Here is a 69,477-nt window from a genome sequence, read left to right on the forward strand (position 1 = left end):
TAATTCTGCTGCTGCATACAAAACATGGCCTGCTCCTTTGTGAATGTTTTTCTCAGTACAAAAGTGTGAGATGCAGTCAAATGTACCCAACACAGCTGAAATGCATAATCCATGCCCTAGAATATTTTTGGAGTTATCTCTAAACTCCAACCTGAGAGAATAATAGGTTGAATCACTCTAAGCGGCCCACTTCAATTTGGCTAGTTCAGTTTTGGAATTTACAAGCAAAAATCTTTTTTGTTCCTACCTTAGAGGAAAGCAACAGAAGCTGGTAGACCAAAGGAGGTATCTCTTGGAGGTCCAACTTGGAGAGCAGTCTCAGGACCTTTTCTACCACAAACTCCAACTCCTCTATGCTTAGAGGGACATCCCTGTGGATCAGACATTTTTACATCCTGTGGACATGCTCTGAATGCCCAAATGCTACATTTACTTCCACCTTAATGCTTCACAGCACTTACAGTTCCGAGAAACAAGATCCCAGGGGATTACTGAACTATTCTACCTTTTGATTTCTGACTACAGCCCTTTAGAAGAATCAATAAACTCCCCCAAGCAAAGACCATAGACTATGAAAAAACCCGTAAGATCATAAGACATAGAGATGGAAAGGACCCTACAGACAATCTGCTTCAAGCCATTCATTTAACAGATGATGAAAGTAAAGCTTACAGATATTAAGTGACTTGTCCAAAGTTATACACAAGTTTGATTCCAGGTCTTTTGATTCTTCTGGCTTTTTTTTTCACTAGACCATGTTCCTCCTATAGGCTTATACTTTGATTTAAATAGGTATGCTTGATGCCAAAGAGAAAAGGAGCTTTTAATACGAAATACAATGTGTTACTAGCCCAGATATTTCAGAGATAAGCTATTGACACTTGTGAGAATATCATGTAACAAGTCTCTAAAAGGACAGGATGGGAAAAGAAAGAGGCAATACTAGAATTTTACCTGAACATAGAAGTAAGTTGGATCACAAACTGCTGGTCCCATCTGATTAAACAAAATGCCAAAAGAAGAAAAGTTACTTATTTTAATTTATAAAAATTAGACAAGAGAAAACAAATTTAGTTGGTCCAAGCTTGGTTTGACTCTATTAGAAAGCAGCATTTTCTAGATAAGAAATGGTAAGCTTTTGCAACACTCAGTTCTGCCTTTCTGCATATTTGTCTATATACACACCAAGTAAGATGCAATTCTGTAGTTGAGTAAAATGGCTCTGGTTTTTAGGGAATTTCATTTAACAACTTTTTATTTCCATCTTTACTATCATAGCAGTGTTTATTATAGCAGATACAAAAAAGTAAGTAAAATTGCTCCACTATTTAAAGTGGGCACCATGCAATGTAAGTGACTCAAGATTTAAAAAACCAAATAAACAAGGCAACATCTGATGGTACTTCCATGAGCTTCAAATCATCTACTCAGAAGCTTTTGAGTTCAGTGTATTACAGTGTGCAGAATTCAACTAAAAACAAAAACAAAAAAACCCAGGATTTGAACAAAGGCAAAAGCAAGAGACCAAGACTACCAGGAAGAGAACAAAGAAGCAATGGTTTTTTATTGTTCTTGCTTCAGTAGATTTGCTGCGCAATAATTTTTAAAAATTGGTTCATATAACCTCCACTGTCTATGACAATCTGTAGCTTGATAGGGATTCCTCTGAGCAATTTTCAGCCTCTTAATTACAAAAGATTTCTCACCTTTGACTCAGTCTGAAAATTATGTCAAGCAGGGATTCAATTCTTTTCTTGACAAACTATGACTGTGAGGCACAGAAGAAATAATTGCCTTTTTCTCCTCTCCACAAAGTATCACTTGCCACCTTTTCAACCTGACTATTGATGCATACAATGTTACAGGTGGAAAAGGCCTTCAAAATCATTTGGCCCAACACTCTCATTTTAGGGTATGAGAGGCCCAAGATCATTCAGCTAGTAAGTGGCAGAGCTGTGACTCAAACCTAGGTTAGTGCTCCTAACTCCAACCTCAGTGTTCTTTCCATTATACAATAAAAACACCTTTACAGCTCATAGCAGAACAATAGGATAGATAATCACGCAGATAAATTCTTTAAAATAAACCTTACAGGAATTACCCAGATTCTTCTGTTGTATTAGGATTTTATTATAAGAATACTACTTAAGAAAACAATTTACCAATTAATGCTTGAAATCTTTTTGTCATAATAATATTTTAATTGTGAAATATTTGTTGTAATCAGATTTTACCCCTTAAAACACCTATTTTTCCATTCCTTTTCCCAAGGGTTGAAATTCTACTTGGAAACAACTTTTAATTCTCATAACACAACAGAAAAAAACTCAAGATTATGCTAGGACAAAGGAAATGAAGCCCAAGTATCTGGACTCCACAGCTTGCAGTGATCCTTTTGTGTGTAAGTGCACAAGATTAATACTGTCTTTTCTACTATAGGTGCTACAACCTCTAAGCCCCAAGGAGCTAAGTCTCTTCCTCTTCCTAACAAGTCATGGCCACAGACAAAGACAGGAAGAAAGTGGATAGACTATCCAGGGATGGGGAACCTCTGGCCTCGAGGTCATATGTGGCCTTCTAGGTCCTCAAAAGTGCAGCCCTTTGACTGAATCCAAACTTCACAGAACAGATTCCCTTGATAAAAAGATTGAGGACTTGAGGACCTAGAGGGCTACACGTGGGCCTCAAGGCCACAGGTTCCCCTTCCACAGTCACTATGTCATAATGAAATCCAAAGATTTTTCTTTCCTTAAGAAACTGATCATCAGAAAAAGGGTGGAACGAGGGGTAACTCTATTAACTTGAGAAGTTGAAACACCTGAAGCTCCAAGAAGACTCTCCTGAAGTGGTCCCTATTGAGCAAAATCCCCACACTGAAAGGAAGATGTTCAAGTAACTAGAAAATGCTTTGATGAGAACATGAATTGGAGATTTAAAATCTTTCATTCCTTATGGACTAAAATAATTCAATACAAATTAAATGATCCTATAATAGTACAACACATGACAAAAGTGCAAGTGGAAACTTAGTGTTCAAAGAAACAAGCGCTTGCTCTTTGTGGCCATGGATAGCTCTGAAAAAAAACTGCGAGATGTTTGACAAACTCACCTGCTAGAACACAAAGTGTTAATCAGCTGCTTCTTATATTCTTCGCCATTCAGCTCACCTGAAAAATACAAACTGCTCAACCACTGATCCACTTTCCTTTATTGATTCCCTACCTCATTCCCCATTTCCCATAGGAGCTGTTCCAATTCCCTCCTCAATCTCTCAATCCCCACACTCACAGTGCACAACTCGGCCTCCAACACTTCACTGAGAAGACCAAGGACATCCAACAGGAGCAACTTCAGCTCCCTACCTCTGCTGCTCAAAGTGTCCAACAGTCATCAGCCACTTTATTCTCCTTTCCTCTGGCCTGTGTCTCTTCACTAAGACAGCCAGGCCTTCTTCCCACATATTTGATCCCAGACCTCCTTGTTTCCTCCAGGGGCCGCCCCTTCTCTCTCTGCTTCTTTAACTTCTCCTTCCCCACTGGTTTCTTCCCATCTTCCTAAAAACATATTCAGGTTTTACCCAATCCTAAAAAGCTTTCCCTCAGTCCTATACAGCAACCATTTCTTTCTTCTCCCTTATTATCAAGCTTTTATGAAAGTTATTTATGCACGGTACCTCTTCCTCAGTACCAGCTCTCTCTTCAACTCCTTGTAATAAAGCTTTTTCATTCACCAAACAGAACTTTATTAACACTGATATCAATGTGCCCTAGAGAAAATATCATCCCCAGGGGCAGCTAGGTGGCGCAGTGAATTGAGCTCTGGCCTTGGAGTCAGAAGGACCTGAGTTCAAATCCAGCCTCAGACACGTAACACTTACTAGCTGTGTGACCTTGGGCAAGTCACTCAACCCTGACTGTCTCACCAAAAAGCAATAAATAAATAAATAAATAAATAAAGATATCATCCCCAAACCAATTAATGTATCTTTCACCACTCTCTCCAAGAGTTTATTTCCCTTTCAATCTGAGCAAAGAGTGTTCTTAAATTGGATTAAACAAAGACATTTCCCCTCCTGGTTTGGTTGGCACAAATAATACAAAGTCTCTCAGGAACAGGAAATCAAGATCCATTTCTGAATTGTTTGTCTTCTATTCAAGGAAGACAAATTAGACCTTTCATTAATGTGAGACCACCACACTAATGTATTATTTCTTAATATTTCCTAAAACAAAAAGAGGTCTTAGTGTTATATACTTCCATACTTCCCTTGGAACTTCACAGACCACTTTGTTATGGACCTCTCTTATGCACTAATCCTTCAATATTGTGTATTAAAGTTGTCTGTATTTATAGCTTATCCCCAGACAAGACTGTAGGCTTCTTCAGTGCTTACCTAAACTTCCTATTTCCCCCAGTACCTAATACAATGCTCTATACACAGCAGGCATTCATAAATAAATCTTTGCTGAATTGAATTATTGAAAAGTGGAAAGAAATTACCTTTTCCATAAGCCAGGTTTTCCTTTTTGGTAGCTAGGGCAGTAAGGATGATGGGTAATAACTCCAAAGACTTCCCATTCACCAAGCTGCCTTCCCTGACAACATCAACAAATCCATTGGCTAGTTCAACCAAAGAGGAGCCAGGCAAACTGTGAGCCTAAAAGTTCAAAGGTCAAAGAAATAAGGGCCAGAAGATGATCGATATGTCTTTCCAAGAAACATTACTTTTTGTTGAATTAACAGAAGTATTACCTAAAGATGAACTCTCAAAAGACACAGGCAATAACCTGAAAAGAGCACTTTTTAGCCTTCATGCTAAAAACTAGAAGTGGACAAAAAGAGGGTATGACATCTCCCGCTAATCACCTCATTTTGTGACCCACAAACATGTCAAGTTTTCAAAAGCATATGACACTAGAAACTCAATGTAATTAATTAGATGTTGTATGGTCCAAAAGCCAGATTTTTTAAATTGCTGCTCATAATAAAAGAGGGCACTGTATTGAGCTTAATGCACTGAACTTTCCCCGACTCTCCTTTTTACAACTAGCAAACCCAAAAGGGCCACCCCAAGGAATCCTTAGCTTTCATCCTACCTCAAGCATCAGTAGTCCTGTGATCTCAGATGCTATTTCTCTATGGAGATCTCCTGATTCCACCAACTGGATACAATATTTGTATACTTTGAGTCTCCTAAGAGCTCCAGCCTCCTCAGAACATGGGGAACCTTATTGTTTTAGAAGAAGGGGTGGAAAAACAAAGCAGAAAAGAAGAAATACTATTATTACTATTATATAGGGTACATAGAGAAAGCAGATTAACAAAGACAAAAGATTAATAAATCATGCATCTCTCTAATATCAACCATAGTAGTACCTAAGAGCTGTGGCCAAAAGGCAAATTCATAGTACTTTATGTATTATATTGCTAGCTCACTACAAAGGCACAGAAAATTTTCTTTCCTATGCATAATCAGATATTGCAAGAAAAAAGTCTCTTTGAGAGGATATTTCTCACTGATTGTGACAATAGCAGTTGTCAGATAACTAATATAAGGCCGCCTCAAAAACTGTATTTGTCATGGGAACATAGGGTTTGAAAAACTGGACTGTCTCATAAACACTTATTGACTCAAATTACAGAAAAGCCATCTTTTTCAGTAAGCTAAAAATAAGTAGAGCTCAGCAGAAGAGGGTATAATTACTTTGAGGTGTATTTGTTAGAAAAAAAATCTTTAACAAGATCATGGCATATCCAGCAGCAGTAGGGATGAACTTTAGTTGCTAATAGCTCTTTTTTTTGCTCTTCTCTTACTTGGGAAGCCCATCTAAGACAAGTGATCTTCCTTCTCTTTCAGCCCTACAAACACCCATTAAATACTTATTTTACGTCAGTCACTGAGCTAGGTGCTGAGATGCAAAAGACCAAAACAAAACTGTCCCTGCCCTCAAGGAGCTTATACTCCATCAGCAGGAAAAAGTGGGCATGTGGAAATACACTATATATACAAAGTAAATACAGATCAATATTTTTGAATGAAGGGATCAAAATCAGAAAAGGCCTCATGTAGTTTTTGACCTAAGTTTTTCTTCCTATTCTTTTTTTATCTTTTTAAATTTTAATTTATTCATATTTATTTTTAGTTTTCAACAATAATGCCCATTAAGCTTTTGAGTTTTAAATTTCCCCCCCTCCCTCCCTATGATGGCGTGCAATCTGATATAGGCTCTACAAATACATTCCTATTAAACATATTTTCACATTAGTCATGTTGTAAAGAAGAATTAGAACCAATAGAAGGAACCACAAGAAAGAAAAAACAAAACAGAAGGAAAAAAAAGCAAATAAAATGCTCCACAGTTCTTTCTCTGGATGAGGATAGCATTTTCCATCATGAGACTTTTGGAGATGTCTTAGATCCTTGCATTGCTGAGAAGAGCTAAGTCTGTCAAAGTTAGTCATTGTACAATGTGGCTGTTACTGTGTACAACATTCGCCTGGTTCTGCTCACTTCACTCAGTATCAGACCACACAAGTCTTTCCAGGTTTTTCTGAAGTCTGCTTGCTCATCATTTCTTATAGCACAATAGTGTTCCACTACATTCATACACCACAACTTGTTCAGCCATTCCCCAATTCATGGGCATCCCCTCAATTCCAATTCTTTGCCATCACAGAAAGAGCTTTATAAATATTTTTGTACATGTGGGTCCTTTTCCCATTTTTATGATCTCTTTGGGATACAGCCCTAGAAGTGCTATTGCTAGGTCAAAGGCATGCATATTTTTACAGCCCTTTGGGCATAGTTCCAAATTGCTCTCCAAAATGGTTGGACCAGTTCACAACTCCACCAACAATGCATTAATGTTCCAATTTTCCCATATCTTCTCCAACATTTATCATTTTCCTGTTTTGTCATGTTAGCCAGTCTGATAGGTGTGACAGTTGTTTTGATTTGCATTTCTCTAATCAATAATGATTTAGAGCATTTTTTTCCTATGACTATAGATAGCTTTATTTCTTCATTTGAAAACTGCCTATTCATATCCTTTGACCATTTATCAATTGGGGAATGACTTGTATTCTTATAAATTTGACTCAGTTCTCTATGTATTTTAGACATGAGGCCCTTATCAAAGACACTGGTCACAAAAATTCTTTCCCAACTTTCTGCTTCCTTCCTAATCTTGGTTGCCAATGGCTTTGTTTGTGCAAAAACTTTTTAATTTCATGTAATCAAAATTATCCATTTTGCATTTCATAACGTTCTCTGCTTGGCCATAAATTCTTCCATTCTCCATAGATCTGACAGGTTAACTAGTCTTTGCTTTCCCAGTGTGCTTATAGTATCAGCCTTTATATCTAGATCGTGTACCTATTTTGACTTTATTTTGGTATATGGTGTATGATGTTGGTCTATGCCTAGTTTCTGCCATACTATTTTCCAGTTTTCCCAACAGTTGCTGTCAAATAGTGAGTTCTTATACCAGAAGCTGGGGTCTTTGGGTTTATCAAACAGTAGATTACTATAGCCGTTCACTACTGTATCTTGTATCTAACCCATTCCATTGATCCACCACTCCATTTCTTGGCGAGTACCAAGCAGTTTTGATGATTGCTGCTTTATAATACAATTTAAGATCTGGTATAGCTAGGCCACCTTCCCTAGCATTTCTTTTCATTAGTTCTCCTGATATTTTGGGCCTTTTGTTCTTCTAGATGAATCTTGTTATTATTTTTTCTAGCTCCATAAAATAATTTTTTGGTAGCTTGATTGATATGGCACTGAATAAGTAAATTAATTCAGGTAGAATTGTCATTTTTATTATATCAGCTTCGCCTATCCATGAACAACTGATGTTTTTCCAATTATTTAGATCTGACTTTATTTGTGTAAAAAGTGTTTTGTAATCATGTTCATATTGTTCCTGGGTCTATTTTGGCAGGTAGACTCCTAAATATTATATAATGTCTACAGTAACTTTAAATGGAATTTCTCTATCTCTTGCTGTTGGGCTTTGTTGGTAATATATAGAAATGCCAACGATTTATGTGGGTTTATTTCATATCCTGTAACTTTGTTAAAGTTGTTTATTATTTCAAATAGTTTTTTACTTGATTCTTTAGGGTTGTCTAAGTACATCATCATGTCACCTGCAAAGAGTGATAGCTTTGTTTCTTCTTTGCCTATTCTAATACTTTCAATTTTTTTTCTTCTCCTATTGCTAAAGTTAACCTTTCTTAGTACCATATTGAACAACAGTGGTGATAAATGGACATCCTTGTTTCACCCCTGATCTTGTTGGAAATGCTTCTTGCTTATCCCCATCACATATAACACTTGCTGAAGGTTTTAGATAGATGCAACTTGTCATTTTAAGGAAGACTCCATTTATTCCTATGCTCTCTAGTGTTTTTAATAGGAATGGGTGTTAAACTAAGTTTTGATGGGAGGTAGGGTTTTCCAAAAGGCAGACATGGAGAAGAAATGTATTCTAGACCTGGGACAACCTGTTCAAAAGGATGAAAATGAAAGATAGAATGTTGTATAGGAGGAACAAAGAGGCCAGTTAGGCAGGAAAGTAGATCATCTGAAGGGAGAGTCACATGTAATCAGTTTGGAAAAGAAGGCTGAAACCAGATTTTGAAGAGCTTTAAATAACAATCAGAGAACTTTGTATGTTACTCTGGAGGCAACAGAGAGCCACTGATACCTTTTGAGTAGGGGAGTGACATAGTCAGACAAATGCTCTAGGAATGTTGTTTTGGTAACTTGGTGGAGGACAGATTGTAAAGGGAGAGACTTGAGGTAGGGATATCAATTATGAGTCTTATTACATAGTCTAAGTGATAGGTGATGAGGACCTGAACTACAGTAATGGCCATATAAGTGGAGAGAAGTGGATGGAAGCGAGAGATGTCATGAAGGTAGATTCAATAAGTCTTGACAATTGATTGGATATGGGAAGTAGAGGAAAACGAAAAACTGAGAATGACTCCAAGACTGCCAACTAGCAGGGCTAGAAGGATGATGTTATGTTTACCCTGATAGAAACAGGTTAGAAAAAGGAGAGATACAGGGATAAAGACTCACTGCTTTAATCATAATGAGTATGAATTACCACAGGATAACCAGTGGGAAATGTTCAAAAGCAGCTGCATATGCAGAATCTCAGGGAAAAGGCTGGATATAAAGTTTTGGGAGTGAACTGCCCAGAGATGATAAATGAACTCATCAGAGCCAATGAGATAGCTGACAAGGAGGATGTAGAAATACAATAGGGTCCAGGAAAGAACCCTGGACTATACCCGTAAGTAGGAGACATGATATGGAGAAGTCAGAAAAGGAAAGAGAGGAGTAACCAGACAGGTAGGAGGAAAATGTGATGTCATGAAAACCCAGAGGAGAGACTATCCAGGAAGACAAGGTGATCAATAGAGTCAAATACTGCATAGCTCAAGAAAAACAAGAACTGAGAAAAGACGACTGGATTTGGCTATTAACATACCACTGGTAATGTTAGAGAGATCAGTTTCAATTAAGTGATGGGATCAGAAACCAGACTGCAAGGGGCTTTTTCTAAGAGTTTAGCTGTGAAAGGAAGATGTTTAGGATGATAACTTAAGGGGTCAAGTAAAGTTTTTTGTTTGCTTGTTTTTAAAGAAGTTTGTTTTAAAGAGAGAGACCTGAGCATGAGACTGCAGGGAGGGAGCCAGAGATAAAATTTTAAGATTAGGGAGACAGAATAGCTGCACAGGCAATCTGCTCAAACAGAGGGGATAAGATCCAGGGTATAAGTCTTTAGTTAGCCTTTGAGAGAAGGGCCACTCTTTCATTACACTGGAGGAGAGAATGGGGGGTTTTGTTATGGGGTTTTAAGATGTAGGGGAGAAAGAGTTCACAGAAAATAGTGTCTAATTTTTCAGTAAAGTATTTTTTAAGGTTTGCAAATGAGAGGAAAGGGACAAAAAAATTGTGTAGAAGGTCTAAGGAAAGAAGAAATGTTTGAAGCAAGCCCAGCAGGTAGTGCAATAGAGTCTGCATTAAGGAAAAGTAAACTTATTGCTTTGCAGTAAAATAAGGATCCAGTTGAGCTATGAAAACACAAATTTGTAAAGGACTTAGCTTGGTTGTGTGATTTCCTTAGCAGTACATGAGAAGGCACACAGAAGGCAGACAGTGGGGGTACTCTTGGGTGGACTTTACCAAAGGATGAACAGTGAGAGAAGAAGGGATTAAAGACAGTTCAAGTTTCCATAAATGTGAACTCAAACTATTTTAAACTTTCTCTCATGAAAAGTGGGAGATTGCTACTCTGCAGCAAAGGATGGTTTTACTGAAAAAAGAAAACAACAAAGATTACTTGCTAAGAGCCCAAAACCATTTTTCAATTTCACTGTTATATCTCATACCATTGTGCCATTTTCCAGTACACATGCCCACCTCTAAGAGTATGAGACAGACTTTTGCCATTGTAGAACTGGACCTGCTTAAAAGATAGAAATAAAAGAGCTCTACCTGCTTTTAAGAGAAAAAGGTCAGATAAAGTATTTTATTAAACCCTAGGGCTTCCTTAGCTTCAAATTAGGTAGAGATCAGGTAGCAATTACTGCTATTGCCTTAAACACACTTCTAAAAACACCAAATCAAGGGGGATGGTTGATAAAAATCTTCCTCTGATCACCAATAAACCAACACCATTTGAATCTTATGCAATAAGATTTTTTTTAAACCAACAACTATAACAACAAATCTGAACTGTCCTTTCATTTTGTTCTGTGACCATGCAAAACCATGCCCGGGTGCACAAAATGCCCTTCGGGAGAGTGAAGAGAGAAGGACAAGCAGTCAAGAAAATAGTAAAATTTATATATCTTCACTAAACAAATCCAACAGCTAACCAGAGAGATAAGGCAGTTATTTAAGCCATTTTTAGGAAATGGCTATATCATCATCATCATCATTATTATTACCCTTGAAGATGCCTTTCAGCAGTGCTCCAGGTGATTTTCCTTTCACTGCATGCTTCTGAAGGAGACCAGTTAGCTGTAACCAAACAAAGAATGGTTTCAAATTTTAGGTAACGGTAAGAAACATCCTTCTTTAGCAAAAATTATATAAAAGATATACCAGCTAGGCACAGATCTCTAACTGACACCAAGAGCAACAAATACCCTCACTTTTTTTTTTTAATTATTTATTGTTAGTTTTCAACAATCACTTCCATAATCTTTTGAGTTTTAAATTTTCTCCTCCTCCTTTCCCACCTCTTTCCCCAAGACGCTGTGCAATCTGATATAGGCTCTACACTTCTATTAAACATATTTTCACATCAGTCATGTTGTAAAGAATTAGAACCAATAGGTTCTAAGAGAGAGGAAACAAAACAGAAGGAAAAAAAGAGCAAATAGTATGCCTCCATCTGCATTCAAACTCCACAGTTCTTTCTCTGGATGTGGTAGCATTTTCCAGCATGAGACTTTTGGAGATGTCTTAGATCCTTGCATTGCTGAGAAGAGTTAAGTTTATCAAAGTCAGCATTACACAACGTGGTTGTTGCTATGTACAAAGTTCTCCTGGTTCTGCTCACTTCACTCAGCATCAGTCCATACAAGTCTTTCCAGGTTTTTCTGAAGTCTGCTTGTTCATCATTTCCCTCATTTCTTAAAAAAATAGGGCAGTTGGGGTAATTTTAATAAAATGCTATTGTTAACCCAATCTTTTTTATTTCATCCCTGTAAAATAATCATAATTCATGCAAACAAATAGTATGATGCTACATCGATTTAGCATGTTTCAAAGAATAATTAAGAGTGAAGCTTCATCTTAATGTTCAGTAAGTGCTGCCATAATGTAGTATAGAATAGGTCTATGTCACTTTCAATTACTGTAGCACCAATACATTAAAAACTCTCAGCTTCATTCACCTTGTACGTAACCATGATTGCAATAGTGGCAGAGTGGTAGGGAAGGAGATAGAAGGCACTAAGAATCAGTTTTGGAACTATCTCTATACATTAGCTTAATTGTTAGTATTCAGAATGTGAGATACTTGGCTGGTGAACTGCTTAGTGAACTCAATTTTGGAGGAACTGAATCATATCAATCTCAACAAGTCAAGAAATGACAAGAAAGACTTCATCCAAGAAATCTATGAGGTGGGAAAAGAGATGGGCCACTCAGGAAGAAGAGCAAGGGATCCCAAATAGATGGCCTATGTGCTCTACTGGGGAGACTCTGATCACATGAAAGGTCCAGAGGAAGCCCCTGGTCTACTGAGGGGGTGCCAGGGAAGAGTGGGTGCGAAGTCATGAATAGGAGGGTTTAAGGAGGAAATCACTCCAGCAAATATACACATTGATATCACAGAACATCAAAGAAATTTTCATTCACATAAAAATTACTTACATTCTTGTCCTCTCTTCTCATATTTCAGGAAAACCTAAGTTTGATGATCAAAGATTAGTTGTCCTTTTACTGTCATTATTTTGCATTTACATAACATAGCATTTTAGTACCTACTAAAAACTTATAATAGGATTTTCCCATCAATAATAAATAACAATTAGAATCTTCATACTCACCTCATCATCTTTCAGGCATTGCAGAAATTCTTGCAGCTTCTCTGCTGTTTTTTCTGCTGCTAGAGAGATAATTTTCTGGTCCATTGTAGCTCATCTCAGGGAACTGCAGAGAAAGTACATTATATGAGGGCTTGATTTTCCCAGAATTCCAGAGTTGAAAGAGATGTTGACAAGTTACCAAGACCGTTTCTCTTTCCTCACCTCCAGAAAAAACAAAGTTTTCTTATTTTTCAACCATGAAAACAGTCTCTAGACTTCCCCAACTTTCATGGCTTTTATTCAGCATAAAGAACTGCTAGAAATGAATGATCAACCGGTCACAATAGCACAGTGGAGACTGTGCTGGACCTGGAGTCAGGCTGAGCTAAGTTCAAATGTAGTTTCAGATACTTACTAGCATTATACCCCTGGGCAAATAATTTAACCACTATTTACCTTAGTTTTCTCATCTGTAAAATAGGGATAAAAACATCTATCTCCCAAGGATGCTGAGGAGAAAATGAAATATTTGTAAAGTACTTTGTAAACCTTAAAGCACTATACAAATGCTAGCAATTATTATTATTGTGCTTTGACTCAGTATGAATGTGAAGTGGGCTTTTATAAAGTCATTATTTCATCCCAAAGTCTAACATTTTTTCTAGGGAAATCAGTGCTGACATATCTTTAATTATTTTATCCTATTGGCACAAAAACAGTCTTAAAAAGACAAAGATCACCTCTGCACATTAGTATCATCTTAAAAAAGGAATAGGGAAAAATATTCCAAGTTTTCAATATCTAAGGACTGTAAATTATTTTTAATTTTAATTTATGTATTGCCTTGCAGTGCATTCACTGCATGCTACGGGACATACCCAGAACAATATACCAACCACTTGCAGCATACTCTAGTAATGAGCTTAAACTTTATGGTTAAGAGTTCACAGATGAATTCTATAAACAGCAACTATTTACAGAGTGCCTAGGGCCTACTATATACGAGGTATCGAGAACTACAAAAGTGTACAATTCATGAATCTTTGTTGGACTAGCTAGATATAAATAACTAATGATACAAGACAATATGCAAGGTGCTGTGGTATACAAAAGAGCTACAGACTCTCTGCTGGGACAATCAGGCAAGGCTTGTGAAGTGGGACAGGTAGCAACTACATGAACAAAGGCATGGGAATTAACAAATTGTGTTTGTGAAGGAAAAGTAGAACAGCTCACCTGGAATAGAAATTTCAAGGTGAGGAGCAGTGGGAGATAAAGTTGAAGGGTAGGGACAAATTGAGGAAGGTCTCAAAAGCCAGAGTAAGGAGCTTATCCAATAGGCCAATGGTTCTCAAAGTGTCCCTTAGCGTGATAATTTCCTAATTTTGTTTGACAAAATACCTGACACCAGTGCCAAGCATAGTTTGCTGTCTGCTCAATCTGGCTTGGCACTGGGAAGGTAACAACTGCAGCTTTATCCAAAGTAGCAAGCCACTTCCTCTGTTGTGAGGTCTAAAAGGATTAACTAAGGAGGAGAAAAGGTTGAAGGAGAGGCAAGGGAATCCAAAGACCCAGATGGACTGCCTGAGAACCCTCTTCTCTTGCAAACGTAAATGTCCTGGGTACTATGATACATCATGGCAAGGAAATTATGCCTTCAGAAAAAAAAAATTGGGGAACTATCAGTACTGTAGCCATTGGTGAACTCCTGGAAGTTTTAGGGCAGGGGTTGCTGCTGTTTGTCCTTCATTCTCGAAGAGGAACACGACATCAGGGAGGTGAATGTAAATAAAGCCAGAGAAAAAGAGACTTGGCTTAGCAATTACTGAAATCCACGTGATAAAGACCAAGATGGTGTAATAGCAGTTGGAAAACAAGAGACAAATCTGAGAAGCAATAGGAAGTTAAACTAAAGGCATGAATGCTGATTGGATTTGGAAGAATAAGGTGGAATCAAAAACTCCAAAGTTTCTAGTCAAGATGCCAGGGGATGGAGGGAGGGGGATGACACCTTAGAGAAGATGTGAGGTGACACCTATATTAGGAGAGAAGTTAAATTCAATACAAATCAACAAATACCTATATTTACAAGACATTAAAGCAAATAACAGACAAATGATCTGCCCAAATTCATGAACATCCACAATTGGCAACAGGGAGCTGAACTAGCAAGTCACTGAGGTTCTCAAACCACCTGGAAGACCTGTCAGGGATTTTCACACTCTCATTCAGGTGAGAACATTCTGATCACCTGGAACCTGGGGATTAGGAAGTAGGTGAGCTGGGCTATGTGGGAGTACATGGAGCTGGGTTCTAGGCCTGGTTCTTCTCTGCCACTGAGAGCACTGTACACTTAACCTCTCTGGGTCTCAGCTTCCTCATCTATAGAATGAAAGGGTTAGACTGGATGACTTTTAGAGTTCCTTCCATCTCTTAATTTAAAAGGGAGGAGGGGCTGTTTCTTGGAGTTTCTCCCGGTCGGTGGTTCCTCACTCTGTAAACATGCCGGCCCCATCTGTGTGCAGAACACTAGGTAATGGAGGGAGGGGGAAGAGAGAGACAGCTGCGGTAAACAGCTCCTGGCTTCGGGTTTACAGTCTAGAGTGGGGGTGGGGTGGAGGGGATCCGACAAAATCCCTTCAAGGCCAGAGGGCCAGGGTTGACCCTGGGTTTTCCCCCTCCCCCTTTGCCCTCCCGCAGACAAGCCCGGGCATGAGAAGCGCCAAATACTAGGGGACTGGAGACCCCACCTCAGCCCTGCGCCCAAGCCGTCCCCCGTTACCGGGCACCCGAACTGCTGGAGGTAATGAGCCCAGGCTTGTTACCGCGCAGGACACAGCTACTGCTCGAACCCCAGCGGGTCACTGGCGCCTAACAGCCGCCGGCAGACTCCGAATCTCCCGCTAAACTGCAGAGCGCGCTGACCTCACTTCCGTTACCGAGAGCAACAACTCCCGCCCCCGCCACGCTCGGGCCGCCTGCTTCCGTTCTTTTTGGTGTCGCAATCTGGAAGGTACCAAGAGTCACAAGAAAGAGGAGGGGAGAGCAAGAAGATAGTAGGGGGATAGCTGGGGCAGTTTGGTATTAGTGGAAAGGAGCTGGCCTTTGGTAAACCAGAAAAATCAGGTTGGAGCCCCAGCTCTACTTTCATTTGCGGGGGAGGATTAATTGCGACTCGTTCTCCACTGCCCCTTTCAGACTATCCTTCCTACCCTGACAGTCCGCAGCCTCTTTTTGATGTTCATAGTAGGAAAGCAGAGTTCGGTTTGTGCACTGCGGCGAAACCCTCTTTGGGTTATTCTCTCCTTCTTCCCGTCTTTCCCTCCTCCCATAGTATTCTTTTACGTCCATGCTGCTGCTCCTCCAAACTTCCTAAGCCTTTGTATCCCGGGCGCATGGCACAGGCTTGGCATATAGTAAATAAATGAATGTCAGTGAACAAGCCTTTATTAAGCACCTTCTGTGTACCAGGCCCTGTACTAAGCGCTGGGGACACCAAGGATAGTCAAAGTTCTCACTCTCAAGGAGCTTACCACTTAAAAAAAACCCCTGTGGACTGGACACTGCCTCCGTGAATTCCACGCTCTACTCCTGTACTCCATCTCTGCCACCAATAGGGATGGTCACACGCTGGGTGTCATCATTAACCACCTGCTCCATTTCCCTAATTAAAAAAAATTAACCTGACATTCCTCTAAGGTCAACCTGTTATCATTTCATCACATCCACTCCGCCCCGCCATGCTTAACTTCTACACTTATCGTCCATGCACATCAAGACCTCTCAATCCTTCCCTTCCTCAGTACTTTCTTTTGATGTATCTTTTATTTTAGTCCCCATCCCCCCCACCATTAACAAACATTTATTTGCTCTCTTTTTTTTTCTTTTTTGGTTAGGCAATGGGGTTAAGTGACTTGCCAAGGATCACACAGCTAGTAAGTATTATGTGCCTGAGGCCAGAGTTGAACTCAGGTCCTCCTGAATCCAGGGCTGGTGCTCTATCCACGCAAACATTAATTTGCTAAAAGTAAAATGAAAGTCTTTTAAGTACGCATAGTTAAGCCAAACTACACCATTAGTAGCCGCATCCGAAAATACTCCTTGCTTGCCATTGCTTCTTCCCCTATCACTATAATTCAGCCCTTTCCTCTTTTGAGATTCATATTCAAGTTTATCATCCGATGCAAATCCTGCCCCCACCTACTCCTATTGTCTGTGAACCCCCCAGGACATTCTCCATGCTTCTTCAATGAGTTTAGACTCTGGATCAAACTTTCTACCCTAGCTCTTTTCGTTGTTCTGGGGCATCTGACTCTTTGTGACTCTGTTTGGAATTTTCTTGGCAAAGACACTGGAGTGGTTTGCCATTTCCTTCTCCAGGTCATTTTACAGATGAGTAAACTGAGGCAAATAGGTTCAGTGACTTTCCTTCACACAGCTAGTAAGTGTCTGAGGCCAGAATGGAACACAGGAAGAGGAGTCTTTCCAACTCTAGGCCCTGCACTCTACCTACTGTGGCATCTAGTTGCCCACCCCAACTCCAACCACACTAAGGGACTTCATCATACAGATTGATGCTCTCTCGAATAACCAATTGACAAGTTCTTCTAGCTACTCAGTTTTCATTGAACTCCATTGCACTTTAGTTCACACAAGAATGTTCATACTCTTGATTTTGCCATCACCCATAAGTGTTGTATTTCCATGTTTATGAATCAAAAATTCCTTTACATGATCATAATCTTTTATCATTCCATTTCCCCCTATGTTTTAAAAAACCTGACCCTGCTCTTTATTTTCATTGTGATCTTGATGTAAAAGCAAACAGTGCCCTAAAAGCTAAAAGCTTTTTAAAGAAACAAATTTTAATTAAGGGTTGTTTTTCTGGCACCTTGTGAGGCCCCTCCTGAACTTGAGGGCATCCTAGAGTCTCTTTCCCTTATTTTGAGATACCATAAAACTTCCCCCTACCCTGGACCATTAAAGTGCCTTGTCTCTCTCATCATGAGTCATAAAATTTCCCGTCTTCCTTAGCCTGGGTCCCTTATTCTGTCATCCATCTTCCTCATCCTGTGTCATGACAATCCCTACCTTATCTTGTAAGATAAAACAGACCCATATCCCTCTGTAAGCTGCTAGTCCTCTTTCCAGAGCTAGCCTGCTTTTGCATCAATAAAGCTCCCAATGGTTACAGAGAAGGTCTAAGTGAATTCTTTCACATCTGAACCAGCTCTCCCAACTCTAAACTTCAACAATCTCATTTCTCCTTTCAATTCTTTCAGAGGAATTACCCCTGCAATGACAACACTCTCTTCCTATTCTTTCTATCTCAATTTTTGGGTGAACCAATTCAATCTGACACTGCCATATTCTCAATCTCTTGCCTTTTTTGCTGACCTTGCTTTGCTGATCTGAACCCTGGATTACTCCCATCATCCACCTTCTTCCCTCCTAGTCATAGGCTGCCGACTAGAGCTGGGAAAAAAAAATCCTATAAACAAGCCAGTTAGGTCCACTACTTTCTAATCTCAACTGGGCCCTCATTACAGTAAGAAAATCATTCTACTGCTTAATTGACTCACCCTCCACTTCAGATATCCCAACCATCTTCCCCCATCTTCTGTGCTAGGGATGTCTCCTTATACGTTCTTTAAAAAAATTGAAGCCATTTACTGAGAGTTCCCTCTTCTTTTTGCCTATCTCACATCTTTCATATATGTTTTCCCATCTCTTCCTTTACTCCAGTACCAGATGAAGTAGTGGCTCTTCTCCTGTCCAATGCAATACAAGTACCCTTGATTACTTCTCCTCTGATTTTTTTTTGGCAGATTGCCCTCACCATCATCCTCATTCACTATAATCTTCAATCCCTCCCAATCTACTGATTTCTTCCCTGATGCTCATAATAATATAATCGTGTGTTCCCCATCTAAAAACAAAACAAAACCCCAAACCTCACTTATCTGTCATCCTGGCTAGCTATCATTCTATAAAGGGAATTATGATTTTTCATATTAAATGATATGATATATGTAATGAATATACTAATAGATTAGATTTTTCAGAATTGCCTTTTCTAGCCTGTGAGTCAGCTCACAATGCAGCTTAAAATGATCAATGAAAACTTTGAGAACACTGCATTCTCGTGCCTGGATACCTTAAGTGAAGTGAATCTGAGATTGTAGAACCTGTTTCCCGCGGCAGAACTGTGGTCATGTGACCTACCAAGTAACAACCCCCAAAAACTTGAGCAACATTGTTCCCACAGGACTCCATAATTGTTGTAACCATTTGTGGGCTTATGATAGGAGACCTCAAACCCTGGAAACAATTGTTTGTAATCCACTTTCTCCTCTCCCTTCCCGTTGTGATTTATGTATATAATCTCTGTCTTCTCTTCAGCAAGGTGGAATTCTGATCAGGACAATTCCCGATTTACAGATCTGTTCCTCATAATGAAACTAATTAAACAGCTACCTGATTACTGGCCCCTTCTGGCCTGCTGTTTTCTCATTCTCAGGTTAGAGACCGGCTCAGTAAAATCCTGTTAACAATTCCATATCTCAGTTCCCCTTTTTAACTATACTTCTTGAAAAAAACTATCTGTACTAGATGCCTTCACTTCTTCTCCTCACTCTCTTTTTAACCTTCTGCAATCTGATATCCAACCTCTTCTTTTAATAGAAACTTCCCTCTCCAAAGTTACCAGTCATCTCTTAATTATTAAAAATTATGTCCTGTTCACAATTCTCACACTTCTGGACATTTTTGCAGCATTTGACACTATTGATCTTCTTTTCTTGGATACTCAAATATCTGTAGATTTTTGTATAACTACTCTGAATTTCCTTCCATCTGCTGACTGCTCCTTCTCAGTCTCCTTTCCAGTATCCGGCTTATTACCACTTATGGTGGATGTTTCCAAGACTGTGTCCAGGGCCCTCTTTTCTTTTATCTCTCTACTATCCACCTGGTGACTTCATCAATTTTCATGGGTTCAATTATCATCTTTATGCAGATGATTTCCAGATCTATATAGCCAGCCCTTGACTCAGTCCTGAGCTCCAGTTTCACATCACTTTCTGGACATATTGAACTCAACATACCCAAATGAGATAATATTTGTAAAGCACCTAGCATAGTGCTTGGCACTTAATAAATGTTTGTTCCCTTCCCTCCTTCCTTTCTTCCAAAACAGAAGTCATCTTCCCCCACCCATACCTTCCCCTCTTCCCAATGGCACCACCATCCTCCAAGTCACCCAGGCTTGAAACTTCTGCATCATCCTCAATTCCTCCCTCTCATTCACCCTGCTTCTCTAATCTATTGCCAAATTTTGTCATCTCTGCCTCCATGGCCTTCCTCCTATTCATCCCCTTGTCTCCACTTATAAAGCTACCACCTTAGTTAAGACCTTTATCACGCATAGCCTTCCTTTTAAATTTTGTTTATGTTTTTATTTTTAATAGACTTTACTGACATATTTTGTTTTTACATCACCTACATTTTCTCTTGTATCCCTCTACTTCCCCCCCCTTTAGAGAATTATCCTTATAATAAAGAATAAAACAAAGAAGAGGAAGAACAGAAAAAAATAGTAAAACCAATCACTATATCAAATAAATCTGACATTATATACAATGCTCCTCACCTATGGACCTATATAGCAGCAAAGGAGTTTTTGATATGCAGGGGGTATCTTCTCATATCTGTTTTCTGGGGCCAACCTTGGTCATTATCATTTAGAAACATTCTATTTTAATTCTTCTATACTTGTTCTATCCATTTACATTGTTGGAGTCATTGTGTATATTGTTGGCTCCAGTTTATTTATTTTGAGGTAGTTCAAATATGTCTTTTCATGCTCCTCTGTATTCATCATGCTCATTTCTTAGAGTATAGTCATATTCCATTATTTTCATGTATCACAATTTGTTTAGCCACTGTCCAAATAATGGGTATGTACTCAGTTTCCCATTCGTTGCTATCACAGAAAGTACTGCTATAAATATTTTGGCACAAATAGAGTCTTTCTTTTTGTCAATGACTTCCTTGGGAGCAGAGGCCTAGGTAATGGAATCAATCTCTGGGTGTAAGGCTATGGACATTTTAGTCACTTTATTTACATAATTCCAAGTTACTTCTCAGAAGGGTTATACTAATTCACAGCTCTACCCATAATGCATTAATTAGCATTCTTGCCTTTACACATCTCCAACACGGCCAATTATCATCTTTTGTCATCTTTGCTAGTTTTCTGAGAATGAAGTGAAAGATCAGAGTTGTTTTGATTTTTATATCTTCTTTTAATAATTTGGGACATCCTTTTATGTGGTCCTTACTAGTTTACAATTTTTTTGGGGGGAGCTGTTTGTTCATATCCTTAGACCACTTTTTTTTTTCTGGTAATAGCCTTCTAAAAGGTACCCCTGCCCCATCACATTCCAATCCATCCTTCACTTGGCTGCCAAAAGGTATTTTCCTAAAGCATAGGTTTGCCCATGGCTCTTCTCTACTCAATACATACAACTCAATTCATTCCAGTGGCTTTTTATTACTTCTAGGATCAAATATAAAGTCCTCTGCTTGACTATTATAGTTCTTTAAAACCTATTACCTATCTTTCTAGTTTTCTTATTCTTTATCCCCTGGTAGTCATTGTATGATCCAGCAAAACTCACTTACTTCTGGTTGCTCACATGTGACACTTTATCTCCTGATTTTTCATTAGCCATTCCCCATGCCTGGCATCCTTTTTCTCCTTACCTTCTAGTCTCAGTTTCCCTGGCTTTCCTCAGACCCAGCTCTCCACCTTCCTCTCTACCCCCACCCCCAGCTGTTAGTGTCTTCTCCTTTGATGTCAGCTTCCATGTCCTCTGTATATATCTTGTATGCACCTAGCTGTTTTCATGTTCGTCTCTGTCATTAAAGCATGAGTTCCTTGGGAACCCTGTTATACCAAGAAATGAGCGAGTTGACCACCCAAGCTAATTTTAAATTGTGAACTTTATTAGCGCGCGGCTGCCAGGGATATTCACATCCAAATCAAGCAGCACCCATCAGGGGTTGAGCTAGGATTTATATAGGGAGTATACAGGACAGGGAGGGGGATGGATCTTTGAAGTCTGGCAAGAGGAAGAGGTTTTTTGGGGGCTGGTCAAGGACACCCTTCTCCCTCTGTATAGATATGATAATGCTGTGCAAACTTTCTCACAATGGAGGCTTCCAGAGATATGATCTGAGGGCTGTGGCCTGAGCAGCCAGATAAGGGTCTTGCAAGGAATTTAGAGGTTTCCAGAGATATGATCTGAGGGCTGGAGCCTGAGCAGCCAGATAAGTGTCTTGCTAAGGAATTTGGAGTTTTCCATGGCCTAAAGGGTTCTACTACCTAAATGGTAAAATAATGTTCTGCATTACAACCCCACCAAGCCCCCCACCCCTTGCCCCACTTTTTAAAATTTAGAGTACTAAACACAGTGCCCGGCACATAAAATGGCTGTTGTAACAGCAACATTGTGTGATGACCAACTTTGATAGATTTAGTTCTTCTCAGCAATACAATGATCTAATTCCAAAAGATTCGTGATGGAAAATGCTATCCATATCCAGAGAAAGAACTATGGAGACTGAATGCAGATGGAAGCATACTATTTTCTCTCTCTCTCTCTCTTTTTTTTTTTGTTTCTTGTGGTTTTTCCCTTTTGCTCTGATTCTTATTTCACAACATGACTAATGTGGAAATATGTTTAATATGATTGTATGTGTATAGCCTATATCAGATTGTATGCCATCTTGGAGAGAGGAGAGGAAGGGGGGAAAATTTAGAACTCAAAATCTCATAAAAGTGAATGCTGAAAACTAAAAATAAATAAATAAATAAACAATGAAAACATAAAATGGCTTTTAACTGACTGACTGGCTATGTGGTTTCTTCTCTGCTAGTCAATGTTGTATAGCTCAATGACCCCTTGACTCACGTCAGAGAGAGGCACCAGGGAGGTTTATGCCAAGCCCCTGCCCAGGCTAAATTGGTCTGTGAGGGGAGGTCCAAGTTGCATTTATAGCTTCACACATGAAGATACATGGAGTAATGGTGAGGAGCACTGCTCTAAGGGGTCACTCCTCTCAAAAAGATTGCAAAATAAGCAAGTGTGTCTAACTGGCCATGACCCCCTTTCTGATGTTCTTCTCATCCCCCTCCTCACTCACTTCTCCTAACACTTCTTGTGCTAAGGGATGCCAGTCAGAGATGGAGAAGTGTGGAGAAAGGAATAAAGAAATGGTATCCTGGAGCACAGAAGTGATCCTGGAAGGGACCTTGGAGGTGGTCTAGAAAATTTAGATCAACTTCCCAGGAGCACTTAGCAGAGCTGGGTCTTGATTCCTAGGTAGTGCTCTTCCCATTATACCTTCCACAAACATAACAACACTAGATTTTAAGTTCTTTGAAGGCAGGTATTTTTATATTCCTTATCTTACCTTAGATACCAAGGTATCTCGGAGTGTTGAATGCCATAAATTTCGTTTTTGTAGTTGTTTTAACTACAAAAGTTTTCTGAATAAACTCAATAATACCCATTCATTCTGGAGATCTTAGTCAAATTTAAATGTTAATTGGAACCCCCCCCCCCCATAACTCCTGGGAAACTTCCTGAAATGATTCCTTTTTTCAGTGGCCAGGCTTTTTTGTCTCAGACCTAATCTTCGCTCTCTAAAAAAGCATTGTTACACAGAGCTTGCTGCTTGGGCCTCCTGCTCCTAGGCAATTAATAAATGTTTGTTGACTGACTGACTTTAGGGGTCAACCAAGCTTCTGTCCTTCTCCCATTTGCTTTTTTCCCCCTCTGAATAATAGGGCAGAGCTTAAGAATAGGCTAATATCAACTTTCATAAAACAAGGCAAACACAGCTCATGCTATGGGCTGGTGTAATACTACAGCAAAATCAGTTTAGCACATTCCATAAAAGAGGAATCAGTGCTTACTCAATGAAAATTCATTGGCTTAATTATGAGGATCTAAGACATTTCCAGAGGCCTCGGGATGGATAATGCTGTTCACATTCAAAGAAAGAACTATGGAAGTCGAATTGCTCTCACTTATTTTTACCTTCTGTTGAGGTTTGTTTCCTCTTTCTGATGGTTCCTCATATTGGTTTTAATTTTTACTTACAACTTCACTAATGTGAAAATATGTTTAATGGGTATGTAAATGTAAAGCCTATATCAGATTGTGCACTGTCTTGGGGAGGGTGGGGGGGAGGAAAAGGAAGAAAAATTTTCAACTCAAAAGCATATGGAAAAAATAAAAAAATTTAAATAAAAAAATAATAATAATTTAAAAAAAGAAAATTCATTGGCTTATTGTGTTTCCTTTAGATTTCTTGGAAGTGGGAGTTTTATTTAGATGAGTTTCCCTCAGCAAAAGTGGAAAACTCTTCTTCCCACATGCCAGCCTGATAGATCCTCTTAAGAACCTAGCCACCCCCTAGGCTGCCCTAGCATTTGTCTATGGTTGGGAGGGGAAGGGAGAGGAGGAGAGACACCTGGCTAGAAATACGATTTTATATTGCCTGAAATTCTTTAAAATTTCTGTAAATTATGTTCCCGTAAACTATGCTACATGCAGGAATAATACTTTCATTCAGGGGTGTACTGGGAATGTTTAATAAGCTGGGGTGGGGGGGAAGGACCATATACATGACGTGCTTTTAACTTTAATCTGATTATTAACAATCAACCCAGTAAAGTTAAAAAATTAAAATGAACATGTTTCTCCATTACTTTTTTAAGTCTAGACAATCAACAAAACAATAAACCAAGCCTTGATTTGTAGTGTTTGCCAATTCCTGAGGTAAAAGCCCACACAGAAAATTCAGCATTTGGTGGAAAGTTAGTGTTGGCTCCAGCCCACCCTGCTTGTATTGTATCCCTATCATCCCACATTTGTAGCAGGATGCATGGAGTAATGTACTGTTATTGCCCATTTTGTGCAGCTTCATGGAAAGTGTCATTCCAACACATCCTCTCTACGCATTTGTAGCCTGTCTGCCTAGCTAGACTGTAAAGCCTCTGTGTTCTATACCCATGATGGAGGCAGGGCCCAAGATAAGATTTTTGCCTTTGCCCCAAAAAGAATCTGGCTCCAAGTTGTCTACAGACCCCAACTCTTATCTCCCCTTGAAAGCCCTAGCTTACCTTTAGATCTTATTCAGATGCACCTTCAACCCTTGCCCTGAATAGAATCTGGCTCCTGTTTGTCTACAGGACCCAGGAAAACCCTTGAACCTTCAAATTTCCTAATTGACTCCCCTCATCTCCCGTTGAAAGCCTTAGGCTCCCTCTTGTCTATAGGCCCCAGAAAGGCCTTCCTTTATCTCCTTTTGAAAGTCCTAGCCCCACCTTGATTTTGTGCAGATGCCTTTCAAACTTCTGCCTTCCTGTTCCTCCATTATCTATTCCCATTGTCTATTCAATCTCACTGACCTCCCCAATTAGAATTGTTACCTACACCCTTTACCCAACCCCCTTCTCTGGCCACCCAAAGTTACTTTAGTATTTAAGATCCACCTTGGCCCTCATTCAGATGCTGAGAATCTCATGCTCAAAAGGCTGAGAACCTCTCATGCCCACTCGTCTTTACTACGGCGTCACCTGGTCAATGTGATTTATCACTAATAAACTTTTCCTCTGGCTGAAGAAGATTTGAGTTGAATTCATTCAGCAGGGCCCGGTACCGCGATCTTGGGGTCCCAGCACCCCAAAACCCCTAGACCTCTTCACCCAGACACAAAGGAAAAAGGACCACATGTTAGAGAGCAAAGAACTCTGGGTTTGGAGTTTGGACACCAGGATTGTATTTCCAGTTTTATTGCTAACTAGCAGTGTGACCATAGGTGAATAATTTAAAGTGTCTGGGCCTCAACTTCCTAATTCATAACACTAGGGATTTGGACTAGATCTCTTCCAGGTAGACTCTATTCTATTCTAAATATTTGTATATGGTGTTGACACTGACAGTGGATGGTGGAATTTAGCAAATTTTTTTTTTTGTTAATGTTTGAGATGACTACTTTTAGGGGATGAGAGCAGAAGGAAGAGGTGATTTTTGGAAGCTTTCTTGGAAAGGTTAGCCTGGGTGTGATGACCACAGTGTCCCAAAGTACTGAATTCAGTGTTTCCAAGAAAGAGACTGGAAGAATGAGAAGGCTGGAAGGGGATGGGAGAAGGTGTTAAAAACAAATTTTGTTTGGGGCCAGTCTGGCTAGCTACTACACAGGATTGTTAAGAGCTTTCTTGCTCTTCCTAATGTAGCCCCATTCAGCTCTACCATTGAATTATATTTTCACTCAGTCCCTCAATCAACATCTCCCTGAGGCATTGGCCTTCTGCTGCTGAAACCATCTGCCTTTTTGGAAACGGTAAGTGTGGCAAGAGATGAAGCAGCTCCTGAGCTGAACTCAGATGTAATTCCAAATAGCCTCTGATATTCAGAGGCCCACTGCCAAAATCTTTCATAACTGATTCACAAATTGATTGCTTTAATCCCCTTGACATCTTTTACTTAACTTCTGCAGAACTGGGAATCATTTAGCCCCTTCTTCTTGGTTAATTCTAGGACAAAAATTTGTTGTGTGTGTTTTCCAAGAAAAAAAAAGTGTTTCCTAGAATAAGAAAAGGACAAAGAGGACACCATCCCCCCTGCCAAAGCAAAAAAAATTTCTCTGCATTAATTGCAGTGCCCAACATTTCCCAAGACCATGATCTCTTTAACAGACTAGAACAGCCCACAGTTTGTAATCCTGAGCCAGAGCCTAAAGTACCAAAGGAGTGATTAATATCTTACCTGATGGCAGGATGTCTGGCTCAGCATGGGCAAAGGTGGAGCTGAAGGTTGTCAAGAATCCCTGAGAAATATTCCCAACAATTTAGCCTTATAATCAAGTCTGTACCAGTTATGTTCCTTAAGCATTTTCCCATCTTCCAAATGCCTGTTCTGGAATTTAGCTGATATTTGATTGCTGCAAAGTTCTTTGGAAACACATCTTATGTGTGTGGGTGCAGGAAGAAACTTCTGGAATACTTTCAGCTGCTTGAGGCATAAGAACTTTACTTTGCTTATTCAATCCAGAGTTTCCATTTCTTAGGCACCAGTTAAGTCTGATTGGGGAAGGGTGTAAGACTACTCCAGAGGCCCAGTGAGTCCCCAGTTGGTCTAGCCCTGCTACTCTGCTCTCTTTCAGAAGATGGCGTTGGGGGAAGGATGGTGGGGTGGGGGGTGGCAAGGAAAGAAACAAGGACCTAATCCTTTAAAGTAGGTGACTGGAATGGGTCCAGGAGTTTTGTCTTTATGCTATGGTTAGAACAGCAAACAAACCACAGCTGGGAAGAATCCTTTGTTGGCTTCAGTTACACCCTTTTCTTGGAAGAGTTAAACATTCATTACATTTATGCTAATCATTTTGAGTACACTAGCTAATCATTTTAAAGTATTTTTTCATTGCTGCTGTCCTATAGCTAAAATCAAGTCCCTACCTCTTGGCACCTCTTCCAACTCTAAAATTCTCTCGTCTAAAATCTTAAAGGCGTCACATTAATTCCTCAGGAGAGGGGGCAAGGGAGGGCAAGGGAAGGGATGGAGGGCAGTGTAAAGACCAATATTTTTAAAGTCCAAGATACCTTAACTTTTTATTTTTTTAAATTTCACTTTAGGCACTTAGAATCACCTGTAGCCAGCAGGGGTCACCCTGACCTCAAGGTAACTTTTGGTTCCTGAGGAAAGATGTCTGTCTATAAATCCTTCCTAAAACTGTTTGGCTTGAGGAGCAGATAGATGCCTTTTAACCCATAAAACCAAAATCTTCGGAGCAGAGAAGACAGACTCTTAATGATCTTACAATCTTTTTTTTTTTTTTTGTCAAGGCAATCGGGGTTAAATGCCTTACCCAGAGTCACACAGCTGGTAAGTGTTATGTGTCTGAGTCTGGATTTGAACTCAGGTCCTCCTGACGGCAGGGCCAGTGCTCTATCCACTGCCCCACCTAGCTCCCCCTCTAACAATCTTTACAGAGGAGTTTTTGGTTCCTGTAACCAGGAGTGTGCTAATAAATGGTTACCCGCTGGCTGGGATGGGGTGTAGAATGTTCACAAGACATACTTTTAAGTTTAATGTGCATTATTAACATTTTCTCCATCGCCTTCTTAAGTCGAGACAACAAAACTATATATCAAGCACTGATTTGTTCACACTGAAAATTTAATCATTGGCTCTCCCAATCAGTTAGAGCTGTTTCCGGCTCATCCCCTTCTATAACCCAGGAGACACCTCAGGTAGGTATTACTGTTGTCCTGAGGAAGTTGTGTTCAGCCACAGAGGCTGGGAGGTAAGATGCTGGGTGTAGAACTTGAGAAGAAGGGTGACTCCCAAAAGCAACAAATGAAAAAAAACACCCAACAGCATAAAACTAGAAGAAATCATCCTCAAACCTTCTTAGGCAGAGCTTTTTGCAGACTTTGTGTAAATGCTGGAGAGGAAGCTTCTCTAAAGTTATAACTTGGATGGGAAGGGAAAAGATTAAGCTTGAGGGAGAATTTTGAGGTATAGGACTTCATATATTTTTAGCTTCTTGGCAGTGTTTTGCAGTAATTAAGGACCCACAGAATTGACAAAAGCCTTCAAGGTTTATCCTGCCCGTGCAAGTTTATATTAGAGGTAGCTTCAGATTCGGAGATATGGAATTAGGAAGACCTGAGTTACTTTGTGTTACCCAAATCACTGAACCTCCCTGGCATCAGTTTCTCCATATGGAAAATGGGAATAATAATGGCATATACGTAGAGGAAACTAAGTATTGCAGTAGATAAAGCATGGGGACTCAAGTTAGGAAGATCTGAGTTCAAGTCCTGCCTCAAATATTCCCTAGCTGTGTGACCCTAGGTAAGTCATTTGACCTCTCTCTGCCTCAGTTTCCTCAACTGTAAAATGGAGATGATAATAGCATCTGTCTTCCAGAGTTGTGAGGATCAAATGAAATATTTGTAAAGCATTTAGCACAGTGCTTGGCACATAGTAGGTACTTAATAAATACATCCTTCCTTCCCATCTTACAAGATTGTTGTAACAAAGGACATATATGTGTGTATATGTATATGTGTGTATACATATACATACATGCTATATAATATATTATATATATATATATGAGAGATATATACATACACTCAACATGTATATATGTATAGTGCTTTGCAGACTTTAAAGTACTATATAAATGTCAACCATTATTCTATTCTATTCTATTGTCTAATATTATATTATGGAGTCTAAAGGTTCCATGAGAAATGCATTGGTACCATCCACCTGCTTCTAATTCCCCCCAACTCTCACTCACACTAGACAAAGTCCTAGTGGGTGGCTTCTGTTTCTCCACTCAGAACTTTAGGGGGTAATCCTAAGGACCTGGGGGTTTTCTAATATAATAAATACTTAATACACATTTACTGACTGACTAATTATTACTTGTGAAGCCCCCATCCAATGTGCTCCCCACTAATAATCAGTCAGCCAAGGCCAATTAGCCTTTGGAAATGGGTATTTACTTAGATGATATACCAAGAACAATTGGTATAAAAGATTCTCCCCTCCCAAAATCACTTATAAATAAATCTTCTATATTCCAAGTTCCTGGAGAAAGTGAATTCAAACCCAGAGAGTTCATGGGGCTTACTGAAAATTACTCCCTTTCACACATTCTACATTCTAACTCAGCTGGCTATTCCCCACTCTCAACATCTCATCTCCCATCTCTGTGCCTTTGCTCAGGTTGTCCATGCCTGGAATACAATCCCTCCTTATAGCCACCTCCTAGAATCTCCAAATTCCTTCAAGGCTCAGCTCCAGTGCCATCCTAACATGAAGCCTTTTCTGATCTCCACTTCTCATCTCTTACTCTTTGTTAGTAACTTCCTCCCTCCTGAATTTATCTTTTATTTACTTATTGGTGAAGACATTGTATCCTCCTGGTATGATGTAAGCTCCATGCTGGTAAGGTCTTTTTCATTAACCCCAAGCACCTAACACATAGTATTCATTTAATCAACATTTGTTATCCATTTTGCTTTTCATAATATTCTCTATCTCCTGTTCGGTCATGAATTCTTTTGTTCTCTATAAATCTGATAGGTAAACTATTCCCTGGCTCTCCCAATTTGCTTACAGTATCAGCCTTTATATCTAAATCATGAACCCATTTTGACTTTATTTTGGTATATGGTGTGAGATTTTGATCTATGCCTAGTTTCTGCCATACTCTTTTCCAGTTTTCCCAGCAGTTTTTGTCAAAGAATGGGTTCTTATCCCAGAAAATAAATGTTTGTTGATCGAAGATGAGAGTCATCATTCTTGCCTCTTGCAGCACTCTCTCCCTCCCCCACATATCTTCACTTATCCTTTCATTCTCAGGAGAGTAGTGTATCTCACTTTTCTCCTCATTGACCTCTATTCTTCAAGAAGGGAAAATTTAGATCCAGTGATAGTTGGATAAGAGACCTAGAACCATATGGTCAATTAAAGAATTCAGGGTCTTCCCACCCATCTCCCAACCAATGTACTACCTACTTCACCTTACCTAGTAACACTCACTTATAAACAATTCAATCCCACATTTCCAAACCTTCCTAAGGTCCACTTAACAGAACAATTTTCTTACGTAAAACATTGACTTTTGAGAATCTAAAACTATCTCTATAATTGAAATAGTCTGTTTCAGGAAAAGACCATTGGATTGGGAATCAGGAGACCTGGTTTCCATACCTAACATTCAAACTCTCTGGGCCTTATTTTTCTCATATCTAAAATGAGGTAGTTGGATAAAATTATTTCTAAGGCTTCTTCAGTTCTAATATTTTATCCTGCTGTAAAGAGATTGAAATTCAGCATAACATAGTGAATAAAGGCTCATGACATTTTGTTTACATTAAATTTTATTTTCAAATGAAGATCTGCCTTCTCTCTCCCTCTCCTGAGAAAATTTTTAAAAATCTCTGTTACAAACATGTATAGTCAAGCAAAATAAATTTTTACATTGGCCATGGTATGACATCTTGTAGTCAGGAAGAACTGGAAACACCTTGCCTGTGACACACAATGACTGTGTGAATCCAATGGGCACTCTTTCAGTACTCCCAGACAATTCTCTAGCACTTTAAGTTACAGATGAGTTGCATTGATAGAAGGAGTTGCCACACTGGGTATTCTCCATGCTCAGATTAAAAAAAAAGGTTATTGCTACATCAAGACTTCTGATCCTTAAGTAACTCTGTCCATTTGCCTCAGGTGGCCAGTTAAGGACAACATAATAATATCAATCAGACAGGGACTGACAGTTTTCCAAACTGTGAAGGAGGGCAGGTGAAGGCATAGTAGTGGCTGAAATTAATGGATATTTTTTAGTACAATACTTAAATAAATATATCCACTTTTAAAAATGAAAAAGTGACAATTTAAGTCAATAAGAGCAAGACCAACAAGGCAAATTTCATCAACCATTCAATGGGAGTTAGATATAGGATTGCAATTATTTAATGCAGTATGTACAAAAATGGTTAAAACCTTTTGCCTTTTTTTTAAAAAAGGCTTGTGATTTCATTGGCATACAGAATCCACAGTAAGTTCTTCTACTAATGCAGGTTGGCAACTTTCTCTTCAACTTATAGAATTAGAGAGTGCTTGGGGGGCTGAGAGGTTGTAATTTACCCAGAGTTAGTGAGTTCGAGATGGAACTGGAATCTAGTCCTTCCTGACTCTTAGTCCAGCTCTCTATTTGGCCATGTCATTATCTCTCAGTACCCACGGAGTCTTGATGCAGGTATTTCTGCCACTGTCACTGTTAGTATGACACAGATGAGCTGCGTAGTCTCCATGTTTGGTGTACTTGAATGTGAAGTATGAACTTGACATCAATCTTTTCATGGAAGTTAAAAGTACCTTAATATGTATTCTATTTCTTAACTTCATTCATTTGGCTAAGTACAATATAATAAGATAGTTTTTTGAAAATATGCAACTTTTAAAAATTGAAATGATTCAAGAATGGTTATAGATAATCATTTGAAATTTGCAATATTTAAACTTAAATGTAATTATCTTAATGTTTTATTATCTCTAATTTTTAAAGGGTGAGATAAATGATATACACATATCCATATCATATCATGATAGATAAGAATTACAATTTTGAAAGAAAATCCTTCAGAACAATTAAAATTAAGATAAGCAAATACAATAGAGATAGTTTAAGTAGTGGAAATATAAGACACAAAGTTAAAAGCTCAAATTTAGAAAATATAATCACATATATATGGTATATATAATTGGGATTCATAATTACACTTACTGATGGTGAGAAAAGACTTCTGCTTTTGTTTTGTACAAAAGTTTTAGTTGCCAATAGCATGAAACTTAATAAATCAAAACATTTTCAGACAACATATAGACCATGTTGTCAAGACAGAATAATTTTCCAGAGAAAATTAGATTATTTTAATAGATGAAACCAAACTTTTTGAGAAACCAAACAAAAAAGGAGGTACTTTCATCTTATAAAGTGGTTTATAGAAATGCTAAGAGTAAAAAGCCTCATTTGATAGAAGAAATGTTGATGATACCTACAGATACTAATATAGTGTAAAATGATATATAATATAATATAATATAATATAATATAATATAATATAATATAATATAATATAATAATAATATAATATAATATAATAATATAATATAATATAATATATAATATGAAAAGAAAATAATATAATATAAAAACTAATATAGTTAAAACAATGCTTGGTTAATCATATGCAGCTGTTTTGGATGGTGCTACTCAAAGATAATAAATACAGTGAGAAAGAGAGAACGAGAACTGTTCTCGTATCTGAAGACCTGAGTGGATCACTTATTCAAGAAAAGAAAAATCTTCCAATTTTGCATTGTAAGTAGATGAAGTAATAGCTATAGTTAAAGACGCTCATTTGATTTCATATGTACAATATATTGTTGCAGCTGATGTTAGGGGAGATCTTTATTGATGGTAGTGCCATATCAAAAGAAAGTCTCTATATTTACGGATCTTAAAAATGCAAACTATATAATGTGAGAGAATTATATTGGGCTCTAGAAAGATGGCTCTCAATTGATAGTAGTATGAAACATAGGCCTGCAAAGAGTAGTTACAAATAAATGAATAAATGAATGAAGCACTTGTTTATTTATTCATGACATTCTTTTCTTTTTATATTTTGAGTTCCAAATTCTCTCTCTCTCTCTCTCTCTCTCTCTCTCTCTCTCTCTCTCTCTCTCTCTCTCTCTCTCTCCCCCTCCCTCTCTCTCTTTCCTTCCCACACCTTCCCCACCTACTGAGAAGGCAAGTCAAATGATATCAATTATATAAGTGAAATGATGTAAAACATATTTTCATATTAGCTGCCCTTCATAGTTGATATGAATGATGATATTATTCAGAATAGCTTTGTCATTCACAGTTACTCTTTGAATAATATTGCTGTTATTGTGTACAATATTCTCTTGGTTCTGCTCATTTCACTCTGTAAAATAATTCTTAAATTATTTCTCTTTGATCTATTTTCCAGGTCAGTTGTTTTTCAGAAGAGATATTTCACAGTTTCTTCTTCTGTTTTTTTTTCATGATTTTGACTTTGTTTTATTACTTCTTGATTTTTCATGGAGTTATTAGCTTCCACTTGCCCAGTTCTAATTTTTAAGGAATTATTTTCTTCAGTGAGTTTTGTATTTCTTTTTCCCATTTGGCCAATTTTGCTTTTTTAAGGAGCTCTTTTGGGGCAGCTAGGTGGCACAGTGGATAGAGCACTGGCCCTGGAGTCAGGAGGGCCTGAGTTCAAATCTAGCCTCAGATATATAACATTCACTAGCTGTGTGACTCTGGGCAAGTCACTTAACCCCCAATTGCCTCAGCAAAAAAAAAAAAAAGTGAATTTTTGTTAGACCAATTCTGTATTTTAAGATGTTATTTTCTCCAGTGGTTTTTTTGTGTGCCTCTTTTGCCAGGCTATTAATTCTATTTTCATAATTTTCTTGCATCACTTTTATTTCTTTTCCCAATTTTTCCTCTACCACTATTTTCACATTCTTTTACTCTTCTAGGAATTCTTGTTGGGCTTGGGTCCAATTAGCATTTTTCTTTGAGGCTTTGCTTATACCCGTTTGCACAGTGTTGTCTTCTTTGGAGTTTATGTCTTCATCTTTGCTTAGATTCTTTTTTTGCTGTTTGCTCATTATTCAACCCTATTTCTTGACTTTAAACTTTATGTTAAAGTTGGTCTCTGCTCACTGGGGTGTGGTGAGGCACTGTTCCAAACTTTAGGCTTTTTCATGCTGCTATTTTAAGACCTAGTTTTGGGGGTCTGCAAGTTTTCCATGCTTCAAGGGTAGTGTGATCTAGGGAGAGCTGTGGTCACTGTTCTGCTGGTTTGTGCTCTGGTCTTTACCTGGAAAAGGGCCCCTGGTCTCTTGCAGCTGCAGGAGCTAGTGCTTCTTTTGGCCCTGGAGCTGTGACCATGCCTACTTCTCTCCTTCAGCCACAAACACTAGTGCTCCTCTCTGCCTTGGAACTGTGGAACAGGCTCCTGCTCCCTATGGTCAGGCTCCAGAAAGAGCTCCTTTCAACCCTAGCACTGGGACCCAGAACTGCTTATAGGCAATAGAGATGCCAATCAGCACCAGCTGTACCCAGTGCCAGCAAAGAGTCCCCTTTAATCTCTTTCTGACCAGTTGTCTGACCCGTTACTGTATCTGGTCTGAGAGCTCCCAAAGCTGCTGCTAGTACTACTGACACAGCCGCCCCCAAGGCCCACCAAATGAAATATTTATTAAGTTTACTATGTATTCTGCATGCTATGCTAAATGCTGGTGATGTAGATAGAAAAGTAAGACAGTCCCTGCTGTCATGGAGCTCACCTCCCAATGAGGGAGATGACATATAGGAGGTTCCAGCTATAAGTCAGAGAGAAAGGTCCTGTGGTCCTTCGGATGCAACAGCAATGCAGGTGATAATGCTTCTTTTTAAATGTCATTTCCACTGATCAAGTTCTATCTGTTTTTGATACTGAAACATTTGACAGTGCCAAATACTTTAATGGCAAGAACTACTTTTTTTTTTTGTCCTGGAGCTTCAATAGATGTGCATGTAGTACTTGCAGGTGCCATTGCCAGGCTGCATCTCTACAGAAGTTGCTTCCCAGGATGATGACTGTGGGAAGTGGGTTGGAAGCATTTCTATTCCAAAGGCTCTTGGGTTCAAAGTCCTAGATGATCTCCATCAGGGTCTAGGGGGATATGGGAGTCTAAGCGGGTGATAGTCTCTTTCTCAGGGTCCCTACTGCTTCAGCTAGGCAGGCTTGTCTGCCCTGTGCGTGGCCTTTGGTTGGTTAATGGGCATGGCTGGCCTCTCTCCCTAAGAAGAGTTGTTTCCTCAGATGATGGCTCTTTCTTTCTTTTCTTTCTTTTCTTCTTTTCTTTTCTTTTCTTTCTTTCTTCCTTTCTTTCTTTCTTTCTTTCTTTCTTTCTTTCTTTCTTTCTTTCTTTCTTTCTTTCTTTCTTTCTTTCTTTCTTTCTTTCTTTCTTTCTTTCTTTCTTTCTTCTTCTTTCTTTCTTTCTTTCTTTCTTTCTTTCTTTCTTTCTTTCTTTCTTTCTTTCTTTCTTTCTTTCTTTCTTTCTTTCTTGTTTTCAGTATGGGCTGGGTTGGAAGCATGGCCAGTGAGTAGTCTGGCGGCTGCTGCCACTTTCCAGAGCTCTTGTACGTATCTGCCTGTTGGTGGCACTTGGTCAGTGGTTGTTGCTGTTGGTGATGAGGAAGATGGGCCTCTCCCTTCTCCACAATTACTTCTCTCAATAATGGATGTGGCAGATGAGCTGGAAGCAGGCCTGGTGGTTTAGGATATATTGCTATTCTCAGAGCTCTTCTGTTCAGGATTTGAGAGGAGATGGTGGTCAAGGTGGTGGTAGTAGTTTGAATTGCTTGGCATAATCTGCCTCCTGTCTTTCCCTCAGGGGTCTTTGATGCTTCAGCTAGACTGAGAATTGGATAGAAGTAGCAAGGTGAATTCTTTCATAAATGACAACCATCAGCACCAATGTGGACAAAGTAAAACATTTTCATGATTGAGCAAGTTGGACATAATGCATACTTCAAAGATGATCAATATGAGCAATGATATACATAGAGTTTTCCAAGTTATCATAAAAGGAATCAACTTATTGAAATAGTAGTTCATTGGGGCAGCTAGGGGGCACAGCGGATAGAGCGCTGGCCCTGGATATGGGAGTACCTGAGTTCAAATCCTGCCTCAGACACATAACACTTACTAGCTGTGTGACCCTGGGCAAGTCACTCAACCCCATTGCCCAACCAATAAAATAGAGTGAAATAAAATCACAGTTCGTTAAAAGGAAAGTTCTTTGCAAAACAGTGTGACAAAATGGGAAAAGAGCATAGGCTATTTCTATATTACTGAAAAAAAAAACAACCCTGGCTTTTTTGAACCAAAGTACTTAAAGGATGTTTGAGCCAAAAGAAGAAATAGCCACTCTTCTTAGTGATCATAATAAAAATAAATCAAATTCATTTTATAACAAAAAAAATTCCTTCTAAAAATACGTATTTGGTGTATATCATTGAAGAATCGAGTGATCTAAATAAATCAATGTGAGTTCCTCAAATTTGTACTCTGACTCAGAAAGGTAAAGTGGCTGCATTTATGAAAAAGAGCTTTGGACAATAAATTTATGAAATGATATTTTATTGTTTCCTAATTTAAAATATAACTGATCTGCAAATTAAATAGAAGAAAATAAAGACTTCCTTATTAATCAATGGATTGGTCTACCTACAGAAGTAATTTTCACTTTATTTTTAAAATCTAGGTACTGTTAAGTAAATGAATAAGGAACTCATTTGCCATGGACAAATTTAATACATTTGATCTTATTCCATCTGAATAAGTATGGTTAATAGACTTGTCTTCTGATACAAGCTTTGGAACCTGAAATTCCCATTATTTAAGATTTTAACAGATCTCCATCTCTCTCTTTTGGCTATAGACGTGTATCATTTCCTGATCTAATAGGAAAAAAAGGCAGTGCAAATTTTACTACCATTCATAACATCTTATTTGTGTGCAACAGAGCTTTTTGTTACAGTTGTTGTAAAGACAAAATATCAATCTTGATTAGTGGTTGAAAAATAATAACCTTTAATATCATTAATGATGACACATTATGAGAAACTTTGCATTACTTGAAATGAAGAGCAAGCCCATCCATCACATTCCTAAAGACATGCTGCTGCTGCTGCTGCTGAACTTATGGTCATGGGCATTGTAAAGGATTTTATCAGTAAACATATTTGTATGTGACATTATTTTATTATAAGTTTAAGATTTACTTGTATAAAATGATAAAAATTCTTAACTTTATTTGAATAAAATGAGCTAAGAAATTATTTGTATAAATTATGTAATAATCTATATTTGTATACATCATACAGATTTGTATAGATAGTGTGAGGGGGAATAATAATTTTTGTAAAAAAAGAAATGAAGTGGGATGGGGCATCATTACATAGTTTGGAAGCCACTGGGCTGAAGTGATTAGCCCTGCTCAGGCATATTTGTGTTGTCATCTCTACTCTGCTATGCTTGGAGAAGCATGCCAAGAGCTCTAATGGGCTGTCACACACAGAAGGGTTGTCGGTTTTGATTCTCTGGTTAACAAGGTCATCATTTCTCAGGAAGAGTGGCACCACTGTTCTAGGGATAGGAGGGTGTTGAAAGGTTGGACCTGAACCTAGGTCATGCAGAGAAGAGGGATAGGAAAAGAAAGAGGAAATTACCATTACAGAAGAAAACCTAACAGAAAATTTCCATGTTAAGAAGAGGCATTTTTGTCCCAAAGATCTCTTAAATCCTTCCCTGTTATCACAGAGTAGGACAATTCATATTTATAAAATACCGTGTAACTAAAGTACAGAAACTAACCCAATCCATTTACCCTGAATCTTGTAGCTCTGTCTTCCCAATTGCTTGAGTGTTTGATGGGGTTATGAGTCAATAATTCAGCCTTCAATCAAGCCCTTTCCTTTCTAAGGGTCCTAGCTAGAGCTATGCCCTGAATGGACATCCTTTTCCCATCACTTCTTCTGACTTACCCAGTTATAGGATGTTCTTTCCTAGGGATGCAGCCTCTAGGTAAGATTTCAGAGGGCAGGCCCTTTTGACCCGTTACAATTTGTATAGTGGAAAGAGCACTGGATTTGGAGTTAAAGGACCTGGGTTTGAATCCTGGCTCTGCTTATTTCCTATGTGACTGCAGGAGAGTTATTTAACCCCTTCGTATCTGTTTCCTCACCTGTAAAATGAGAGGGGATGAACAAGATGGTATCTAGGGCTCCTTCCAACCCCAAAGCTGTCATCCTATGATTCAATGTTGCTTTTGTACTTTTTTGGCCAAAGATAACAGATGAGAATTTCTAAATTTGTCCAGGCCAAATCTGAACCCAGGTCTAGCACTCCAACTGCTATTAAGGGTTTTTAGCCTGAAGAAAGATGGGAAAGGGAGGATTATAGCTTTCTTAAAATATTTGAAAAGCTGTCATATAAAAGAGAAACCAGACTTATTGTGTGAATCCCCCCTTGGCGCAACTGGGACAAGTGAATGGAAATTTCAGAGAGGCAGATTTTGGCAAAAATAAAAGGAATATTTTTGTAGCAACTAGAACTGAAATGGGCTTCCTGGTGTGGAAGAAATGCCTGTCACTGTAGAAGGGATTTTGGTGGAAATGGATTTTACCTAGCGTTCCCTCCAGCAGCAATAAGATCATATGACTGATCAGTTTGTTTACCCAGCATGTGACAGTCATACTTTCCTTCTCTCCATAAATAATATGCTTATTTAATCACTTCTCCTCTCCAACTACCCTCACTCTCCAGGAAGATTGATGTGCCAGTCCCTTACCAGGCTGTGGAGCAGGGATGGGGTTCAAGATTAGCCAGAGATCAAATGGTTTAATCCTATTCACAAATTCCCTTTGCCTCTCCCCAATCCCTATCATGGGACTGCTCTCCCCAGGCTCCTCCTAGTTAAGGACAAGGCAGAGAGAGGAAAGACTTGGCAATAGACCTCCATTCCCATGCCTTTCCTTTACACCCTGATGAGCACCAATGGGCTATGCCTGAGGGACACAGTAACAAATTTCCCAGCCCTGAAGTTACCATTTATGTGGCCTGGATTTTCAACCTTGTTCTTTCTTCACTTGCACCAGCAGGAACGTTCCACTAAACTCTTGCTCCTTTAACCCATCCACCCCCTCATCTGCTTTCACCCTTTGTGAGGTTTGAATGGATTCCCTTAGCATCTCCCTGATTAAAAGTGAAAAGCTGAAATGAGTAATTCCTTGTGACAGGACTAATCCTAACCTGGTGACCTGACAAAGCTTTCCTCACCCACCAGCCTCCAGGGCACCTCAGCCACCTAGTGGGGCCCCAGTCTCAGGACTCAGAATCTCTAAGGGAGAGAGGGTAAGTCCTTGCTGGTAAGTCTGCTTTGCTGTGGTTCAGCATAGGAAGCATCACCCCAGGGGAACCATTCAGTGTTGCTTTCAAAGACGGGCCCAACTAACTATTTTTTTCAGATTGGTCCAAATCCAGTCTCAATTAGGCTACTTCAGGGAATGAGCGACATAGGAAGGGAGTGAGGGCTGCCTAATTTAACAGTATTTTAAACTAATACTGTGCTGAGTGCTGCTTTTTTTCAAAGTCAGTGGTTCATAGTCACTTTTGTAAAAGGATAGGTTTAACTGCCTTCTTTTCAAAATAGCTGAAAGCTGCCTGCTCCAAATGGCCAATGTCCTCAAGGCTGTTCAGCTGGGCTGTTCCATGGGCCAGAAACTTCCTGGCTTGTCATCCCTCTGGCTTTAGTGTCTGTGAGTATTACATTTTCTCTGTGGGCTGTCTAGGGATGGACCCCAGAGATGGAGGTTCTCTTTGCTCCTCTATTCCCATGATAAGCCCATCTTAGAAGGCAACAGTTTTCTGTCTGTCTATCTGGAAATCAACCTGCTTCAGCCTGTCCTTGTAGATTCGTCTCCAGTTGGTCTGGCCATCTGACTTTCTCTGTTCTTAGAGAGGGTTTGGTAGATTCTCGTTAATTTGCCAGGCTCCCTCAGTTCTTCTCTGTTCAGTGATAGGTTCCAGGTTGTGTGCTGTTTGGGAGGGTGGGATCCAGTATGGAGACAGGGAGGGACATTTGCCTGTATCTGGAAGGAAACATCGGAGTTTCTTGACTTCAGGTATCAAAAACAAATCTGTTTATAGGCTAAGGGGTTAGAGATGTAGTCCGGGTTCCCTACTGTAGTTCCAGTAAATACATGGGTCATCCATTAGAGGGAAGGAAAAAAAGAGGTGAAAAAACATAAAAGTGGCGGGAAAGAGATGGAACTAAGGGACAGAGAGAAGGGATGAGGTAGTCAGTCAGTCAATAATCATTTATTAAGTGCCTACTATGTGCCAGGCACTGTACTAAGTATGAGAAGCACTGTGATAAGAACTAGAGAGGGAATAGAAGAGAGAAGAGAAAGAGAAGGGTAGGGAGGAAAGAATGCGAAAGAGGCCTGAGAAGAGAGGAACAAAAATGGGGAGAGGAAAAAGGTGGAAGGAGAGAGAAGAACAATAGAGACTGATAGAGGGGAGGGTGAGAGAAAGCAGAACTGCACGGGATGGAACACAGAGGAAGGGAAGAAGGGGAGGGACTTGAAAGGGGGCGTCGGAGGTTGGAGTAGTTCAGTGCTGCAGGGTAAAATCACTCTAGAAGTAGATTAATTGCTAGCTTTTGTATTTTAAAAGCCCCTCTGTTCTGCATAAGCATCTGGCTTTCTATCCTTGTCTCTATCACTTTCTATGCATTTGGGAGTGGGGAAGCAACTCAAAAAGACATTCTATACCAAGGGGGCTTGGTGGTGCAGTGGACAAAGTTCGGGGCCTGGAGTCAGGAAGACTCATCTTGAGTTCAAATTTGACCTCAAACACTTACTAGTTGTGTGACCCTGGGCAAGTCACTTTACCCTCTTTACCTCAGTTTCCTCATCTGTAAAATGAGCTGGTGAAGGAAATGGCCAACCACTCCAGGATCTCTGCCAAGGAAACCCTAAATGGGGTCATAAGGTGCTGAACACGACTGAAACAACAACAGTAACCAAGAGAAGCTGGTGCTTGTTCTAGAGATGGCGCTGGGGGTGGTTGGGAGTCAGACCTGGCTCCTAGAGAAAAGAGTACAAGTGGGGAAAAAAATGATTTCTTTCACCTTTTACTTACCATACTCAACTTTCCCCTGCTAAAGCCAACCTACGTAAGTGGTGGATTAGTCCCAAACGCACAGGGATAGGAACTGGATCTTCGGTTTCACGGATGCCGGGAACTCGTGGTTGGCACATTCTCTGTGACTTTTAGTCTTAGGGGGCTGCAAGAACACTGAGAGATTGTGACTAGCCCAGGTCACACAGTCTGTGTCAGAGGCTGAATTTGAACCCAAGTCTTCTTGACTTTATAAGCTTGTGTGCACCGTACACAAGGCTGCTACTTTTCCCCTTATTCCATGTGTGAACTTCTTGACCACTGAGGACAGGTTGGTCCTTTGACTATATCATACAGAGTATGGATGACCTAGAATCATTGACTACTAGAAAGACAGTGTAGTATAATTCTGGACTTGGAGTCAGAGGACTTGAGTTTGAATTATGCCTCTGACATGTACTGGATGTGTGTTTCTGGCCAAGTCCCTTACTCAACCTTGAGCCTTATTTTATAGATGAAGAAACTGAGGCTTGTACTACCTACCTTATAGGGTTGTTGTGAGAAAAGTGCTTTGTAAATTTTAAACATAGGCAGAGACACATTCTCACATGTGTTTAATATTTAAAACAAGAAATATAGGACCTATGTAAGTAAAGTGCATTATATATTATTTATACTTTTGTTGTTGTTCAGCCATATTTGACTCTTTGTGACCCCATGGACCATAGCATGCCAGGCCCTTCTATCCTCCACTATCAAAGTCTGTCCAAGTTCATGTTCGTTATTTCCATGACACTATCCATCTTATCCTCTGCCCTCCCCTTTTCCTTTTGTCTTCAATCTTTCCTAATATCAGGGTCTTTTCCAATGAGTCCTGTTTTCTCATTATGTGGCCAAAGTAAGCTTCAGCTTCAGTATTTGACCTTCCAGTGAATATCCTCAATTAATTTCTGTTAAGTATTGGCTGATCTGATTCCCCTTGCTATCCAAGGGACTCTCAAAAATCTCCTCCAGAATCACAATATGAAAGTGTGGATTCTGTGTTGTCCAGTTTTCCTTATAGCCCAACTCTCACAGCCATACATTGCTACTGGAAAACCATAGCTTTGACTTTATGGACCTTTGTTGGTAAGGTGATGTCTCTGTTTATACTCTAAGTAGTGAGTCATTATTAGAGACAGAAGGAACCTAGTCAACCAACCCTTTCATTTGACCAATAAAGAAGCTAAGCCTCCAGAAAGGGAAGTGATTTTCCCATTGTCATACAGTAAATCTGTGGTAAAACTGTGACCAGTGGCCTGAGAGTTGGAGAAGACTTTACTACACTGTCTTTCTCACGTCTATGCTTGAGCTCTTGGGCCTGGTCTAGATCTGCAAACCTGAAACAGAGCTACAGTTGGAGTGATAGGGGATGGCAGGCCCTCATATAGGTCTTGGTACAGGCTTAAATGAGAGGCTTGGTCCAGATGACCAGGTTCAGTCCATTTCTTTGATACTTTGAGGAGCTATAATTTCGTTATTGTGGGCACTCCCATTATGGACATAGTTTGCAACTTTTCTCCATCTTAGATGGTTTTCAACATTTGTTGTAGTAGAAAAATGTATCACACCTAGGCCAACCTGGTAATGATGAGACTTCTCAAACTTAGCTAAGCTGATCCTTGTATCTCTCTCTCTCTCTCTCTCTCTCTCACACACACACACACACACACACACACACACACACACACACACACACACAAACACTCACTCACTAACTCACTCATACGGAGTCCACACTCAGAGCCTCTCTGCTGGGGAGGCCCTCTCACAACTTGTACTATACTGATAGGACCTTTGAAAACCCAGGGTCACTTATCCAGGCCAGGATGAGGCATTAGACTGGGATTTTAGTAGAAGCCTCTAGCTCTAATATTTTAGAATTTTATGGTTTTCTCCACACGATAGAAGAGAAGGCAGGCGGCAACAGAAGGAAGGGCTGCTTCTGGGCTGCCTTTTAGATGATCTGAGACAGGGGCTATTAACATTTTTGGGTATTTTGCAGCCCTTTGGCAGTCTGGTGAAGCCTATGGACACCCCAGAATCATGTTTTTAAAGGCATAAATAGGATACATAGGATTACAAAGGAAAAAAATTATAATGAAAAGTTACATCAAAATACATCTTTTTTCAATGACTGCCAGTTAAGAACCAACCCCTCTTCGGCTTTTCCGCCCACTCCCTCTTCTATCCCCCCTCTCAAGCTCCGCTTTGGATGCATTGCGCTCACGCCGAGCTCCAGACCCCACACCGCTAGCCGCTTGCCCTGCTGCAGCCGCCTCCCTCCTTCCGCCGCCAGGATCATCTATCCAGACCGCATCAGCCAGGAGATATTCTCTGACCTCTCCGCCGGGAGATCGCGGCGCCAACTGTCTGTGCCGGAAGGTGGAAGGGAAGACGGCCACTAGGCAGAGGGTACCATTGATGATTCACTCATCGGTGGAAATGCCTCTGCTAAAGATCCTGAGGGTGAAGGAACAGAAGCCACTGTAATCACTGGAGTTGACAGAGTAATAAACTATGATCTGCAAGAAACTAGTTTTACAAAACAATCTTATGAGCAATGAGAACATCGGAGACTACATGAAATCAATCAAAGGCAGACTTGAAGAACACAAGCTAGGCAGAGTAAAACCATTTACGACCCGAGCTGCAGAACAAATCAAACACAGCCTTGCTATTTTTTACAACAATAAGTTCTTCATAGGCAAAAACATGAATCCAGATGGCATGGTGGCTCCCCTCGACTTCTGTGAGGATGGTGTGACTCCATATGTGATTTTCCCTAAAGATGGTTTAGAAATGGAGAAATGTTAACAAATTTAGTTGATTACTTTGAATAACCTGTCATCATAATTGGCTGCTGCTTTTTGCCATCTACACAACGTCAGGACTTGGAAAAACTTGGACTGATGTCATCTTGAGCTTTATTTATTTTTGACCTTGATTTATTTAAAGTGGAGGCGTTGTTTTTAAAAACATGTCATGTAGGTTGTCTACAATAAAACGAATTTAACTTCTCCCCCTTCCCCAAAGGAAAAAAAAACTGTATTTGGAGACATCCTGGAGGCTATTCTGGGCCCAGTTCTTCTGGCTGGTCTTTTAGTCATTGCTCTTATCATTAGCATATGGCTATTTGTGTTCCTTGCTAGAAAGAGTGTAGGTGTAGGGGAGAGGAGAATTTACCCCTTTAGGTTAGGATGTCTTTAAGGTCTGCGTATGTACACATTTGTGTTTTTGCACAGCAAGGGAACATGGCAATGTAAGCTGGTGGTTGAACAAGGCTTAGGAGTTTCGATCTCCTTATCCTCCCTTTGTCCTCAAACCTCAACCCTGTTGTGTTTGTTAATGGAGTATAAATAAGGTATTTTCTGGGCTGACTCCACCCAACAGGTGGAGTTCAGGTTCAACTCAAGAAAGATCAAGGATTGATCTGATGGTATTTCTTCTGTTCATATGCATTCTCTTAATCAGCAGTTTGGGCATTTTTCAAATAGGACTGGCAGCACGGAATTCCCATCATTGCAAAGGAGTTGAGGAGAAGCAAAGGGGTTCATCAGAGATATTGTCACTACTTCCAGTCACACAGGACCTTCCTGGGAGCAGCATGTCAGAAGGAGTGAGTACCCATAGCTTCTCTCCTTTAGCTTCTCTTTCTTCTCTTTTCCTCTAATTCTCCCATCACCTGGTCTAAGAGAATAGGCACACACCACGGGAGCTTGGGCCTCATTTCCCACAGACTGCATGCTGTAGTCAGCCCAGACATCCACTCACAAGGTGAGGACTTACCTTGTACTCATATTTCTGACCCTATGAACAAGCACACATTTAAGGGACCAAATAGGACCTTTCAGGTTGCTTTTTCAGAGTAATCTGGCTTTGTTTCTCCTTGTTCTTCATCTCTCCTTCCAATTCTCTACTTTCTTCCCCCAGGAAGGAATATTCCGGACAGTCTCTGAGGAGGAGCAAGAACTGCGTTCCAAGCTGGAGCGACTCACGACCAAGGACCATGGGCCTGTCTTTGGAAAGTGTAGCCAGGTGCCCCTACACACCATGCAGAAGGTAGAGGAGATCAGTGTGGGAGAGGGGAAAAGTGGGATAGAAAATCACTGGATCATAATGTCATAAATTTGAAGTTGGAAGGCCATTTCAATCAACTGTGTGATTTTGTAGATGAGGCTCAGAGTTGTTGAGTTAATTTGGCCAAGGAGGACATACAGCTAGTAAGTATCAGAGGAAGGATCTGAACCCAGGTCTTCCTGACTTTAAGTCCAACATTCTGACCACTATACCATGCTGCCTTTCTAAGTCAGGGGAGGCAGTGTCCTAGCAAAAGCAACACAATGTGCTTGCAAAGGCAATGGCCCAGCATCCTTACATGTGTAATTTGTTTATTCGTTGCCCGGTCCCTGAGGTGCTCAGCTGAGGCTAGATTATTTCAGTCCAGAAGGTCTGACTACTTCTAGGGTCACCCTGAGTGTATAGGCCATAACTGTAGGACAGACACGTAGTATTACTGAGGGTGATATGGTTTGCCCTAGATCAAGACTAATTCTCTTCCATCCCATCTTATATCCTGTTGCCAGGAAGTTCTGAAACCAACTCATTTCCCTAGGATTCTCTAGATTAAAGATCTCTAAAGAAGGTGGAATGAGGTAGTGTGTATAATAAAAGTACATTAAGCTACATGTTGGATAATAATCAGAGGGAAAGGTTGAGAAAAAAAACCACCCCCAACACACTTTTGTCTATAGGGCCTTAGACCTCTGTGTAGGTCTGTGCAGCAGTTTCCCAAGAATGGGAGCTCCCATTTGATCTGAATACCTCCTCTCCAGCAACACCCCTGAGATGAGGCCCTCTGGATGGTTAGAAAACCCTCTTCCCATCCTAGTGCACTAAACCTATTTTATTAGGAAAGCAGTGTACAGGCAAGAGCCAGGTGAGACAGCTGACTGCCCTCAGAGAACCCTAGGAATATGATTCTGGAGCTGCAGTGTGATGAGGGGGGAAGTATGTCACTCCCTCTGGTCTGATGACAACAGGCTTCTCCTGAGGCAATATTATAAGGCTTTTGGTTGGATTTGTATGAGGATCTTGGGGCTAGGTGGTATTTGCTTAAAATCCTCACTTTTGAAAATGGTGTAATTTGGAAGTGTCTGTTTCTTAGTTATACATTGAAAATAAGGACAGTATGTGAATTTCCTCCAATTTGCCCCAAATGTGAGATTTTGAAGTTCAAATGAGGATGTTGCTTGAAAAAAAGATTGTACTCTTGGAGGAAGAAAATTGATACTTATGCATTTGGCAAAGTCCCCATTTTCCACGTAGGATTCATAACCTGTCACCCTAGCCTAGACTGTGCTAAAGCCTGTTAGCCTTGTTGAATATGGAACTTGGCTCCTTAGAAGGATCAGTTTCCTTTTTCCCCCAAGTCTTTTATAATGGATACTATGAAGTTTAGGGACATTCCTCTCCTATAGCACTTCCTTCTGTCTTCAATTCCAGGCCAAGGATGAGCTCAATGAGACAGAGGAAGCCCGGGAGGTGGCCGTGAGGGAATTGCGGGAAATGGTTCAAGAACGAGCTGATTCTGGAGATGACATGGGTCGATTGGTGGCTGAGAAAGTACAGGGGAAGGAAAATGACTTCTTCCTCCGTTTTGTTCGGGCCCGAAAATTTGATGTCAGCCGTGCCTATGACCTTCTTAAAGGTGAGGCTGGGCACCAGTCCTTGGAGCAGGATGTGTTTGGGGGGAAATTGATTGAGCAAGGCCTTTTAGGACAGTGAGCCTTCCCATACCAAAGCCCAGCACCTTTCTGCCTTCCTGGTTGTATCCTTGCAGCCCCATTTAGAACTCTTTATGCCACTTACAGGTTGTGTGAACCTTGATTTTTTTTTTTAAATTTGTAAAGTAAAGTGGTTATATTGGATGGCCTCTAAGGCAAGGGTGGGAACCTGTGGCCTTGGGACCTCATGTGGCCCTCTAGGTTCTCGAGTTCAGCCCTTTGACTGAATCCAAACCTCACAGAACAAATAGGCCGTGTGTGGCCTCTAGGTTGCAGGTTCCCCACCCCTGCTGTAAGGTCTCCTCTGGCTCAGACACGCTGGGATTCTGTCCTGAAGGCACTATCACTACTACGCTGTTTACTCTTTCCTTCACTAGCTGGTTTCAGCTTTTCTTCTCCTACCACAGGGAATTGTGGAATGGAACTAGGTCATAGAATTGGGGCAATGTGCCTAATCAAATAGGGGTACTTCTTCTCTCTGGCTACCTAGACCTCAAGGCTTAATCTTCAGGTTTGTGAATATTGCAGCAAGAGGAGGGAAGAGAGAGTAGAGCTCATTGGGACAAGTGTCTTAGCTCCTGGGACAGGAAATTTTTTAATGGGCTAACTGGATAAGGATGGCACATGTCAGGCTATCATTGCCTAGATTAAAACAAACACTGCAGAATGACACATTTCCCTTCAACCTTTCTCAAGTAGGTAGTCCCATTGCTTTGGAGGGTTTGCTCTAAGAGTAATGTCTGCACGAAGCATGACAAACTTTCCCCCTGCCTCCCAAGGCAGGGCCATAACTAGAAGTTTTTGCTCTTTGGTCAAGTCACATGAAATCTGTTCTCCAGTGCTTCTAGGGAGGCCACCTGTGAAGTGAATGTCCTAGCACAAAACCCTGGCCATCCCTAATCTTCTCAAATTATAGCTCTGCCAAAGAAAAATGGCCTAACTTGGCTCAGCATCAACATCAGTGAGACTGGATTTAAGCCCAGTAGATCAAAAATCTCTGAAACCTTTAAGTGAAAAAGAGTACAAGCTCCTTCTGCAGAAGATCTCCAGGGATGGGACAAGGGGACAGGCTAGCTAGGACTGTGTTTGGTTTCTTTCCTCTCACCAATAGGTTATGTGAATTTCCGACAACAATACCCTGAGCTTTTTGAAGATCTGTCACAAGAAGCTGTTCGTTGCACCATTGAAGCTGGTTACCCAGGCGTTCTCTCTAGCCGGGATAAGTATGGTCGTGTGGTCATGCTCTTCAACATTGAGAAATGGGACTATGAGGAAATTACTTTTGATGAGGTCAGCAGGGGGCAGCAATTTCTCTGTTACATTCAACCTCACTCTGGTGTGGGCCAGTTACTTTGGGTTATACTCCTGTCTTCCGTGAACTTTTTGGCAATACTGACTAAATAGGACACCTATTCAATATTAATTAGAAATATAACATTCCATGACCCGCTCTCCAGAAATGCTTCCCCATTCACTCAATAACTTGGCATATTAATTCACCCTTAAACTACTGTTTCTTATATATGTAACAGACATTCCTTAATTAATTGCATTCCCTCCAGATTCTCCTTATAACAGAAAAAAAACCCAGTTAAACAAAACTAACCAATGACTTGCATCTGACAGGGTTTGCGACATGTGTCACCCAGAAACTCCTACCTCTCTATCAAGATGAGGAAGGTGTATATCATCACCTGTCCTCTGTAGCCCACTGCCTAAAAGGTTGTTTTCACTCACATTGTTGTAATCGCCGTGTGTGATGTATTCCTGGTTTGCTTTCTTCATTTTGCATCAGTTCATACAAGCTTTCTCATCTTTCTCCAAATTCTTCATATTCATTACTTCTGACCAAGCAGTAATATTCTACTAATTCACATACCACAATTTTTTCAGCTGTTCACCGATCAGTGGGTACTCACTTTGTTTTCAGGTGTTTTGTTATCACAAAAATGCTGCTATGCAGTCTTATTCACGTGGGACTTGTCTTTGATTTGCTTGGGGGACACGTGATGACTGAGTAAAAGGTCATGAATAATTTAGTAAATTTTCTCACACAGTTCCTAGCTGTTTTCCAGAATGGTTGGACTAAGTCACTGTTCCACTAATTATGTCTGAGTGTGCTTGACTTCCTACAGCACATCTAATACTATTTCTGTCTTTTCTTATCTGTGCCAGTTTCATGAGTGGGAAGTGAAACTCAGAGCTATTTTAATTTAAAATTCTCTTGTTATTAAAGATTGGAAGTATTTTTTTTCATTTTTCTTCTGAAAACTGTTCAAATCCTTTGACCATTTATCTATTGGGATGATAATTCTCTCTTCCCTGAGGAAAGGTAGAAAGACTGGGATGAGTTCTCTCTTTCCCCTTCCCTTTGTCCCTCTTCCCCTATTCCTACAATTCCAGGGCAGTCATCGGAGTTGGGCAGTCATCGGAGTTTTCAGGGGCCTCTTTTATTCTCTCCCTCCCGCTGATAAAGTACAGGTCACCCCACAGGTTATTTGACCAATGTTCAGCTCCTCTCTGGGGCAGTCCATCCCTGGAACAGAAACACCTTTGTATGAATTAAAGTATTTGTTCCCAACAGGTAAGCAGAAACACCAGACCCACAAGGTATTAGAAGAAGGAACTCAGTCCTGGACACTAATAATGTAAAGAAAGATTCTAGGAGTTGGATGAGTAAATGGCTTTGTCTAGAAGGAGGAAGTCAGTATATATCCCAGGTTCTGGAATCTCCCCAGACACAGTACATTGTAGCAAGACAACTTAAGCTTTCCTCATTTCCTCCTCTCTCTTTTGTGCTGAAGATCCTGCAGGCATACTGTGTCATCCTGGAGAAGCTACTGGAAAATGAGGAAACCCAGATTAATGGCTTTTGCATTGTTGAGAACTTCAAGGGCTTCACCATGTACCAGGCAACAGGCCTCAGGCCCTCAGAGCTCAGGAAGATGGTGGACATGCTCCAGGTAAGGTCACATTTACCTCTCTCCTCAATTATTTTTTATAGCTCTTAGATTTATCCAAAAGAGATCTAAAAAAGTCACCTCTTTTATCTTAAATAGATAATCTTTAAATAAATAATCTTTAACTAGAACTAGTGAATCCAGTCTGTTTTTTAAACCCTCCAGCGCAGAAGACTACATGTCTTCCCCTGGTAACCCATTGCAGTGTTTAACTCTATTATAAGGAAAGTTCTTCCTAATAACTTGCCGAAATAGCAAACTCCTTATATCTAACTCCTTTTCTATGTAGGACTGTGAAAGGATGGGGGACATGTGGCAGAATGAGGTAAAATAAGATAATCTTGGCAGTCTATAAAGTGAATCAATTCACTCAGCAGGCAGCTGGCAAAGCTTGGATATTTAAAATGACAAGGTACCTGAAAATGAATCACTTTTCTATTTATGTCTTGCTGGCTCCACCCAATAATGATTTATTCCAAGTGACACTTGAGCTGGCAGGATAACAGAAGCTATCCTTCCAGCAGGTCCAGCACACAGATATTTAGAAGGGGTGTAGGGACTCCTGGGTCCTCTTCTTGGAAGGACTATGGTGGGCAAGTCACTTCTTCACTCTGTGTTTGCGTCCCTGCTGACTTAGGCAAACACGGGGCAAACGGCTCTTTCAACTTGGGCCTTTCCTGGGGGGTGGTGAGGACAGGTGAAAAGAGGAGAACCACTCAAGGAGATGGGAGAGGTTATCTCTTTGTTTCTGCAGGACTCTTTCCCAGCCAGGTTCAAAGCTATCCACTTCATCCACCAGCCATGGTACTTCACCACCACCTACAATGTGGTTAAGCCTTTCTTAAAGAATAAACTTCTGGAAAGGGTGAGTATGAGAAGGCTGCAGTTTACTGAACTGAATGTCAGGGCTGGGAGCCCAAACTGGGCCCACCAAGGGCTCTGGCCAGTGGTCACAAAGCAATGAACTATAATGATGTCCAAGTCATAAGACTCAGATTACCAAATGGACATAGGCTGAGGGAGAAAATGTCCATCATATCAATCGGTCAGTCAACAAACATTTACTAAGGTGTACTATGTGCCAGGCACTATGCTAAGAACTGGGAATACGGAGAAAGGCAAAAATATGGTCCCTGCTCTCAAGAAGCTCACATCCTGATGCCAGAATCTGTTATCTCACCTTCTGATCTGAAAATTTCAACTTTAAAGTAACTTCATGACTATGTTCAATTTAACAAGTCTCTACTATGTGTGGAGTACCATACAACAACAACAACAAATTGTAATAAGAACAGTCAATTTCTACCCTACCCAACAGGGAGCCAATGAAAACTTCTGTGCAGAGTATGCAGACGAGGACGGCGATACGTCAACATAGATAACTATGATACACAATAGCGCATGGTAAATACAGTAAGAGGTTCATAAAACCAAGTGCTATATGAGGTCTTGAAGGAAAGTCATTATCACCTAAGGAGCTCAGGGAGGGCTTCCTGAAGGAAGTGGAATTTGGCTTGTATGTTAAAATATGGGCAGGAGTCCATCAAGTAAAGAGAAGAAAAACAGACATTCTGGATAAAGGGAACAGAGTAAGATGAAACACAGGGCACATTTGGGGGACATAGTGGTTCAGTTTAGCTGCTGTGTGGAGTGTGTGGAGAGGACTCCTATGGAATATGGCTAGAAAGATAGGGTGACCCTATCAGGGTGAGGAATCTGTGGCCTCAAGGCCACATGTGGTCTTCTAGGTCCTTGGGTGCAGCCTTTTGACTGAGTGCAAGTTTTACAGAACAAATCCTTTCGTGGAGGGGATTTGTTCTGTGGAGTTTGGATTCAGTCAAAGGGCCACACTTGAGGACCTAGAGGGCCACAGGTGATCTCGAGGCTGCAGGCCCCCCACCCCTGCCCTGGACGGTGGAGAACCTTGAATGTTGAGCAAAGGAGTTTGAATTTTACTTAGCAGTCAATATAGAACCAATGAAAATTTCTGTTCAGAGAAAGGAACATAACCAGTTCTATGCACAAGGAAGATCATTCTGACAATGGTATTAAGTCTAGATAGGGAGAGGAAAAGGAGAGATGGGAAGATCTGTCAAGAAATAGTGCAGGTAAGAGGTAAGACATAAGAAGGCCCAGACTAAGATGATGGGAAGAGAATAAACATTTATTAAGTTTCTTCCGTGTACCAGGCGCCATGCAAATATTATCTCATTTGATCTTCACAACAACCCTAGAAAGTAGGTGCTATTATGGCCCCATCTTGCAGTTGAGGAAACTGAGGCAGGCAGAGGTTACAGTCACACAGCTATTAATTGTCTGAAGTCAGATTTGAACTCCGGTCTTCCTGGTTCCAGGCCCAGTGTTTTATCCACTGTTCCACCTAAGTTTTCCAATTGGTGGCAGTAGAAACAGAGAAAAGGGGCCAGAAGCTAGAGATATTGCCAAGATAGTCTTGATAACTGAATATGAGAAGTGAGAGAGAGAGAGAAAAGACTTGTGGTGCATTAGGCTGAGTGAGGGAGGTTGGGGCACAAGATATGTGTTATTGAGGGGGAGTCAAGAAGATTATACCCTGCCCTATCCCCCCTATTCCCTCATCCAGGACATCTTCATTGCCTCACCTTAGGTCTTCATTCATGGAGATGACCTGCAGACCTTCTTCCAGGAGATTGATGAAGACATACTGCCTGCTGACTATGGAGGCACACTGCCCAAATACGATGGCAAAGTCGTAGCCGAACAGCTATTTGGACCCCGAACTGTGGCTGAGGACACTGCCTTTTAAGAAAGCCTACTTATTACTTCCCCCAGGGACCCCAGCGATCCTTTCTCTCTGCCTGTCCTGAAGGAAAACAGTTGTCTGATGAATTGTTTGTGCGAGTGACTAGGCATATATTTTTGTTGTTGTCTATGTACGTGCACATCCATGTCTTTCTCCACATGCGTAACCCCAGGCAGTATCAGATATCTCTGTCTTGCCCACACTGAGCCAGCAAAACGGAGAGAATCTTCCTATATGTCTAAAACTGGAGGACAGTCTAACTTTCTAGCTGTCACTTAAACTACGGGGCAAGGGTGGAATTAAGAAAGGGTGGCACAGGGGAGAGAGAAATATAAACATTGACCCATTTTTTTTTTACAACTCTGATAAAAACAAGCTGTTCACTGCTGGCTACTCCCACTGCGGCCTTCCAAGGGACTGTACAAGCGTCTCCTCTTTAGACAGAGACCTTGAGTTGGCAGCCTTGACTTGACCCCAAGTCATTGCCCTTGCAATGAGTGTGATGTAGATCATCATACTTACAGGTAGCTTTTTGGAGTACATATTTGGGGAAGTCTGGGGGCGTATAAAGGCTGTAAAAGGTAGACAAAACACCAGTGCACATTGTAGTTACAGTCAATCATTTGACAAATGGTTATTATCACCTGAGTCTGCACCTTAGCCATATTTTGATTCACTCCTTGACTTCTTGGGTAGTCTCTTTTTAGACCCAAGTCCTTGAGGAAAGCAAAGTCCCTTTAAGCTACCTGATCCCTGGGATCTGGCTGTTCTATTATTTACTCCTGGCTGCAGGCCCAGGAGCTCTTGAACTTTCTCCTACTTTCCTAGGGAGCCCTGAATAGGTCAGTTCCTTGTCCAATAGTCCAAAGACTATTGTTTGACTGACTCTTATTCTTCACCATTCAAAATCTCCCTAGTTTCTTTCCCTCACCACCTTTTACCTCTTTCCCCAGACTAAATAAAATTTCTGAGTTACTAACCATGTGACCTAGGACTAATCATTTAACCTCTCTGGGTAGTGTCTTTATCTGCAAAAGGAGGAGTTTAGAGTAGATCAGAGGTGTCAAACTCAAGGCATAAGTGCTTGCAAAACTCCCAACTGCATCCCAAACCAGATTAGGATGTAATTGGAAAATATTTAACAAAATAAATAAAATATAATTTAATATGGATGATGTTAATTTGTGGTTTTTTTCTAAGTCAATATGCAGCCCTCTGGGATCTTTGAGTTTGACATCACTGTCTAGATAATCTTAAATGTTCTTTCTAGTTTAAAATCCTATGATTCTACCTCTCCTATTCATTCCTGGGCCCCTTTTTTCATGTCTTGGCACATATTTGAGTCTGCCATATTTTACTTGCAGTTTTAGTTCCTGTCAACAAATAATAACTACTCAATTTATATGACACTTTAAGTACATTCTCTAGCTGAGAAAACTGACTCTCAGAGAGGTCAGTGACTTGCTCAAGGTTCCAGAGCTCGCAAGTGTGAAAGCCAGGATTTGAACCCATCTTCTTAGTTCAGTACTCTTTATTGTACCGTACTCTGTCTTTTAGCCATCACACATTTATACTTTCAAAATAGGTATATTTACACAAGGCTGCTTCTTTTCTGTCTATACCTTCCATACCAAAGGGGTTACTCTTAGATTAAAGATATAATGAGAAAAGGGGACAGACAATTCATCAGTTACCCAGTGCCTTTACCTGGGCAGATGCTAGCTTGATTTCTAGGGTCCTATTCTCTCTGCTGTAGTGATATATATATATATAGCTCATGTGTTAGTGACAGCTGAGTAGTCCAACATTAAAAAGAAAAATCTGCCTTTGTGGTGCATTAAGCTGAATGAAGGAGGTTGGGACACAAGATATGCATTATTGAGGGTGAGTCAAGAAGACAAAATTGTCAGTTCAGGCCCCTGCTTTCCCAACTAAGGTTCTATCTAGAGAAAGGACCTGGAGATCAGGAATCAGACACAAGGAAATAATGCCAGTTTATTGGATTAATTTCCCTGAGTCTTACATGTATTTGGTGGAGGAAGAACAAAGGATAAAGGGGGACTGAGAAAAGATACTGTTGCACATGGTTGGTAGAAAGAAGCTACAACCTAAGGAGCAGAACTAAGACTGGGATGGAGGGCACTAGTCGATGGCCCTTTTATTTGATGCAGTATATACTTTTACAATAGCATTTGGAGCATTCTCAGAGTTGCCCCTTTCCTGGTTTTGGCTGATCAGCATTTGGGTGGAGTTGGAGATGATGAACTCCCAGGCTCAGAGGCAATCTTGTGAGTGGGAGAGGTCTCCACAGCCTGGGTCTAATGAGTGGAGCTGACTGGAGGCAAGGGAAGATTCTGCATGGAAGAAGTAAACCTAGAGGAGGAGCTCGAGCCTGTGGCCTGGCTTGCCAGACGATATGGGCTTGAGGGTGAAATGTGCAATGCCTAAACAGCAGTCCTACAAACTGCATCATGTTTAGATGGTTTTGAGTGTCATCTTCCCTCTGGGTATAACAGTAGTTAGCACTGCTTCTTGTTTAGCTTAAGTCTTACTGCCACTATGCTTGTGAGAATCTTTTATGTTTTAGCATCATTTTGTGTAGGAAATAAATACCTGCCCCACATCTGACTCATACTGTACATTGAACACCTTTCTATTTTCCCTGTTGGGGAATAGAAGTGAATTTGAATCTAAGCTTTCAATAATTTGTCCCCAGAAGGATGGGGTAGGACATTTTCCCAGGCTCCCCAAGGATTGAATATGGTGCATATCATGTGCCTTAGTCAAGAGTAGAGAAGCCTCTTAGGGGAGAAGGGTGAGTGCCCCAGCCCCTTGAGAACAGAAGCAGTTCTCGATGTTAGAACAAGGTCAGAGCATCCTAGAGCTTGAAGGGCCTTCAGAGGTCATTTACTCTAACCCCTTCATGTGATAGAGAAGGAAACAGTCCCAGAGAGGGGGACTGTATAAGTCCCCTGTTGTGACCTGATTAGTGAGACTTGAACTCAAGCTTGCTCATTCCCAATTCAGTACTCCTTTGACTACACCACAGCTGCATCTGCTTTTCAATTAACAACAACAACAACAACAACATATACTATTAGGCATCTACTACATACAGAGCATCATTCTAGGCCACTAGGGAGATTAAAAGTTTAGACAATGTACAATTCTTGCCCTCATGGAGCTTATAGTCCATGGTGCACATGTGTATATATGTGAGTGCATACCCATACATATATACATACACAGATACATACAGATATGGGTAGGATAAGAAATGTACATGAAATTAAATATTAATACATGACAAAGTACATGAGATGCAGGCAAAAGGTTATATTTTTAGGACTACAGACTACCTTTGTAGGTCAGAGGAATCTTTCCAAAGCTGTAAGGCCAAAGGTAACAGAGTTTTCTCATTTCTTTTAAAAGAGGAAAGGGTGTGGTCACACTTGATCGCTTAATAGCTCCTAACTATAACTTTGGATGGGATTTTTGGTAAGTGGGAAGCAAAGCCAGCACTAAGGATAGGCCAAGGTAGGCAGCTGCCAAGGGTGTAACACACAGAATGCCATAAAAGGCATTTAAGATTATTTTTATAAACACACATTTTCTAATGTCAAAAAATTCCATTGTCCATGGCAAGGTGGTAATTATTTGCAAAGTCAAGAAGTCTCAAAGCCTCCATAGACACATCAGAAAAGATTCAGTTTTCAAACATTCTTTTTTTTCCCCTTCCATTTTTATCCATCCTAATTTTTCTTTTAATTTTTGGCTGCCATCGATTGGTCTTAGGCAAGTGTATCCAAGCGTATGGAGGGAGAGTGCTTGATAAAATACAAACTATGTGGCCCAGTTTTGCTGTTGTGGGGAATAGTTTTATTACTTGTATGTGGGGTTGTTTTTTTTTTTTATAATTTTAGGAAAATAAACTCTGCTCTAATGTGTTCTTTGAATTTTAAGTAAAATAAATCAGATAACAGGAGACTACACAAAATAAAAAGAAATAAAGAACCCTGTTCACACTTTCCCTACAGCCTGACCTAACCCTCAATCTTGTTCTCAGATTTAGTAAGACGTCTTTTTTTCTTTTCATTTCTAAAACATTTTCCTAGTATTGATTGTTGTGTTTTCAGAGTTTTTTCTTTCTTCTCAACACACACACACACACACACACACACACACTCTTCCTCTCTCTCTCTTTCCCTCCCTCCTCCTCCTTCTCTCTCTCTTTTTCGGTATTCTCTCCTCTCTAATTCTACTGCTTCTCAAAGGCATCTGGTGGCATAATAGAGTATTGGACTTGGAGCATGGAAGACCCAAGTTCAAATACTGCTTCACACAGTTACTAGCTGTGTGACTCTGGGTAAGTCACTTCACCCCTCTTAGTCTCAGTTTCCTCATCTGTAAAATGGACATAATAATAACACCTACCTCACAAGGGTGCTGTGAATTTCATATGTGCAAAGTGCTTTGCAGACTTTGAAATGCAATATAAATTTTAGCTATTTTTGTTATAAGTGATGGAAGCTTTTTGCTTTAGGCTTTCCTCCCCTCTTACTCTATTTCTCTTACCTGCCTATTTACCCACCAATACATTTATAAAGTTCCTGCATTTCCCTGGGAAAGTCCTGGTATTTATCTCTCCCCTTTAGTTTTTCACAAAAACAGCATAGTAATCACCATCTTTACAACATTTTGATAATTCTCATATAAATACGAATATAAAAACAACAAAAAGATTTTTTACATGAAAATTTCTCCTGAGAAAGGGAAGGTGGTAGGTGCCAGAGAGAGGCAAGCTGTACCACAAATGACCTCCTAGGAGCATGGATACAGAACAGTAGTGGCAAAAATATTAGCCAATACTTTAAGGTTTAAAAAAAAATAACATTTCATTTATGAGACAGTTACTACAGGTATGATCATCTACATTTTAATTAATGAGCATACTGGGGTCAGGAAGACTGAGTTCAAAGTGGTGTCTCAGACACTTACTGCCAGCAGCCGGTGTGGTGCAAGACAAAGAGGTGAAAGAAAAACAGGGAAGGGGAAATGGAGAAAGAAAAGTTGGGCTAGGCGAGTCTGAGATTAATGCTCAAGACTAGTTTATTTCAGGTGTTTCATGATTATATACCCATAGAAAACAGCTTTGTACCTCGAGAAATGATCTACAAGCGCTAATTAATAACATAAACAATCTAAGCAGCTAAAGATCCTCATTTTCTTATGAGAAAGTAGTTTTAATGCCAAATTTCATATCTATTGTTTCCCTGCCCAGTTCTTAGTATTATCTGCCTGAGTCAGCCACCTGGCCTCAAGGCTGAGCATGAGTGAGAACTTAGAATCAACAAACCATAACAGGTGGAATTGGGGCAAGAGTCAAGGGAGGATTTATCCCGAGGCAAGCCTCCATAGGTACTGACCCCTTAAGTCTATAAGGACTTAGAGATTTTCCATAAGGACTTGGCTCCCTACATATCCCCCTTTTTTGTTTGTTAATTTAAGCTCCTGTAATTGAGTCGTGTTTAGTTTGATGGTAGCATACATGAATCTCAAAAGGAATGGGAAACAAAAACAAAAACAAATTAGGCCAGGTGCCATAGGGGAGCACTTGCAAAAGCAAGGATATACTTGAAAAGGTGAAAGTTGGCGTAATGTGGACAGGATAACATTAGCTACTTTATTGGGGTCAATCCCACGACGGGGACTGTTTTCAATGTTGGAAGTAATATCATGAAGGGTATTAATATTGAGGGTAATATTAGAATTGTGCCAGGCCCCCAGTAGGTGGGCACACATCTTGTTTCATGAGATATTAGGATCTGAAGCATCATAGGGTAGCAGGGTAACATAAATACATGAATATCTGTAATCACATCACAAAAGCAACCTTGTTTTCAAGGTTTCTAACTCATCTCCTAAATACAGTACTGATTGCTCTAATAAATTGACTTTATACAATATATCTCTCAATAGCTTCTTGTGCTTTAAGTGCTAAACTTATATTTTTTGCTGAGTCATTTACAAATTATGTAGTTTTAATTTCAGATTGTAGTGCAATAGATGAAACAGTAGTGGATACAATAAGAGAAGCAACAGTGATTAAACCAGTAATAAGGAGACCAATAAATCGTTTTGATTGACTTAAGGAGGAAGTAATAATTTGAGGAGCATGTTCACCAGAGTTCTGGAACTATTCATGTGAGATATTAGTAGGGAAAACAGCAAATGATGATTGTTCTACCAAAAGTACAATATAGTCATTATTATCAATACATTGTTTGAGAGTACAATTGACACAAATAACATTCTATTCAAAAGTAGTATTAGATTGAGTAAAATTTACATATCCATTAGATGAACTGGTATTAAAAGATGATGCAACAAGAGAAAGATAGGGTTCAGTATTGTTGCTAACTTTTGTAAAACATATAGGTATCCCGAATGCTAGAGATCTGAGGGTAATTGTAACGTTGGTTCTGTCCTGGAGGAAGGGGTATTCTTGGCCTCCGAATATACGGGTGTTATTAGTATATATAGTCCCCAATTTGTCCATATATGTGAGGGGTCGCAACCAGGGTGCAAAAGGAAAATAAGTCTAGTGCTGAGCACTCTGTACATCACACACTTGAGCAGAAAGTAAAGCTACCATTGCTAAAAATTCAAGTTCAGGAGTTTTCCATCGCTCGATGAGAGACAGCTTTCACTTGACCCCATGTGGGAAGGCAACTCGGCACTGTAGATTGACTCCTTTTGTGCTTTCCCCAAATCCTCATACTCTGCATTTGAGCTGTGAGTTGTAGTACTCGCTTGAACATTCTTCTCCGGTATCCAGACAGGTTTATCAAAGTTTTCTGAAAAAACACAAGCATACCTTTGTACCCTCGTTAGTAATGGATCCGGGCCTCTGGATGTTTATTTTTCTCAAGATGTCTTTTGGCTGGAATGTACCCATCTTTGCAAATATTTAAAAAATTAATGGTATATAATGCAATAACCAATAGCCCTAGTACCCCCTTTTTGTTTAAGAAGAATAGTTTTAATATCTTTGTTTTTGATTATATAGAATGCCTGTGATCAGAGAAATGTTATAAAAAGCATAAAAGGAAGAAAATGTTTTGCTAATGTAAGCAGGAGCATTATCTGTTTTAATTTGTTTAGGTACACCCATAACTGAGAAGGCTTATAAAATATGATTGATTACATGTTTAATTGCTTCAGCTGTTTACAAAGTGGCAAAAGTGAAAGAAAAAAGTATTGTCTATAACATGAATATAAGAAAGCTTTTCAAAAGAAGGTATAAGAGTTACATTCATTTGTCAAATATGTTTGGAAGAAAAGCCTCTAGGATTAATGGGAAAAGAAGGAGGGTTAATAAAAGTAATATATTTGGAACAGGTTTTTTAAAAAAATTATTCTTTATACTATGTTTCTAATAGTGCAGGGGTTTATTTATTTAAAAATAGTCACAAAATGTTATCCTCTCTACAATTAAGGTTGCTGCATTGGTAGAATATAGTTAATAAAAGGCCCAATAAAAGCTTAATAAAAAGTTAAGTGGCAGCATTTTGGTGAAACTGGGAATGAGAATTAATAGTTTGTTGTATGGTAGGGGTTAAAAGTGTTGGATAGAATTGTAGTTAAGAATCAATAATGGCATTACTTTCAGTAAGAGGTCCGGGCAAACTAAAATGTGCTTGTACATGAGTAATATAAAGAGGATTGGTATGAGACTGAATAAGAGTTTGTAATTCTGGGAAAAGGGAATAGAAATTGGGGGACAATACATGGCTTAATTTTGCTGTTTGTATATGTTGACAAACATACATAGAATATTTACTGTCTGACATTACATTAAGAGGTTCAGAAGAAAAAATTTTTGAAAAAGGAGAATCAAAGCAAAAAGTTCTGTCTTCTGGGCAGAGGAAAAGGAAGTTTGAATTACTTTGTGGCAGTGTTGAGAAATATAATAACCAGCTTTTCCACTACTTGAGCTGTCAGTAAAAGCAGTGAGCACTTGGGGTGTAGGGGTGTATTGTAAGACGCTTGGGAAAATCCAAAAATAATTAGTGAAAAAAGATAATATCTTAAGTGAAGGAAGATGATTATCAAGTTTACTCGTAAATACAGAGAGAGCAACTTGGTAATCTTCAGAGGAGGCTATTAGGGAATTAAGCTGTTGTTTATTGTAGGGCCCGCTGAATAACGGGAAGAAAATGTCCTGACAATCGTAAATATCCTTTTGACAGTCGTTGAGCTAATAATGCTACTATGGTAGTATAGGAGGTAAGTGAACTAGGGAATCGATGAGGGAGATAAATCTACTCAATTAAACTAGCAGTTTGAAATAAGACCGTAGTAGGAGAAATAGGTGTGATTAATATAGCTGTTTGTACTTTTCATGGGGATTAACAGGAATTAATTGGGTTTTAGCTATCTTTTATTCTACTAGTTTAAATTCATCTTTTGTTTGAGGTGTAAATATTCTTGGTGAGGTGCCTGAGGGTGGTAAAAAGATTAAATAATTGATTAGTGGTGATCTGCGAGGCAGGCTGAAGCTAATTAATATCTTTAAGAAGTTTTTGAAAATCATTAAGAGTTTTTAAGGAATCTTGCCTAATTTGTAATATTTTTGGGGTCTACTTGTAGACTGTGAAACAATATGCCAATAGGATGATTTCTTTTGTGCCTTTTCTAGGGGGAATTATAAGTCTATGAGACTGAAGGGCCTGTTGAAACTCAGGCATTAATAAGGAACGTTCTCTAGTAGTAGAACAACTGTAAAGCATATCATCTGTATAATGAATTATTTTTGTCCGGGAATATCCCTGTCTAACAGGTTTGATAGTGTCATGAACAAAATTTTGGTATATGGTGGGAAACATTCCTTCTTAAAGGAACACAATAGGGAAACTTTAGATACTGATTTAATGGAGACAACTATACTCAAATTCAAACTCAAAACAAAATTAGTTATAGTCCTAAAGTCTTACAGCTTAAAGCCAGATATAGTTAATTTTACTCTCATGGAGTTGCAATAAGTAATAAAGATTTAGTAGGACTTACATATATAAAAGATTTCACTTAGCATCCTTTTTTTCCCTCAAATTTAAACTTGTCCTGGTGTAAAAGCCAATTATTAGAAATCATTTCTATATGTTTGCAAATTCTCAGCAAGCCAAGCTCATTATTTAGGAACTCTATAATGCAAACAAGCTCTCTTCTCAGGGCAGATGACCTTGCCCACACAAATGGTTTCCAGGGACCTTGGCAAGTTTACAAAATAAAGGGAATTGCCTTGTGCCCCTCCTTTTCACTCATAAGTAATTAATTAACAATTCTAGGTTTTAACATTAAAACAGCAACTCCAAATAACTTAATTAATAATCTGGTAATTTTTATAAGTGATAGTCAAATTGTTTTAGCTCTAAGCCGTTCCTTAATTACAGGTAAAGGTGGAAATACCTGATTTTCTAATTGACAGTTATAAAACATCATAAGACAGGATTAGCAGGGCTTGATAAAGTAATTTAACTGGTTGTACACAATTTTCCCACTGTTCTTCAGTTTCTTTTAGTTCACATTTTAATGACATCCAAATTATGAAAAACTGATTGACATAACTGATATAAGTTTACCAATTGGAAACAATATTAGATTTTTAAAACTTGAAACAAACAAATTATCTTTTGGTTGTGTTCCAATACATAAAAACTTTTCTTTTTGATATGAGGGGAAAAAATTTACCCTCCTTTCCTCTTTCTCTTCCTCTTTCCCACACCCCAGCCCTGGCCAAGTTGGGCACCACAATCTGGCCAAAGCTGAATGTGGAAGAGAGGAAGAGAAAATTTTCCAGCAACTTTTTCTTATTTTTCCATCTACATTCAAAACTTGGCCAGAGTCCAGAATGTAAAGAGAAAGAGAATTTTTTTCTAACAATTCTCCAAAAGTTTACAAATCTTTTACTCTCAAACCCTCTGTTTACACTGTTCGTGCAAACAGATTATGCTTTTCTTTCTACCCATACTTCTCTCATTCTTATATGCTTAAATTTTCTTGCCTTTTACCAGTCACATAACCTAAATAATAAAGCATTTTTCTCTCTTTCTCTCTTCCATCCACCCGCTCCTGTGAGGCGGCTGGTATTAGGGAGGGAGAAGGGGAGAAAGAAAGCGGCATTCCAGAGCCCAGCTGCAGCCCTTGGAATGCTATTCTTGCTACCTGGTTACAAAGAGTATCAGATTATATGTGGACACTCACTCACACCACACAGACAGACAATGAACAAACACAGACAAAATATGACAGGGAAAATCCAAAAGCTCAGAGGGGTTTGTTAGAAATTCCTTGCACAAATCAAATAATTTTTTCTTTTCATGGTTTTTCAGGTGTTATGGAAACCGGGCAAAATTTTCCTTTAGGTCTTGGAGAATGAGCTTTCTCCAGGGAGAACACACTTTAATCAAATGAGAGGAAAGAAAACTTGAAGGTATTGCTCTCGATCTTTAAATTGAGTCTGACCCATTTTAAAGGAGAGCAGAGAAATCCCCGAATACGCCTAACTGTCGTGTTTCTTTCAACACAAATAAAATCCCCTTACCTTCTATCTTTCGTTGTAGTGGAGCTCCTATTTGGTAAGGTGCCGCTGTGTCACATTCAACCTCTTCGATCCCCCCGGGGTAAAAAGTTTTCCCATCCAAGGATCTAGTCATCCCTGGTCCGCGCCAACTGCCAGTAGCCAGTGTGGTGCAAGACAGAGCGGTGAAAGAAAAACGGGGAAGGGGAAACGGAGAAAGAAAAGTCGGGCTAGGAGAGTCTGAGATTAATGCTCAAGACTAGTTTATTTCAGGTGTTTCATGATTATATACCCATAGAAAACAGCTTTGTACCACGAGAAATGATCTACAAGCGCTAATTAATAACATAAACAATCTAAGCAGCTAAAGATCCTCATTTTCTTATGAGAAAGTAGTTTTAATGCCAAATTTCATATCTATTGTTTCCCTGCCCAGTTCTTAGTATTATCTGCCTGAGTCAGCCACCTGGCCTCAAGGCTGAGCATGAGTGAGAACTCAGAATCAACAAACCATAACAGGTGGAATTGGGGCAAGAGTCAAGGGAGGATTTATCCTGAGGCAAGCCTCCATAGGTACTGACCCCTTAAGTCTATAAGGACTTAGAGATTTTCCATAAGGACTCGGCTCCCTACAACTTACTAGCTGTGTGACCCTGGCAAGTCACTTCATCTCTGTTTGCCTTGATCGATTCTTTTTTTTTTTTTTTGAGGCAATTGGAGTTAAGTGACTTGCCCAGAGTCACACAGTTAGTGAGTGTCATGTGTCTGAGGCCGGATTTGAACTCAGGTACTCCTGCCTTCAGGGCCGGTGTTCTATCCACTGCACCATTGTGTTGATCTATTCTTGCAAACCACTCCAGTTTCTCTGCTAAGAAATCCCATGGACAGCACTGGCATACTATGGTCCACAGGGTCACAAAGAGTTAGACACGACTGAAGAACTGAACAAAAACAACAGTAAATGGAATCTCTGAGAAGTTAAGTGACTTGTCCATGGTTTTCCAGCTAGTGAATGAATGAGATAGCTAGGTGGTACAGGTGGAGTGCTGGACGAGGCACCAGGAAGACTGTTGTTCATATCTGGGCTCAGACACTAAGTGTATACCCTTCTGTTTGCCTCAGTCTCCTCACCTGTAAAATGGGGATAATAATAGCACCTACTTTCCAGGGTTGTTAGTGAGGACAAAATGAGATAACATTTGTATTTTGCAAACCTTAAAGCACTGTATAAATGCTAGCTATTTTTAGTAATATTATGCCAGAGGCAGGATTCAAACTCATGTCTTTCCTGACTCCAAGTCCAGGATGCTATCCACTAGGTTACACTGCCTCTTGGTATTGTTCCTAAGGTCAACATGATCCATTACAATTTCACAGGAGTTACTATGATACTAGATAGAGGTGCGGGCCACAGAGGCTGCTGCCTCAGAACATATCTGCTCACATATCTTGCTGGGGTGACCCCATGGGGTGATGAATGAGGGGATCCTCCATTTTTCCTTAGGAAGCAGTTAGATGGGAAATCTGACCAAAGCTGCCTCTTAGTTCTGGGACAGCTAGCAAAGGAGAAAGCCTTTAGTGGCACTCTCTGAGGGTGATGGAAGGCAGTAAAAGGGAGAGATAGATACGACTAAAGGATAGCAGGAGGTGCGTGCAGCCTATAAGAGCATTTTGGTACCAAGGAGTTAAAAGAGATGGCTCCTGACTGCCATGTTGCTTTGGGAAACCCGAAACTAGGGTACACAGGAGCCCCCAACAGGGGAACCAGGGCCTCCCTGAGGGCCACAAGCACAGTGGAGTTAGTTGGGGGCTACTATCTAGGATAGCATTGTAGCACCTTGCATAGATGATGGAGGTGATCCTGATATAAAGAGGCACATGGTACTGGAAACAGAGAAAATGAGTACTGGATTTGATGCTGCTGCTGCTCCCTACTACTTGCATAAACTTGAATAATCTCTCTGGGTTTTGGTTTCCTCATCTGTAAAATGAAGGGAATGGAGTGCATGATTTCTAAGCTTTCTTCCTGAGCTAAACGTTATACTCCTGTGATCCACTGGTAAATTCCATTTTCTTTGATCTGTGAGCATTTGAGTTCATTGCTCTCTCTCTCTCTCTGCTGGCTTTGTTCAACTTCTCTACCTTTATCTTTAAGAAATATGTGAACATGAATGCATTGTTGGTGGAGTTGTGAACTGATCCAACCATTCTGGAGAGTAATTTGGAACTGTGCATACCCTTTGATCCAGCAATACCACTTCTAGGTCTGTATCCCAAGCAGATAAAAATGGGAAAAGGACCCACATGTACAAAAATATAGCAGCTCTTTTTGTGGTGGCAAAGAATTGGAAATTGACAGAATGCCCATCAACTGGGGAATGGCCGGACAAGTTGTGGTATATGAATGTAATAGAATACTATTGTTCCATAAGAAATGAGTAGATTTCAGAAAAACCTGGAAATACTTACATGAATGGATGCTGAGTGAAGTGAGCAAAACCAGGGGAACATTGTACAGAGTAAAGCAACACTGTACGATGACCAACTTTGATAAACTTAGCTTTTCTCAGCAATGCAATGATCTAAGACAATTCCAAAAGACTCATGCTAGAAAATGCTATCCACATCCAGATTGAAGCATACTATTTTCTCTCTTTTTTTTCTTTCTTGTGGTTTTTCCCTTTTGTTCTGATTCTTCTTTACAACATGACAATATGGTTGTATGTATATAACCTATATCAGATTGCATGCCATGTTGGGGATGGGGGGTGGGGAAATTTAGAACTCAAAATCTTATAAAAGTGAATGCTGAAAACAAACAAAAAAATAAACAAAAATAATTATGAAAAAGAAATTTGTGATCAGAGGACAGTTAGTTGGGGAAAGATAGGAAGAGAAAAGCTTTCATTTTGCCCTGTCACTTCCCATAAGATGAATTGATTGGTTCTGATTTTAGAGATGAAGGTTTAATATTTAGGAATACCCTGAAGGTTTACAAGGTACATTGCATACCTTATCTCGTGTGAGGGAAGACATGAGGTTCTATATCCATTTTTATAGATAAGGAAACAGTTTTAGAGAAATGAAATGACCTGTCTAAGTAGCAAATTCAATATTTGAATCTAGGTTTCTTCAATTCAGCAGACCATGCTGGGTTGTTGAAGACACACACACACACACACACACACACACACACACACACAAAATCTCTTCCCACAAGGACACCACAGCTGCTCCGGGGTGTTAGAAGGACACGAATGAAGAGAACACTTGAAGGAAGTGAAGACCTTTGTGGGAAAAAGACTGTAGCAGGATGTGACTTTATACATAAGTCACCAATAAATGTGATTACTCTGAGAAAGGAGGAAAACAGGAGTGCAGGACATGGCCTCTCCACCCCACACTGGAACAGCCAATCAATTCATCAGCAAGCATTTTAAAAGCCCTATTATGTGTTGGGCACTGGGGTAGGTGCCGGGGATACAAAGGCACAAATGATGTAGTCCCTGCTCTCAAGGAACTTAGTTTCTACCAGGGCAAGATGTGGGAAAACAACTGTTTCAAGGGTGGTAGTATCCTGATCCAAGATGAGGCCTGCCCTGTATTGGTCCAAAGTGCCAAAACTTGGCACTTTCTTTCCAGGCTTGTTACTCCCAGGGGGAAAGTGATGACAACAGGGATGAAAATCTGAGTGGGTAGAGCAGAATATCCTGTAGAGGTCCCATCAGAGAGCAGGTGTCTTGCCTGAGTCCTTGGATTTGGACTCAGGCACCAATATAAGTGACCAGTCCTGTACAGTAAATCACTACATTCAAGTCCCATTCTCATTCTCTCTGGGATCTGCACCTGAAAAGGAGTCCACCTCTCTATAATATGCCCATCAAATGGTAATCTCTCCTTTGCTGGCGAGGGGGAACCCACTGCCTTCTAAGGAAGTATATTCCATTCAATTGTTAAGTTTTGCCTTATTTTGAACTGAAACCTGCCTCATTTCAACTTCATGCTTTTCTCCTAGTTCTTTCTGTTCTCTCCTGCCAAACAGAGCAAACCTAATTCTCTTCAACATGACAGCCCCATCAAATTTACCATGCATTTAATATAATAATTTAATTGCCTGGGTCCAGTGAGAACTCTTGCCAACAAAATAATTTCAGTAATTATGGGTGACTGCCAGAAAGGGAGGTCCTCTTTCTTTGGAATCAAAAGTGAGGTACGGTGATCCAAAGCAAAGTTGGCCTAAGGAGTTTTCCATTCAGTTGAAGAGGAGGTGGCCCAAATATTCAGGTGACACTATACCAAAGAGTCTAGTAGCAAAGTGCTGAAATTATGGCAGTGACTTGATCTTCATTCAAGGAAAAGGTCTGTACAAACTATACTTGAAAGTATCATTTTGTGCTGGTGAAAAGTATAACCAAACCCACATTTTAGTAGAATTTGTAGAACCTGTGACTATAGGTACCATACTGATACACAGCAGCCTATCCAAACACAGATGTGAATATGATACACACAAGCCTAGGGGTTGGCTAAGAGTCACAGCTGTCTGGATCCAGTCTGTTTGACCCTGAGCAGGACTAGTTGTCTTAATTGATCATGACAGCAAGCTGTGCAGACCTGATCTGAAACAAATTTCCCACTGATAATGACCTAGCTAATATCCAGGGCCTGGAATGTCTTTCATGCAGCAGTTTTCATGAGGTCATGGCCACTTTCCTCTAAGAGTTGTCTACGATCAAAGACAGCCTGGGAAGGACAGACCTGCTCACCAGAGAAGTATGAAGTTTTTAATAGCAACATGGGTGTTGTCAATGTACCCTCAGTATCCCAACTTCCTGCCCAGACAGTTCCTATTAGGGTCATATCCCTGGTAAAGAGGAATGATCTCCCGGGGCACCCCCCCACCCCATGTGAAGGTCAGCAATACAAAGCTGTATCAGTTTTCAGGAGGGGTCCAGCAAAAGAGGTCCACAGATTGGGACCATTCTACTAGCCTAGGTTGGTGTTCTTGTCAAAGTCACTTCATTGATATTTGTGCAAGGCATTGAGGGAAGAGAGATACAAACCAAATCCTGCTCTCAAGATGCGTACAATCATGTGGGGAGGGGAGGGAGGGAAGATATAGAGAAGCAATGTGTACAAGAACACTCAGGCAAAGTGAGAGATTTGAGGAGGGAAGTATCACTTTCACCTAGAAAATTGAGGAAAGACTTCCTGGGGGATGTAGCAATTGAGCTAGGCCTTAAAGAAAGGTTGGAACTTTAATTGACAGAGGCTGGAGTAGGGTAGGCCATTCTAGGTGGGGGAGGGCAGGGGAAGGGGTGGGGTGACATGAACAAAGACATGGAAAGAAAAGTAGATAGGATGGGGAAGATGGGGAACATGGAACAGTTTAATTTAGCTGGAATGTAGGACATGGGAAGGGTTGTATAAGTCTAGAGTCTGGATTGTGAGGGCTTTGAACACCAGAGCTTATATTGTGCTTTATTTGGTAGACAATAGGGAAACACAGAAGGAATGACATATTGAAGCAATTTGTTATATTCAGGCAGACAGGAAGATGCAAGGAGGAAAAATAGACTGGCAGAAGGAAGACCAGGTAGGAGAAAATTAGAATAGCCTGGTTTAGAAGATAGCCTGAATTAGTTGCTGGTTATGAGTATGAAGGAGAGGACAGGTAATTGTGCAGGTAGAAACTACAGGGACTTAAACTGATTGGATGTGCAAGGTAGGGAAGAGGAAAAGATGAGGTGATGACCTTGCGTGACTGGGAGGATGGTTTTGTCATCAGGTGGTGTCTGTAGCCAGTGATTTGGGCAAATAACAAGAAAACAGGGTGACTATCATCTTAATAATGTCTCCACCAAAAGTTCTTAACTTGGGGTCCATGAACTTGTTTTCAAAATATATTTTGATAACTGTATTTCAGTCTAATTTGTTTCCTTTGTAATCTTATTTTGTTTTATATACTTAAAAACATTACTCTGAGAAAGGGTCCATAGGCTTCACCAGACTGCGTCTATTGACCCAAAAACCATTAAATATCCCTGGTCTACACAGTCTTTTAAAGGTTGTTGCTACTGCCAAATAATGCAAGGTAAGTGAATTTGTTAATGGCAAGGGACAGAGAATGGAAAGTTCAGAGATAGGGCAAGTTAAAAATAATTATGGATTAGTAATTTCAAATCCAGTTTGCAAGTCTGTATTTAAAACAACAGTGATAAGAGCCAGATGTTTGAATGACTTAACAAAAACAACCACCACCTTTTCCTCCTAGGAGCAAACGAAAGTGGTGGTTCTGCTGTCGAGCCTGGCACCTTCCAACTCTGCCAAATGTCCACTCCTAAATCTTGCACCCCTCAGCTGCCTAAGACAAATGCGCTAGCCAAGTC

The 69,477-nt window shown here is 40.0% G+C and overlaps 2 protein-coding genes and 1 pseudogene across 2 annotated transcripts in view; 2 read left to right on the forward strand and 1 right to left on the reverse strand.

Moving 5' to 3' along the window:
* The window catches only part of FANCI (FA complementation group I), a 63,612-nt gene extending 48,134 nt beyond the window's left edge, over positions 1–15,478 (reverse strand). Inside the window, exons 1-8 of the mRNA XM_078151142.1 lie at positions 15,347–15,478; positions 12,586–12,688; positions 10,975–11,047; positions 5,097–5,227; positions 4,501–4,657; positions 3,110–3,167; positions 955–996; positions 248–371 (exon numbers count right to left, since the gene is read on the reverse strand). Coding sequence (XP_078007268.1) covers positions 248–371; positions 955–996; positions 3,110–3,167; positions 4,501–4,657; positions 5,097–5,227; positions 10,975–11,047; positions 12,586–12,669 — 669 coding nt within the window. The 5' untranslated portion in view covers positions 12,670–12,688; positions 15,347–15,478. The remainder of the gene's footprint in view (positions 1–247; positions 372–954; positions 997–3,109; positions 3,168–4,500; positions 4,658–5,096; positions 5,228–10,974; positions 11,048–12,585; positions 12,689–15,346) is intronic.
* Positions 15,479–38,029: 22,551 nt separating this feature from the next.
* On the forward strand, positions 38,030–43,798 carry LOC110192002 (translationally-controlled tumor protein homolog; annotated as a pseudogene).
* A 790-nt stretch (positions 43,799–44,588) lies between these two features.
* RLBP1 (retinaldehyde binding protein 1) lies at positions 44,589–55,143 on the forward strand. Its single transcript, XM_021009912.2, has 7 exons — positions 44,589–44,600; positions 44,915–45,043; positions 46,487–46,691; positions 47,879–48,057; positions 49,572–49,730; positions 50,482–50,592; positions 52,354–55,143. Exons 1-7 carry the CDS (start codon positions 44,589–44,591, stop codon positions 52,510–52,512), a joined length of 954 nt encoding a protein of 317 aa, XP_020865571.1. The 3' UTR covers positions 52,513–55,143.
* Positions 55,144–69,477: the final 14,334 nt, after the last annotated feature.

This window comes from Phascolarctos cinereus, unplaced genomic scaffold (assembly GCF_003287225.1).
Source record: "Phascolarctos cinereus isolate Bilbo 61053 unplaced genomic scaffold, phaCin_HiC Scaffold_3;HRSCAF=262, whole genome shotgun sequence".
NCBI classification, from domain to species: domain Eukaryota; kingdom Metazoa; phylum Chordata; class Mammalia; order Diprotodontia; family Phascolarctidae; genus Phascolarctos; species Phascolarctos cinereus.

What these genes read in the sequence shown, in the direction of transcription:
- RLBP1 (XM_021009912.2), top strand. An exon ending in TGCCTATGACCTTCTTAAAG is followed by an intron (nt 46,692 to 47,878) that starts GTGAGGCTGGGC and finishes TCTCACCAATAG; the next exon opens with GTTATGTGAATTTCCGACAA. An exon ending in AGGAAATTACTTTTGATGAG is followed by an intron (nt 48,058 to 49,571) that starts GTCAGCAGGGGG and finishes TTTGTGCTGAAG; the next exon opens with ATCCTGCAGGCATACTGTGT.